We start from the raw sequence: 72,089 nt of genomic DNA, 5'->3' as shown, positions 1-72,089 counted from the left end.
GCTAATAATTTAATATGAGAAAATAACTCCGTTAAAGTGGTATATTTAACAATATAAGAAAATAACTCCGTAAAACGTGTATATTTATGAATTTGAGAAAACAACCCCGTAAATGTAGTGTAATTGTGAGTATGAGAAAATAGCCTCGTAGAAGGGGTAAATTTTTTAATATGAGAAAATAACCCCGTAATACGGAGATATTTATCAATCGGAGAAAATAACCTTGTAATTTTGATATATTTGTGAGTGCTAGAAAACAACCCCTTAAATGGCTTAATTTTATAATATGAGAAAATAACCCCGTAAAAAGGGATATTTATCGATATAAGAAAATAACTCCGTAAAGCGTGTATATTTATGAACTTGAGAAAACAACCCCATAATAATGCTAAAAATTTAATATGAGAAAACAACCCCGTAAAAGTGGTATATTTATTATTATATGAAAATATCCCCGTGAAACGTGTATATTTATGGATCTGAGAAAACGACCCGTAAAAAGTGAATTATTGCGGAAAACGACCTCGTGGAAGATAAATTTAATATGAGAAAACAACCTCGTAATACGGGGATATTTATCAATCGGAGAAAATAATCTCGTAATTTTGGTATATTTGTGAGTATGAGAAAACATCCCTTTAAATGGGTTAATTTTAGAATATGAGAAAATAATCCCGTAAAAGAGGTATATTTGTCGATATAAGAAAATAACCTCGTAAAATGCGTAAATTTATGAATTTCACAAAAAACCCCATAATAGTTCTAATAATTTAATATGAGAAAACGATCATGTAAAAGTGGTGTATTTATCAATATAAGAAAATTACCCCGTAAAAATGTATATATTTATGAATCTGAGAAAACAATCCAGTAAAAGTAGTATAATTGCGATTTTGAGAAAACGGCCTTGTAGAAGGGGTAAATTTTTTAATATAAGAAAATAACTCCGTGATACGGGAATATTTATCAATCGGAGAAAATAACCTCGTAATTTTGGTTTATTTGTGAGTATGAGAAAACAACACCTTATATGGGTTAATTTTATAATATGAGAACACAACACCGTAAAAGGTGTATATTTATCGATATAAGAAAATAACCTGGTAAATCGTGTAAATTTTTGAATTTTATAAAACAATCCCATAATGGTGCTAATAATTTAATATGACAAAACAATCCTATAAAAATGGTATATTTATCAATATAAGAAATTAACCCGTAAAATATATGTATGGGAGAAAGAAAACCCGTAAGTAGTATAATGCAGTCGAAAACGAAAGAAAGCTTGTTATAAAGGAATGGAGTAAACTTTTAATATGTGAAACAACTCGTATGGATGTTTATCAATCGGAAATACCTTGTAATTTTGGTGTATTTGTAAGTATGAGAAAACAACCACTTAAAGGGGTTAATTTTATAATATGAGAAACTAAACCCGTAAAAGAGGTATATTTGTTGATATATGAAAATAACCCGGAAAACGTGTAAATTTATGAATTTGAGAAAACAACTCCATAATAGTGCTAATAATTTAATATAAGAAAACTGCCCCGTAAAAGTGGTATAATTATCAATATAAGAAAATGACTCCGTAAAACGTGTATATTTATGAATCTGAGAAAACAACCCCTTAAAGTAGTGTAATTGCGAGTTTGAGAAAAATAACTCGTAGAAGGGGTAAATTTTTTAATATGAGAAAACAACCCCGTAATACGGGGATATTTATCAAACAGAGAAAATAACCCCGTAATTTTGGTATATTTGTGAGTATGAGAAAACAACCCCTTAAATTGGTTAATTACAGAGTATGAGAAAACAACCCTGAAAAAGGGGTATAATTGTTGATATAAGAAAATAATCCCGTAAAACGTGTAAATTTATGAATTTGAAAAATAACACCATAATAGTGCTAATAATTTAGTATGAGAGAACGATCCTGTAAAAGTAGTGTAACACCCGGAATTTTTATATATTTAATAATGAGTTTTTATTTAAGTTAATTTTAGCTTCATTATTATTGGGTTTAATTTGAAATGATTTAATGAAAAATTTAATATTAATCAAATAAATGAGTTATTTTCTATACCCAATTAGTTTAAAATTTTAAGAAATTATTCAAATAAATTATTTGAGAAATGATTATATTTTGGCTATTCAAATTTTCCCAAATGCATATTTATATAAGTAAAATTATATATTGAAAAATTTTGGAAGAAATTATAAAGGATGTTTTTATAAAAGAATTTTGGGAAAATTGGTATTATAATTGATTAGTAGTATTAAATTTTAAGTTGGAAATTGATTATTTAATTTAATTGTGTGTAGGATTTAATTGGAGGATTATTTTGGAATAAGGATTAAAAGTATAATGTTATTTTTATGGGGTTTTAATGGAAATTTGTGAGCTTGGTATTTTTGTAAAATAAATATGTCGGGGTAGAGTATTTTTGTAATTGTGTATTTTCAATAATTCGGATTTGGCCCAAATTAAATAGTTAGGAGAAGCCAATTGAAAGGCTAAAAAAGAAGTTTGGGGTCAAATTGGAATCAGGGATAGGGGTATAGTAATTAAGAAAGTTGAGGGACCAAGTTGTAATAAGGAAAAGTTCGGGGGCCTAATGTCGATATTGAAAGAAATGGAATCGGGGAGAGAGAAGGTAGAGAGAGAGAGAGTCTCTGGTGGAAGGAGGAACCAGCTGCTGAGGGCGTGGTGTGACTCTCAGGCGTTCACAGGCGTCTTGTTGGCCAGTAGCAGTGAACTCAGTGATGGCGTGAAATGACCCAGGAATGTGGCGTGTGGTGACTGACCTTTGAAGTAGTTCAGTAGTTGGATGGCCTTCCGGCCGATGGTGTGTTCGGATCGTCGATCGGACTCTGGCTAGAGGCGGAGTCGGCCAGAAGCGATCAGGCGTCTCGGTAATTTCTTTGGCCCGTTAAGTTTAGAATTCTTAGTTATTTGTGTTTATTGGATTATATTGAGTATTTGATGTTATTTGTGAGTCAAAAATAATTGTCTGTCGGTTTGCATGCCTCGTATTTTGTCTTTGTGTGGTCGGGAAATAGTGAAGTTTGGGGACTGACTCTATTGTTTGAATCGTTAAGTATTTGAAGTGTTCTTGGCAGTCCTGGACCCGTTTTCTGGGGGTAATGTTCGTGTTGTAGGGGAGGAGTTCGCTGAATTTTCGGTGGTTCTGAGTCGAGATTCTTAGACAGTCAGTCCTAGGAGTCTGAGACCTAGGATTAACGATCGATTGTTCTGACGTTTTGATAAATTGTTTTCCGGTGTCTAGATTATGGGTTCGTTGGGCTCGCTCTAGAGCACCGGAGCGGAGCTAGGAGGTCGCCAAGTACAATGAGTTAAAGTCATTTAATCTTTCGTATGCTAGTCCGATTTTAATATGCTATTTAAATTTGTGTGTAGTTATTAGTGTCATGAAATAAATGATTTCACTTGATTATTAATATTTGAAATAATATAAATATTATTATTAGTATGTTATAATAAGACAAACGTTATTATTTTTCCCTATTTAAATTGCACGTTGTTTTATCTTAAATCTTTAATCTTTATTTCCGATATGTGTTGGATGAGTTCATCGGATAATGATATTTATTATATGTGATGATGATTGCAGATTGGGAAGTGTGGCTTGTAGAACATGTCGCTCGATGGGTTACATCGGGACGTCTTATGTGGTAATGATCATGGACATGTAATAAGATATTTATGGGTTTGCCTTGGTCGAGCATGGCTCTGCAATTTGGTTGAGTAAATTCTGGGAGGTAAGGTCCCTGGTCGAGCATTGCTCTCTGGCCGGCTTATTTGGAATTCAAGTGGTGGAGGTAAGGTCCCTGGTCGAGCATTGCTCTCTGGGCGCTGATCTTATTGGATTAAGAGAGCCGAATGGCTACTAGATTTTGGGGTTTAGGGTTCTACTGAGCCACTCGTCCCGTAAAAGTAAATATATATTTTTATTTATTTATTTATTATGGTATTTGATTATAATGTGATTTGTATTTACGTGCATGGTTGATATATTGATTCGAATGATTAATATTTTATGTGAAGGAAATAGTAGGGTATGATTATAGTATGGTTTGATATCGATTTGAATAATCTATGTTTTCCGAGGAAGAAGCAATAGTCCCTAGATTATTTGATTTTAACTCACTCTCGAGGTGTGGTCTCCATTTATATTTTTTCAGGATTCGGTAATTTGTTAGTCCTCTCGCGACTCTTATTCGGTAACTGACTCCTTCATCATCGGGTGATGTATTTGATTTGGTATGTAAATTGGTAAATCTTAGATTCTCACATGATAGTAATAGTAGATGTATCGGTTGTAAATTTTATGAGCTTGAGTCTACCCTAGTTTTTAAGCAATGCAAGAGTATTTATATAGAATGTAAATTTGACTTAAGATAAAGTGTGGCTTTAATAATATTAATTTGAGGATGAGATTTGTTTAAATTAGTGAGTGTCGAACACTCACAGTTTTGGTGTTGTAAGCCTACCCATTCCCTAGTCTTGGGTCATGGGCCTGGGTGGGGTCGTGACAAGTAAAATATATTATCAATATAAGAAAATAACCCCGCAAAACGTGTATATTTATGAATCTGAGAAAACAACCCCGTAAAAGTAATGTAATTATAGCAAGTCTGAGAAAATAGCCTCTAGAAGGGGTAAACTTTTTAATATTAAAAACAACCCTGTATGAGGAGTATATTTATAAATATGAGAAAACAACCACGCAAAAGTAGTGCAATTGCGAGTGTGAGAAGACAACCTCGTAGAAAGGGTAAATTCTTTAATATGAGAAAACAACCCCGTAATATGGGGATATTTATCAAACCGGGAACATAACCCCGTAATTTTGGTATATTTGTGACTATGAGAAAACAACCTTTAAATGGGTTAATTTTAGAGTATTAGAAAATAATCCCGTAAAAGGGGTATATTTGTCGATATAAAAATAACTCCGTAAAACGTGAAAATTTATGAATTTGACAAAACAACTCCATAATAGTGCTAATAATTTAATATGAGAAAATGACCCTGTAAAAGTGGTATATTTGTCGATAGAAGAAAATAACCCCGTAAAACTTGTATATTTATCAATCGGAGAAAACAACACGTATAAAGTGGTAATTGCAGTGCATGAAAAAACAACCTCGATATAAATGAAGGGAGTAAATTTTTAATATGAAAACAACCATGTCTGAGGTTTTTAATCAAACGGAGAAAATTACGCCGTAATTTTAGTTTATTTATTAGTATGAGAAAACAACCCCTTAAATGGGTTAATATGATAATTTGAGAAAACAACCCCGTAAAGGGGGTATATTGGTCGATATAAGAAAATAACCCCATAAAACGTGTAAATTTATGAATTTGACAAAATAATTCCATAATAGTGCTAATAATTTAATATGAGAAAACAACCCTGTAAAGTGGTATATTTATTGATGTAAGAAAATATCTCCGTAAAACGTGTATATTTATAAATTTGAGAAACAACCCAGTAAAGTGTGTGCAATTAGGTCACGAGAATCTGATCTCTGATGAAGAGAATTTTTAATATAATGAAAACAACCCCGTAATAAGGAAATTTTTATCAAACAGAAAAAATAACCTGTAATTTTGTTATATTTGTGATTATGAGAATACAATCGTTTATATGGGTTAATTTTAGAGTATGAGTAAACAATCCCGTAAAAGTGGTATATTTGTTGATATAAGAAAATAATCCCGTAAAACGTGTAAATTTATGAATTTGACAAAACAACCTCATAATACTGCTAATAATTTAAATGAAAAGCGACAGTAAAAGTAGGTATATTATAATATAAAGAAATAACGCGATAAAGCGTGTATATTTATGAATCTGAGAAAACAACCCCGTAAAAATAGTGTAATGGCGCGTCTGAGAAAACAGCCTCGTAGAAGGGGTAAATTCTTTAATATGAGAAAACAACCCCGTTATACGAGGATATTTATCAATCAGACAAAAAAAACCCCGAAATTTTGGTATATTTGTGAATATGAGCAAATAATCTCGTAAGAGGGATATATTTGTAGATATAAGAAAATAACCCCGTAAAACGTGTAAATTTATGAATTGGACAAAACAACCCCATAATAATGCTAATAATTTAATATGAGAAAATGACCCAGTAAAAGTTATATATTTATCAATATAAGTAAATAATCAAGTGAGACGTGTATATTTATGAATATGAGAAAACAACCCTGTAAAAGTAGTGCAATTGCGAGCATGAGAAAACAACCTCGTAGAAAGCGTAAATTTTTAAATATGAGAAAACAATCCCGTAATACAGGGATATTTATCAATCAGAGAAAATAACCCCGTAATTTTGGTATTTTTGTGAGTGTGAGAAAACAACCCCTTATATGGGTTAATTTTATAATATGAGAACACAACACCGTAAAAGGTGTATATTTATCGATATAAGAAAATAACCCTGTAAATCGTGTAAATTTATGAATTTTACAAAACAACTCTGTAATAGTGCTAATAATTTAATATGAGAAAATAACCTCGTAAAAGTGGTATATATCAATAATAATATAGAAAATAGCAGTAAATAGTAATAGCGTGTATATTTATGATATGAGAAAACAACCAGTGTAAAATTAGTGTATTGAATTATGCCGAAGAAAACAACCCGTAATAATGTAATAGATTATGAAAAAATAACCTCGTAAAATGGGGTATATTTATCAATATAAGAAAATAACCTAGTAAAGCGTGTATATTTAAGAATCTAAGAAAACAATCCTGTTAAAGTTGTGTAATTGCGAGTTTGAGAAAGTAGCCTCGTAGAAGCGGTAAATTTTTTAATATGAGAAAGCAACCCCGTAATACGGGAATTTTTATCAAACGGAGAAAATAACCCCGTAATTTTGGTATATTTGTGAGTATGAGAAAACAACCCTTTAAATAGGTTAATTTGATAATATGAGAAAAAAACCCCATAAAAGAGGTATATTTGTCGATATATGAAAATAACTCGGAAAACGTGTAAATTTATGAATTTGACAAAATAACTCCATAATAGTACTAATAATTTAATATGAGAAAATGACCCTGTAAAAGTGGTATATTTGTCGATAGAAGAAAATAACCCCGTAAAACTTGTATATTTATCAATCGGAGAAAACAACCACGTAAAAGTAGTGTAATTCTGCACAGTCTAAGAAAAAAGCATACGTTCGTAGATGAAGGGTAAATTTTTAATATGAGAAAACAACCCGTGTCAGGAGATATTTATCAATCGGAGAAAATAACCCCGTAATTTTGGTATATTTGTGACTATGGGAATATAGCCCCTTAAATGGGTTAATTTTATAATATTAGAAAACAACACCGAAAAAAGAGTATATTTGTCGGTATAAGAAAATAACCATGTAAAACGTGTAAATTTATGAATTTGACAAAAGAATCCCATAATAGTGCTAATAATTTAATATGAGAAAACAACCCCATAAAAGTGGTATATTTATCAATATAAGAAAATAACGCTGTAAAACGTGTATATTTATGAATCTGAGAAAATAACCCCGTAAAAGTAGTGTAATTGCGAGTTTGAGAAAACAGCCTCGTAGAAGGGGTAAATTTTTTAATATGAGAAAATAACCCAGTAATACGGGGATATTTATCAATTGGAGAAAATAACCCCGTAATTTTGGTATATTTGTGACTATGGAAAAATAGCCCTTTAAATGGGTTAATTTTATAATCTTAGAAAACAACATCGAAAAAAGGGATATATTGTCGGTATAAAAATTAACCTTAAAACGTGTAATTTATGAATTGATAAACACAATAATAGTGCTAATATTTAATAAGAAAACAACCCAAGTAGTATATTTATCAATATAAGAAAACAACCCATTAAAGCGCGTCTATATTTATCAATGGAGAAACAACCCAGTAAAAGTAGGGTAATTGCGGTGCAGAAAAGCAGCAGGTCTAAGTAGAAAGATAAATTTTTAATGAGAAACAACCCCATAATAAGGGTATATTTATCAATCGGAGAAAATAACCCCATAATTTTGGTATATTTGTGAGTATGAGAAAACAACCCCTTAAATGGGTTAATTTTATAATATGAGAAAATAACCTCGTCAAGAAGGTATATTTGTCGGTATAAGAAAATAATCCCGTAAAACGCGTAAATTTATGAATTTGACAAAAGAACAGCATAATAATGCTAATAATTTAATATGAGAAAATAACCCTGTATATTTGTGAGTATGAAAAAACAACCTTTAAATGGATTAATTTTATAATATGAGAAAACTACCCCGTAAAAGGGGTATATTTGTCGATATAAGAAAATAAAACCGTAAAATTTGTATATTTATAGAATTTGACAAAAAATCCCCATAATAGTGCTAATAATTTAATATGAGAAAACGACCCTGTAAAAGTGGTATATTTATCAATATAAGAAAATAACTCTGTAAAACGTGTATATTTATGAATCTGAGAAAACAATCCCGTAAAAGTGGTGTAATTGCGAGTCTGAGAAAACAACCTCGTAGATGGGGGTAAATTTTTTAATATGAAAAAACAACCAAGAAGTAAAGTGGGAATATATATTATGAATGTTAGAAACAACCCGTGTCTGAGGATATTTATCAATCAGAGAAAATAACCCTGTAATTTTGGTATATTTGTGAGTATTGAAAAATAAACCCTTAAATAGGTTAATTTTAGAGTATGAGAAAATAACCCCGTAAATGGGGTATATTTGTTGATATAAGAAAATAACCCTGTAAAACATGTAAATTTATTAATTTGACAAAACAAACCCATAATCATGCTAATAATTCATAAAATGTGCATATTTATGAATTTGAAAAAAAATCCCCATAATAGTGCTAATAATTTAATATGAGAAAACGACCCCGTAAAAGTGGTATATTTATCAATATAAGAAAATAACCCCGTATACCGTGTATATTTTTTAATATAAGAAAACAACCCTGTAAAAGTAGTGTAATTGCGAGTTTGAGAAAACAGCTTCGTAAATGGGGTAAATTTTGTAATATGAGAAATCAAACCCGTGATACGGGAATATTAATCAATCGGAGAAAATAACCCCGTAATTTTGGTATATTTGCGAGTATGAGAAAATAACCTTTTAAATGGATTAATTTTATAATATGAGAAAACAACCAAGTAAAGGGGTATACTTATCTGCATAAGAAAATAACCCCTAAAAAACGTGTTAATTTTTGAATTTGCAAAACAACCCCATAATAGTTATAATAATTTAACATGAGAAAACGACCCCGTAAAAATGGTGTATTTATCAATATAAGAAAATAACGCCGTAAAACTTCTAAATTTATGAATTTGACAAAACAACCCTGTAAAGGTAGTATAATTGTGAGTTTGAGAAAATAGTATCGCAGAAGGGGTAAATATTTTAATATGAGAAAACAACCACGTAATACGAGGATTTTTATTAATCGGAGAAAATAACCCTGTAATTTTGGTATGTTTGTGAGTATGAGAAAACAACCTTTTAAATGGGTTAATTTTATAATTTGAGAAAACAATCCCGTAAATGGGGTATATTTATCAATAAAAGAAAATAACCCCGTAAAACGTGTATATTTATGAATTTGAAAGAACAATCCCATAATAGTACTAATAATTTAATATAAGAAAACGACCCCGTAAAAGTGGTATATTTATCAATTTAAGAAAATAAAACGTGTATATTTATGAGAAAAACAACCAGTAAAAAGTAGGTGTAATTGCAGTCTGGAAAATAACTGAAAAGTAGAGGTAAATTTTAATAGAGGAACAACCCGTGTCTGAGGATATTTATCAATCGGAGAAAATAACCCCGTGATTTTAGTATATTTCTGAGTATGGGAAAATAACCCCTTAAATGGGTTAATTTTAGAATATAAGAAAATAACCCCGTAAAAGGGGTATATTTGTCGATATGAGAAAATAACCCTGCAAAACGTGTAAATTTATGAATTTTACAAAACAACCCCATAATAGTGCTAATAATTTAATATGAGAAAACAACCCCATAAAAGTGGTATATTTACTAATACAAGAAAATAACCTCGTAAAATGTGTATATTTATGAATTTAAAAAAATAACCCCGTAAAGTAGTGTAATTGCACGGCGAGCAGAAGCCTATACAAGAAGAATCAAGATTTTCTAATGTGAAAAAGACCCCGTAATGTGGGGATATTTAACAGTCGGAGAAAATAACCCCATAATTTTGTTAAATTTGTGAGTATTAGAATATAACCCCTTAAAGGGGTTAATTTTATAATATGAAAACAAACTGTAATAAAGGGGTATATTTATAAATATGAAAAATAACCAAAGTAAAATGTAAGTTTATGAATTTGAGAAAACAACTCCATAATAGTGCTAATAACTTAATATGTGAAAACAACCCCGTAAAAGTGGCATATTTATCGATATAATAAAATAATCCCGTAAAATGTGTATATTTATGAATTTGGAAAAACAACCCCGTAAAAGTAGTGTAATTGCGAGTTTGAGAAAACAACCTCGTAGAAAGGGTAAATTTTTTAATGTGAGAAAACAACACCGTAATACTGGGATATTTATTAATCGGAGAAAATAACTCCGTAATTTTGGTATATTTGTGATTATCAGAAAACAACCACTTAAATGGGTGAATTTTAGAGTATGAGAAAACAACCCCGTAAAAGGGGTGTATTTGTCGATAATAGAAAATAACCCTGTAAAACGTGTAAACTTTTGAATTTGACAAAACAACTCTGTAATAGTGCTAATAATTTAATATGAGAAAAATAACCCCGTAATACGGGGATATTTATCAATCGGAGAAAATAACCCGGTAATTTTGGTATATTTGTGAGTATGAGAAAACAACAAATTAAATGGACTAATTTTATAATATGAGAATGATCCAAGTAAATGGGAATGGTATTATTTGTCGATATAAGAAAATAATCCGTAAAAGCGTGTATATTTATGAATTTGAGAAAATAACCCTGATAATGCTTATAATTTAATATGAGAAAGCAGTAGTGTAAAAGTGGTATGTCTATCAATATAAGAAAATAACCCCGTAAAATGTGTATATTTATGAATGTGGGAAAACAACCCCGTAAGTTGGTAATTCTTAAGAAAAGCAAATGAGTAGAGGTCAATTTTTAATGTGAGAAACAACCACGTAATATGGGGATGTTTAGTCAATCGAAGAAATTAACCCCGTAATTTTGGTATGTTTGTAGTATGAGAAAACAATCACGTAAAAGGGATATATTTGTCAATATGAAAATAACCTCATTAAATAGGTGTATATTTATGAATTTGAGAAAACAATCATAATGGTGCTATGATTTAATAGAAAATGACCCGTAAAAGTGGTATATTTATCAATATTAGGAAAATAAATGTCACAAAGCGTGTATATTATGAATCTGAAAACAACCCGTAGTGGTGTAATTAGTTGAGAAAACAATAAATAGAAGGAGAAATAAATTTTAATATGAGAAAGGAACCCCATAAGAGGGGTATATTTATAAATATTAGAAAACAACCCCATAACGGGGGGATATTTATCAATCGGAGAAAATAATCCACGTAATATTGGTATATTTGTGAGTATGGAAAAACAACCCCTTAAATGGGTTAATTTTAAAGTATAAGAAAACAACCCCGTAAAAGGGGTATATTTATCGATATGAGAAACTAACCCCGTAAAACGTGTAAATTTATGAATTTGACTAAACAACCCCATAATAGTGCTAATAATTTAATATGAGAAAATGACCCCGTTATACGGTGATATTTATCAATCGGAGAAAATAACCCCGTAATTTTGGTATATTTGTGAGTATGAGAAAATAATTCGGTAAAATGTGTAACTTTATGAATTTTACAAAACAACCCTATAATAGTGCTAATAATTTAATATGAGAAAACAACCCTGTAAAAGTGATATATTTATCGATATAAGAAAATAAACCCATAAAACGTGTATATTTATGAATCTTAGAAAACAACCCCGTAAAATTAGTGTAATTGTGAGTAAGAGAAAACAGCCTCGTAGAAGGGGTAAATTTTATAATATGAGAAAATAACACTGTAATACGGAGATATTTATCAATCGTAGGAAATAACCCCGTAATTTTGGTATATTTATGAGTTTGAGAAAACAACCCCATAAACGGGTTAATTTTATAATATGAGAAAACAACTCCGTAAAACTGGTATATTTGTCAATATAAGAAAATAACCCTGTAAAATGTGTATATTTATGAATTTGAGAAAACAACCCCATAATGGTGCTAATAATTTAATATGAGAAAATGGCCTTGTAAAAGTGGTATATTTATCAATATAAGAAAATAACCTCGCAAAAACGAGTATATTTATGAATCTGAGAAAACAACCTCGCCAAAGGGGTATATTTGTCGATATAAGAAATTAACCTCGTAAAATGTGTATGTTTATGAATTTGAGAAAATAACCCCATAAAAGTAGTGTAATTGCGAGTCTAAAAAAACAGCTTTGTAAAAGGGGAAAATTTTTTAATATGAGAAAACAACCCCGTAATATGAGGATATTTATCTTTCGGAGAAAATAACCCGATAATTTTGGTTAATTTTATAAGATGAGAAAATAACCCCATTAAAGGGGTATATTTATCGATATAACAAAATAACCCCGTAAAGCGTGTATATTTATGAATATGACAAAACAATCTCATAATAGTGCTAATAATTTAAAAAGAGAAAACAACCCCGTAAAAGTGGTATATTTAACCATATAAGAAAATAACCCCATAAAACGTGTATATTTATGAATCTGAGCAAACAACCCCGTAAAAGTAGTGTAATTGCGAGTGTGAGAAAACAACCTCGTAGAAGGGACAAATTTTTTAATATGAGAAAACAACCCCATAATATGAGGATATTTATCAATCGTAGAAAATAACCCCGTAAAAGGAGTATATTTATCGATACAATAAAATAATCTCGTAAAATGTGTAAATTTATGAATTTGACTAAACAACCCCATAATAGTGCTAATAATTTAATTTGAGAAAACGACCCCGTAAAAGTGGTTTGTTTATCAATATAAGAATATAACCCAGTAAAACGTGTATATTTATGGATATAAGAAAACAATCCCGTAAAAGTAGTGTAATTACGAGTCTGAGAAAACAGCCTCGTAGAAGGAGTAAATTTTTTAATATAAGAAAACAACCCCGTAATATGGGGATATTTATCAATCAAAGAAAATAACCTAGGAGTTTTGCTAGATTTGTGAGTATGAGAAAACAACCCCTTAAATGGGTTAATTTTATAATATGAGAAAACAACCCAGTAAAGTGGTATATTTATAAATATAAGAAATAATTTTGTAAAACATGTATATTTATGAATCTGAGAAAACAACCCCGTAAAAGTAATGTAATTGCGAGTCTGAGAAAACAACCTAGTATAAGGGGGAAAATCTTTTCATATGAGAAAACAACCCCATAATAATGTTAATAATTTAATATGAGAAAATGACCCCGTAAAAGTGGTATATTTACCAATATAAGGAAATAACGCCTGAAAACGGGTATATTTATGAATATGAGAAAACAACCCCGTAAAAGTAGTGTAATTGCGAGTTTGAGAAAACAGCCTCATAGTGGGGGATTATGGAACAAAAAATAAATCCACTTGGTTTCCGACTTGGTACAACCCGAAGTCATTATTCTCTTTGGTTTGCTCAACCAAAAAAACTACTCTAAGGGTCTACAAGAAGATCAAAAAATAAGAAACTGTATCAAGAATTATATAAAAAACAATACAAAAATATCATTTGGTGTTGAGGGAATTGCATGTATAGAGATTCAAAAAAGAATTGATGTGATTCAAGTAATAATATATATGGGATTCACAAAATTATTAATAGAAAGTAAACCTAAACGAATCGAGGAATTACAGATAAATGTACAAAAAGAACTAAATTGTGTGAACCGAAAACTCAATATTGCTATTACAAGAATTTCAAACTCTTATGGGCACCCTAATATTCTTGCAGAATTTATAGCCGAACAATTAAAGAATAGAGTTTCATTTCGCAAAGCAATGAAAAAAGCTATTGAATTAAGCCGGGCGGATACAAAAGGAATTCAAGTACAAATTGCGGGCGTCTTGACGGAAAAGAAATTGCAGCGTCGAGTGGATTAGAGAGGGTAGGGTTCCTCTACAAACCATTCGGGCTAAAATTGATTATTGTTCATATACAGTTAGAACCATTTATGGGGTATTAGACATAAAAATTTGGACATTTCTAGACAAAAAAATAACAAACCCTTACTTGACTTGTCTTTACATTCTATCTATTGATAAAACAAAAATGACAAACTCTTTGATTCTTTTTTTTATTATTATTTAAAAAAAGAATCAATTCGAATTATATTTCTATAGGGTTGAATAAATAAACAATTCGATTGATAATTTGATATAATTGCTATGCTTAGTGTGTGACTCATTGGTTTTTTAGGTTCAGAATTAAAAAAAAGGACTGACTCATACTATGAACTAATAAGTATAAATATACAACTAATAACTAAATACAACTAATAACCAACTTATCGCTTTACATTATCTAGATCCAAGGAAACATTCAAGATATGATATATTGCTCATATTTTTATTTATTATTGGAGCAATTAAAATCCTTTTTGCACAAACAAAAGAAAAATCAATCTGATTTGATTACGAGTTGTAAATCAAAATAAAAATTATGCGGATAAATGGAAGGGTGAAAGAAAGAGAGAAAAAAATATCAATGATCTATGATTCCGATATGTAAGGTCTATGAATCATCAGAGAAAGGCTAATGTACTAAAGCATCAATACCAATTGATCTATAATGAAACTAATTCATTCATAAAAAAAAAAATCAAGAGCCTCGAGCCAATAAAGACTGAGAAGATTGACTCAAGAACAAATCAAATTAGAGGCTCCATTGTAAAATTAAGACCTAACCATTAATGGAGAAGCGATGGGAACAACAGAACCTGTAAATATATAAGATTTTATTGAAAACAAATCTTAATAATTTATTGGGAGGATAGCGAAAGGAACCAAAAGACAATCCATTTATTCTGAAGGATTGTGGATTAGCTCTACAAAACAAATAAAATAAATATTGAAAGAGTAAATATTCGCCCGCGAAATTTTTTAGATTATTGGATTTCTAAATTTTAGCGATCTGATATCATAATTATAATAATATATATATATATACCAATTTCTATTTCTATTCTAATAATCTAATAAAATATAAAATAATCTAATAAATAGATTAGAAATAGATTAGATTAAGTAAATAAATTAAGTGAAATCTCAAAGAATCCCATGATTTAGTATATTATTCATCAAACACATATAAATACATTTCATTCGGCGAGGGAGTTGGATGAGAAGAAACTCTCATGTCTGGTTCTGTAGTAGAGATGGAATTGAGAAACAACCATCAACTATAACCCAAAAAGAACCCGATTCCGTAAACAACATAGAGGGAAGAATGAAAGAATAGCTTCGAGGTAATCGTATTTGTTTGGCAAATATGCTCTTGAGGCACTTGAACTGCTTGGATTACATCTAGACAAATAGAAGCGGAATGACGGGCAATGACACGAAATGCAGCGGTGGAAAAATATGGAATGCAGCATATTTCCCGACAAACCAGTTACTTTAAGACCTACGGAAACACGTATGGGTTCGAGGAAAGGATCTCTTGAATATTGGGGTAAATTTTTTTAATATAAGAAAATAACCCCGTAATACGGGGATATTTATCAATCGAAGAAAATAACCCCGTAATTTTGGTATATTTGTGTGTATGAGAAAACAACCCCTTAGATGGGTTAATTTTATAATATGAGAAAACAACACCGCAAAAGGAGTATATTTATCGATACAAGAAAATAACCCCATAAAACGTGTAAATTTATGAATTTGACAAAACAACTCTATAATAGTGCTAATAATTTAATATGAGAAAACAACCCTGTAAAACTGGTGCATTTATCGATATCAGAAAATAACCTCGTAAAACGTGTATATATATGAATCTAAGAAAATAACCTCGTAAAAGTAGTGTAATTGTGAGTTTGGGAAAACATCCTCGTAGAAGGGGTAAATTTTTTAGTATGAGAAAACAACCTCGTAATACGGGGATATTTATCAATCGGAGAAAATAACCCCGTAATTTTGGTTTATTTGTAATTATGAGAAAACAACCCCGTAAAAGGCGTATATTTGTCGATATAAGAAAATAGTCCCGTAAAACGTGTAAATTTATGAATTTGACAAAACATCCCCATAGTAGTGCTAATAATTTAATATGAGAAAATGACCATGTAAAAGTGGTATATTTATCAATATAAGAACATAACCCCGTATAACGGGTATATTTATGAATCTAAGAAAATAACCGCGTAAAAGTAGGGTAATTGCTAGTCTGAGAAAACAGGCTCGTAGAAGGGGTAAATTTATTAATATGAGAGAACAACCTGGTAATACGGGGATATTTAACAATCGGAGAAAATAAACCCGTTGATATATTTGTAAGTATGAGAAAACAACCCTGTAAAAGGGGTATATTCATCGATATAAGAAAATAATCCCGTAAAACGTGTAAATTTATGAATTTGATAAAACAACCCCACAATAGTGCTAATAATTTAATATGAGAAAATGACCCCGTAAAAGTGGTATACTTATCAATATAAGAAAGTAATCCCGTAAAACGGGTATATTTATGAATCTGAGAAAACAACCCCGTAAAAGTAGTGTTGTAACACCCCCATTACATGCTAACCAATAGACATTAGCCAGAAAACATACAAGCGTCATAGACTATATACTATATGTAGATAGGTCAATATGCAGATTGTTAAGAATCAAGACACAAGGTTATTAACATATAAACATATGATTATACTTAAACATCATTTAACAAGTATTCAAAACATCTTCTTATGCCTTACAAGGCACACTTCTATATACATCACATAGCGCATACAAAATGCATCGGAGGAGACTCCACAAAACTAGCGAGCGCTAAAAGCTAGACTTGGATACAACTAACGGATGCACTACTATTTACAAACCTGAAAGAAAAATTTTGGAGAGGGGTGAGCCTCCATTTCGGTAAATAAATAATCAACATAATCTATATCACATACACTTAATACAATTTCCACCCAATCACATAACTTACCATGATTCATAGTTTAGGTATAAATTCATACCATTCTACTCAATTCATTACAACCATCATAAAAAGAAATACAATTCAACAATATGGTTAGTTTTCACGGCTTGTGGATCCCCTTTAATGTGCTGCTCCGCCTCATCCTCACCCATCGCACACGTAAGCTGCTCCACCTCATCCTCACATTATACACTTTTATAGCCTCTCTAGGCTTTAGCCTCCCAAGGCTTTATATATATATATATTATTTTTTTTACAGGGGAATCCACCATTCACATGCACATATGCACTTAACATCACAATTCAATCATTTCACTTATATCATATTCAAGCAATAACAATTGTTCCACTCAAGACCAATCATTTCCATCTCATTCATTCAAACACAACACAATATTAAGCAAACACAACCATTCACAGAACATTTGATTAAATATATGAATATAGCAAATATTAACTATTTACTTACTCAAAATACACTTATTCCTTCAGCATATAAGAACCTCCTTTCTCCACAACTTCCTTTCCAGGCCTTTGAGTACCTGTTAACACATTCATCAATTCACATTTCATGCATATTCTAAATATTCATGTAAATGCTAGTTCTAATGCATTACAAGATCATCCCCTTTGTAATTCATAGGTCTAACTCTTCCTCTAAGACTCTCAATTACTATTTTAATATCATATAAATATTTTTCATCTAGTTAAATATCAATTTAACTCAAATTAACATCAAATAAATTGCATAAAACTAATCTCCAACATCTCTGTTTTCTAGACAGAATTTAGTACCAAAGTATATTTATTGCTGGGCAAAATTGGCTCAATACAAAAATCTCGTATTAAATAGACATATCCATTTATGCGTCTAGTTTCATCCCCAAGAAGAATTACTCAATTCCGACTTCTATAGATTTAATTATCTTCAAATTACTGAGCAAGGGCCATACAGCTAGTTGTACCCGAGCAGAAATCTGTTTGCTCAGTTTAAGCAACCAAAACGGAAAAAATAGCAAAATCACAAAACTACAAAGTTATAGAGGACTCTTCAAAATTTCCATAGACACCAATTAAGCTTAATTTGGACTTATATAACCCATGTTATGCCCAAAATACAGAACATTAAGGTTGCTGGAATTTTGACAGTTTTCTATCTTGATATACTTAAACTTAAATCAAGCTTAATCTCTATGCAATCATTCAATACTCTACTAATTCATGATAATCAGACCTTTAATTAATCAATGAAAGCATCAATTGAAGTTTTTCCAATTTGTAATCAAGAACCCTAATGACAAATTAATAATACTCAAGTAACAACTCACCAATTTCAGCTTTTGGGTTGCTAATATGCTTAAATCCTTTAGCTTTAGCTTGGCTCCTTCAATAGTTGGTAAAATCCTATCTTAATCTTAAGTTTTTCTAGGTATTCCACTCCTCTCTCTTGTTCCAAATTTTGAGTTTTTGGCCATGTACGAATTTTAGAGAAATGAAGAGGTAAAATGAGCTTGCTCATGGTTCCAATTTCCAAGATTCATCTCTCAATACCACCACCTACTTAACTAGTTTTATCATCCTAAATTAATTCTTACTAACCATATATAGGTACTAACTTTTAATTGTATCTTTTAAGTCTAATCTATTTACCCAACCTTCAGCTATTGGTTTAATTAAGTCTTAAGGCTTAATACACATAACCCAAATACTTAATCAACTTATCTAAATTAATAATCTAATATCATGCTTCTTATTCTCTACTTATAATTAATATATATCTATTCCCATAAAATAAAAATATTATTAATATACCATCATATGCCCAATGATTAAATGTAAATGCACATAACATGTATGATGAGAAAATGCAGGCGTTACAAGTGTAATTGCGAGTTTGAGAAAACAGCCTCGTAGAAGGGGTAAATTTTTTTAATATGAGAAAACAACCCCGTAATACAGTGATATTTATCAATCGGAGAAAATAACCCCGTAATTTTAGTATATTTGTGAGTATAAGAAAACAACTCCTTAAATGGGTTAATTTCATAATATGAGAAAACAACCCTGTAAAAGGGATATAGTTGGTGATATAAAAAATAACCCCGTAAATGTGTAAATTTATGAATTTGACAAAACAACTCTATAATAGTGCTAATAATTTAATATGAGAAAACGACTCCGTAAAAGTAGTATATTTATCGATATAAGAAAATAACCTCGTAAAACGTGTATATTTATGAATCTGAGAAAACAACCCCGTAAAAGTAGTGTATTTGCGAGTCTGAGAAAACATCCTCGTAGGAGGGGTAAATTTTTTAATATGAGAAAACAACCCCGTAATACGGGGATATTTATCAATCGGAGTAAATAACCCCGTAATTTTGGTATATTTATGAATATGAGAAAACAACCCCGTAAAAAGGGTATATTTGTCGATGTAAGAAAATAACCCAGTAAACGTGTAAACTTATGAATTTGATAAAACAACCCCATAATAGTGCTAATAACTTAGTATGAGAAAACGACCCCGTAAAAGTGGTATATTTATCAATATAAGAAAATAACCACGTAAAGCGTGTATATTTATGAATCTGATAAAACAACCCCGTAAAAGTAGTGTAATTGCGAGTCTGAGAAAACAACCTCGTAGAAGGGTTAAATTTTTTAATATGAGAAAACAACCCCGTAATACGACGATATTTATAAATCGAAGAAGATAACCCCGTAATTTTGGTATATTTATAAGTATGAGAAAATAACCCCTTAAAAATGGGTTAATTTTATAATATAAGAAAACAACCCCATAAAATGAGTATATTTGTCTATATATGAAAATAATCCGGTAAAATGTGTATATTTATGAATTTTACAAAACAACACCATAATAGTGCTAATATTTTAATATGAGAAAACGATCCTATAAAAGTGTTATATCTATCAATATAAGAAAATAACCCCGTAAAATGTGCATATTTATGAATCTAAGAAAACAACCCAGTTAAAGTAGTGTAATTGCGAGTTTGAGAAAACAGCTTCGTAGAAGGGGTAAATTTTTTTAACATGAGAAAACAACCCCGTAATGCGGGGATATTTATCAATCGGAGAAAATAACCCCGTAATTTTGGTATATTTGTGAGTATGAGAAAACAAACCCTTAAATGGGTTAATTTTATAATATTAGAAAACAACACTGAAAAAGGGGTATATTTGTCAGTATAAGATATTAACCTTGTAAAACTTGTAAATTTATGAACTTGACAAAAGAATCCCATAATAGTGCTAATAATTTAATTTGAGAAAACAACCGCGTAAAATCGGTATATTTGTGGATACAAGAAAATAACTCCGTAAAACGTGTATATTTATGAATATGAGAAAACAATCCCTTAAAAGTAGTGTAATTACGAGTCTGAGAAAACAATCCCGTAATAGTGCTAATAATTTAATATGAGAAAATGATCTCGTAAAAGTGGTATATTTATCAATATAAGAAAATAACACCGTAAAACATGTATATTTATGAATCTGAGAAAATAATCCCGTAAAAGTAGCATAATTGCGAGTCTGAGAAAACAACCTCGTAGAAAGGGTAAATTTTTTAATATGAGAAAACAACACCGTAATTCGAGGAAATTTGTCAATCAGAGACAATAACCCCGTAATTTTGGTATATTTGTGAGTATGAGAAAACAACTCCTTAAATGTGTTAATTTTATAATGTAGAGTGCATGTTTGTGAGTTAAAGTCATATATCGGTTATGCACGTGTCATGTATAAATTGTTGATTTGCTATCGTGATTATTTTATTACAAGTTTAATTATTAATTTAATTATTATTCATATGTATTATGCTTTTTAATTACTATTTATGTATGTTCTTCCTTTATCATTGATTTTATCATTGCATGATGACTCGGGATGGGACGGCAGTAGAACATAAGAGTTTGATGAGTGTTCCGGTATAAATCCGAAAGTGATGGGAAAGGGTAAATAGGTAAATTTAAAAAGAAAAGATTAGGACTTGCCCTGGTCGAGCATCGCTCTCTACGCTTAGTAGAGTGTGGTTGCCAGAGTAAAGGCCCCTGGTCGAGCATTGCTCTCTGGGTGCCGGCTTATTTGGAAATCTAAGTGACCAGACTGGAGGTAAGGTCCCTGGTCAAGCTTCGCTCTCTAGGCGCCAGTCTTATTGGAATAAGAGAGCCGAAAGGCTAAGGTTGATAGCGAACATTAAGTGACCAGACTGGAGTTAATGACCCTGGTCGAGCTTCGCTCTTTGGCGCCAATTCTGTTGGAATGAGATTAGTCAAGATGCTAGAGTTAAGGTTAGTCGAGATGTCAGTATTGAGATTGATCGTGATGTTAGTGTTGGGATTAGAGTTCTACTGAAGTACTCCATCCCGTTGTGTGTGAAAATTATTTTATTCAAGCATGACATGACACATTTAATTTTTGCATGACTTAGTATTTATTTCAAATTAAATAAATGTATTATTGAAGTGTTTGCAACTGTTTTTAGATATATGATTTTAACTCACTCTCGAGACTGACAGTCTCAATTTTACTGTTTTTCATATCCGTGACTGTTAGTCTTCCCGCGACCCTTATCTAGTAACCCAACTCCTTCATCAACGGGTGGTGTATTTGATTTGGTATGTTAATTTGTAAAATCTTAGATTCTCCGCAGTAGAAATAGTAGGCGTATCAATTGTAATTTTCTGCAGTTTTGTGAGTATGAGAAAATAAACCCTTAAATGGGTTAATTTTATAATATGAGAAAACAACCTCGTAAAAGGGGTATATTTGTCGATATAAGAAAAATAACCCCGTAAAATGTGTAGATTTATAAATTTGACAAAACAACTCAATAATAGTGCTAATAATTTAATATGAGAAAACGATCCCGTATAATCGATATATATTTATCGATATAAGAAAATAACCCTGTAAAACGTGTATAATTATGAGTTTGAGAAAACAACCTCGTAATAGTGCTAATAAGTTAATATGAGAAAATGATCCCGTAAAAGTGGTATATTTATCAATATAAGAAAATAACCACGTAAAACGTGTATATTTATAAATATGAGAAGACAAACCGGTAAAAGTAGTATATTTATCAATATAAGAAAATAACCTCGTAAAACATGTATATTTATGAATAAGAGAAGACAACCCTATAAAAGTAGCATAATTGCGAGTTTGAGAAAACAGCCTCGTAGAAGGGTAAATTTTTTAGTATGAGAAAACAACCCCGTAAAAGGAGTATATTTGTCGATATAAGAAAATAACCCTGTAAAACGTGTAAATTTATGAATTTGATAAAACAACCCCATAATAGTGCTAATAATTTAATATGAGAAAACGACCCCGTGGTATATTTATCAATTTTAACCCCGTAAAATGTGTATATTTATGAATCTGAGAAAACAACCTCGTAAAAGTAGTGTAATTTCGAGTTTGAGAAAACAGCCTCGTAGAAGGGGTAAATTTCTTAATATGAGAAAACAACCCCGTAATACGGGGATATTTATCAATCCGAGAAAATAACCCCGCAATTTTGATATATTTATAAGTATGAGAAAACAACCCCATAAATGGATTAATTTTAGAGTATGAGAAAACAACCTCGTAAAAGGGATATATTTGTTGATATAAGAAAATAACCCCGTAAAGGTAGTGTAATTGAGAGTATAAGAAAACAGCCTGGTAGGAGAGGTAAATTTTTTAATATGAGAAAACAACCCCGTAATACGGGGTTTTTATCAATCGGAGAAAATAACCCCATAATTTTGGTATATTTGTGAGTATGAGAAAACAACCCCTTAAATGGGTTAATTTTACAATATGGCAAAATAACCCCGTAAAAGGGGTATATTTTTCGATATAAGAAAATAACACCGTAAAATGTGTAAATTTATGAATTTGACAAAACAACCCCATAATAGTGCTAATAATTTAATATGAGAAAACGACCCCGTAAAAGTGGTATATTTATCAATATAAGAAAATAACCTCGTAAAATGTGTATATTTATGAATCACAGAAAACAACCTCGTAAAAGTAGTGTAATTGCAAGTATGAGAAAACAGCCTCGTAGAACAGGTAAATCTTTTAATATGAGAAAACAACCCCCTAATACCGGAATTTTTATCAATCGGAGAAAATAACCCTGAAATTTTGGTATATTTATGAGCATGAGAAAACAACCCCTTAGATGGGTTAATTTTATAATATGAGAAAACAACCCCGTAAAAGAGGTATATTTTTCGATATAAGAAAATAACACCATAAAATGTGTAAATTTATGAATTTGACAAAATAACCCCATAATAGTGCTAATAATTTAATATGAGAAAACGACCCCGTAAAAGTGGTATATTTATCAATATAAGAAAATAACCCCGTAAAATATGTATATTTATGAATCAAAGAAAACAACCTTGTAAAAGTAGTGTAATTACGAGTATGAGAAAACAGCCTCGTAGAATAGGTAAATCTTTTAATATGAGAAAACAACCCCGTAATACCGGGATTTTTATCAATCGGAGAAAGTAACCCTGAAATTTTGGTATATTTACGAGCATGAGAAAACAACCCCTTAGATAGGTTAATTTTATAATATGAGAAAACAACCCCGTAAAAGGGGTATATTTTTCGATATAAGAAAATAACCGTGTAAAACGTATAAATTTATGAATTTGACAAAACAACTCCATAATAGTGCTAATAATTTAATATGAGAAAATGACCCTGTAAAGTGGTATATTTATCGATATAAGAAAAAAACCATGTAAAACGTGTATATTTAAGAATCTGAGAAAACAACCTCGTAAAAGTAGTGTAATTGCGAGTCTGAGAAAACAGACTCGTAGAAGGTGTAAATTTTTTAATATGAGAAAACAACAGAGTAACAGGGATATATTTATAAATATTAGAAAATATCCCTGTAATATGGGGATATTTATCAATCGGATAAAATAACCCCGTTATTTTGGTATATTTGTGAGTATAAGAAAAGAACCCCTTAAATGGGTTAATTTTAAAGTATGAGAAAACAACCCCGTAAAAGGAGTATATTTGTGGATTTAAGAAAATAACCCCGTAATATGTTTATATTTCTGAATTTGACAAAACAACTCCAAAATAGTACTAGTAATTTAATATAAAAAACGACCGATTAAAAGTGGTATATTTATCAATATAAGAAAATAACCCCATAAAACGTGTATATCTATAAATATGAGAAAACAACCCTGTAAAAGTAGTGTAGGTGCTAGTATGAGAAAACAGCCTCATGAAAGAGGTAAATTTTCTAATATGAGAAAACAACCCTCGTAATACGGGGATATTCATCAATCAGAGAAAATAATCCTGTAAGTTTGATATATTTGTGAGTATGAGAAAACAACCCCATAAATGGGTTAATTTTATAATATGAGAAAATAATCCCGTAAAAGCGGTATATTTGTCGATATAAGAAAATAACCGTAAAATGTGTAAATTTATGAATTTGACAAAACAACCCATAGTACTGCTAATAATTTAATATGAGAAAATTACCCTGTAAAAGTGGTATATTTATCGATATAAGAAAATAACCCCATAAAACCGGTATGTTTATGAATATTAGAAAACAACCCCGTAAAAGTAGTGTAATTGCGAGTCGAAGAAAACAGCCTCGTAGATGGGGTAAATTTTTTAATATTAGAAAACAACCCAGTAATATGGAGATATTTATCAATCGAAGAAAATAACCCCGTAACTTTGGTATATTTGTGAGTATGAGAAAACAACCCTTTAAATGTGTTAATTTTATAATATGAGAAAACAACCCCCTAAAAGGAGTATATTTGTCGATATAAGAAACTAACCCCATAAAAGTGTAAATCTATGAATTTGACAAAACAACCACATAATAGTGCTAATAATTTAATATGAGAAAACAACCGAGAAAAAGTGGTATATTTATCAATATAAGAAAATAACCCATAAAACGTGTATATTTATGAATATGAGAAAACAAACCCGTAAAAGTAGTGTAATTGCTAGTCTGAAAAAAGAGCCTCGTAGAAGGGGTAAATTTTTTAATATGTGAAAACAACCCCGTAATATGGGGGTATTTATCAATCGGAGAAAATAACCGCGTAATTTTGGTATATTTGTGAGTATGAGAAAACAACCCCTTAAATGGGTTAATTTTATAATATGACAAAACAACCCCGTAAAAGGGGTATATTTTTCGATATAAGAAAATAACCCTGTAAAATGTATAAATTTATGAATTTGACAAAACAACCTCATAATAGTGCTAGTAATTTAATATAAAAAAATAACCCCGTAAAACGTTTATATCTATGAATATGAGAAAACAAACCCGTAAAAGCAGTGTAGGTGCTAGTCTGAGAAAATTGCCTCATGGAAGAGGTAAATTTTTTAATATGAGAAAACAACCCCCGTAATACGGGGATATTCATCAATCGGAGAAAATAATCCTGTAAGTTTGATATATCTGTGAGTATGAGAAAATAACCCCATAAATGGGTTAATTTTATAATATGAGAAAACAAACCCGTAAAAGTGGTATATTTGTCGATATAAGAAAATAACCCAGTAAAATGTGTAAATTTATGAATTTGACAAAACAACCCCGTAATAGTGCTAATAATTTAATATGAGAAAACGACCTCGTAAAAGTTGTATATTTATCAATATAACAAAGTAACCCCGTAAAACGTGAATACTTTTGAATCAGAGAAAACATCTCTGTAAATGTAGTGTAATTGCGAGTCTGAGAAAATAGTCTCGTAGAAGGGGTAAATTTTTTAATATGAGAAAACAACCCCGTAATATGGGAATATTTATAATTCGGAGAAAATAACCCTGTAATTTTGGTATATTTGTGAGTATAAGAAAACAACCGCGTAAAAGTAACTCCATAAAACGTGTATATTTTTTAATCAGAGAAAAGAACCCCGTAAAAGTACTGTAATTGCGAGTCTAAGAAAACAGCCTCGTAGAAAGGATAAATTTTTTAATATGACAAAACAAACCCGTAATACGGGTATATTTATCAATCAGATAAAATAACCCCGTAATGTTGGTATATTTGTCAGTTTGAGAAAACAACTCTATAAATGGGTTAATTTTATAATATGAGAAAACAACTCCGTAAAAGGTGTAACATCCGGAATTTTTATATATTTAATAATGAGTTTTTATTTAAGTTAATTTTAGCTTCATTATTGTTGGGTTTAATTTGAAATGATTTAATGAAAAATTTAATATTAATCAAATAAATGAGTTATTTTCTATACCCAATTAGTTTGAAATTTTAAGAAATTATTCAAGTAAATTATTTGAGAAATGATTATATTTTGGCTATTCAAATTTTCCCAAATGCATATTTATATAAGTAAAATTATATATTGGAAAATTTTGGAAGAAATTATAAAGGATGTTTTAATAAAAGAATTTTGGGAAAATTGGTATTATAATTGATTAGTAGTATTAAATTTTAAGTTGGAATTTGATTATTTAATTTAATTGTGTGTTAGGACTAAATTGAAAATTTATTTTGGGAATAAGGATTGAAAGTATAATGTTATTTTTATGGGGTTTTAATGGAAATTTGTGAGCTTGGTATTTTTGTAAATAAATATGTCGGTCAGGGGTATTTTTGTAATTGTGTATTTTCAATAATTCGGATTTGGCCCAAATTAAATAGTTAAGGGCTTAATTGAAAGGCTAAAAAGAAGTTTGGGGGTCAAATTGGAATTCTGCAGGATGAAATTGTAAGTAATTAAGGAAGTTGAGGGACCAGATTGTAATAAGGAAAAGTTCAGGGGTCAAATGTCGATATTGAAAGGAAAGAAATCGGGGAAGAAGAAAGGAGAGAGAGAGAGTCGGCGCCGGAGAGAGAGAGGGAGGCGTGGTGGCGGCCGTCGGGGCGTGGGCCAGCGGCGTCTTGTTAGGCCAGCAGTAGCCGGGAAAGCGCGGGCAAGGCTTCCAGGCGTGTTCCGGCCGTTCGCATTGTTGGCGGCCGAGTTGGGTGGCGATCGGCTCCTCTCGGCGAGGGCTCTCTCGGCGTGATGGCGACGCCTGGGGTGGCCGGAGTTGCAAGATCCGGCAAAGTGAAACTTAGAGTGGCAGCCGCGTTTCTGGGCTTTTCCGGCGAGCTCCGGCGGAGGATGTATCCCGACTCTCCTCATCTCAAGCTTCGCATTGGCACCGGTTTCGTGGCGATCGGGCTTCGTTTGCGAATCGACAGTCGATATCGTCCGCAAATCTCTCCGGATGATCGGGTGTCAGATCGAAAAATCGGAAGCAGGGATCGTCTTCAGCGCGTCATTGTGAGTCCGATGGTGTGTTCGGATCGTCGATCGGACTCCGGCGGCTGGAGGCGAGTCGACCAAGCGACCTAGCGTCTCGGTAATTTTCTTTGGCCCGTTAATTTTAGAAATTCTTGGTATAATTGTGTCTATTGGGTTATATTGAGTATTTGATGTTATTTGTGAGTCAAAAATAATTGTTTGTCAGTTTGCCTGCCTCGTATTTTGTGCTGTGTGGCGGAGTCGAGAAATAGTGAAGTTTGGGGACCCGACTCCTATTGTTTGAATCGTTAAGTATTTGGAGTGTTTTTCTGGCAGGTCTTGGACCCGTTTTTACGGGGGGTAATGTTCGTGTTGTAGGGGAGGTTCTGCCGGATTTTCGGTAGAATTCTCCCGAGTCGAGATTCTTAGACAGTCAGTCCTAGGAGTCTAGACCTACGATTAATGATCGATTGTTTCAGCGTTTTGATAAATTGTTTTCCGTGACTAGATTGTCGGTTCATTTCGCTCCCTAGAGGCACCGGGGTAGAGCTAGGAGGTCGCCAAACCTGTGAGTTAAAGTCACTTAATCGTTGCACTATTGCTAAGTCTGAATTTAATATGTTATTTTGAAAGTTTATGCATAATATGGTTATTAGTATCGCAACATAAATAACTTCACTGGATTATTGAAGATAATATAAATATTATTATTAGTAATGTTATAATAATATCAAATATTATCAGTTTTCCACATGAGTTGCATGATGTCTTACTTTAAAATTGTTAATCGTTATTTTGATATAGTTGAATGACTTCTTTAGACAATAATATTTACTAAATGTGGTGATTGCGATTTGGAAAATGTGGCTTGTAGAACATGCCGCCTGATGGGTTACATCAGGACCGCGTGAGCACCGGTAATGATCATGGATATAAGATTATTATGGATTTGTCTGCCCTGATTTGGAAAATGTGGCTTGTAGAACATGCCGCCTGATGGGTTACATCAGGATCGCGTGAGCACCGGTAATGATCATGGATATAAGATTATTATGGATTTGTCTGCCCTGATCGAGCATTGCTCTCAGGTGATTGATGCGGAGTTAAGGTCCCTGATCGAGCAATGCTCTCTAGGCGCCAGCTTATTTGGAATTCAAGTGTTCAGACTGGAGGTAAGGTCCCTGGTCGAGCATTGCTCTCTAGGCGCCAGTCTTATTGGATTAAGAGAGCCAAAATGGCTGTTAGAATTTGGGGTTAGGGTTCTACTGAGCCACTCGTCCCGTAAAAGTAAAAATATATTTTTATTTATTCATTTATTTATTTATTATGGTATGATTATAATATGGATTGTATTTACGTGCATGGTTGATATATTGATTCGAATGATTAATATTTTCTGTGAAGAAAGTAATAGGGTATGATTATAGTATGATTTGTATTTACGAGCATGGTTTGATATACTAATTTGAATAATCTATGTTTTCTGAGAAGAATGCAATAGTCCCCAGATTATTTGATTTTAACTCACTCTCGAGACTGACAGTCTCCATTTATGTTTTTTTTCAGATTCGTGACTGTTAGTTCTCCCGCGACTCTTATTCAGTAACCCGATTCCTTCATCATCGGGTGAAGTATTTGATTTGGTATGTAAATTGGTAAATCTTAGATTCTCCGCAGTAGTAATAGTAAATGTATCAGTTGTAAATTTTCTGAGCTTCGGGTCTCGCCTAGTTTTTCTGGTAGACCGAAGTAATTTTGTAAAGTGTAACTATTAAGATAAATTGTGGCTTTAATAATATTAATTTGAGATGAGATTTGTTTAAATCAGTGAGTGTCAGGCTTACTACGGGTTTCGGTGGCCTTAAGCCTACCCATTCCCTAATCTTGGGTCACGGGCCCACGGGTGGGGTCGTGACAAAGTTGGTATCAGAGCTTAGGTTTAGATTTCCTTCGACCTAAGTTGAGATTTTTCTTGGTACTGCGGAGTTAGGATCATGTCTGTCTTATTGTTTTCATTGACTCCAATGTCTCAGCCTTCACTGTTAGAGAGTCAGTCTTTCCTTTCTTGCGAGCTTGTCCTGGATGTTGTGCTGAGAATGAGCTTTGTAGCGATGGGAAGATCCGAAGCGCGATAAACTCGTGCTGTTTCTTCAAGTAATTAGTGCAGTCCGCCTTTAGAAGCTTTGATTGTGGTTTCGATGGTGGGCACCGCAGTCAGTTTTAGTGTAGAGCGTGGTTGCAGTCGTGTCATGGACTGCCTCGCCATCGCATCAGGCATCGTCTTATTGAGTAGCGCCCAAGGTAGTGCACGGGAAGTCGGCGGATGTCATTATGGTTGAGTTGGTGATTGTAAGAAGCTTAAGAAAGGTGGCAGGAGTATTTTCGGATGCTCGGAATCCAGAGAAACTTAAGCGAACATTATTTATTTTTCTAAGTAGGACAAGTGTTTTGAAATACAATATTGCGCCCAGTCCCGTAAGAATGCATTATGGCATTTCACTATTAGGCATGCATAAATTCATTTTAGGGCATGCATCATACATTGTGCATTGCAACCCTTGGTGATAGGGGCATCATCACCCTGGTGCGCGATATTGTAGAATTTTATATAAAGAGAAATGGCTGGAGATTTTATGATTTTACAAAAGTGTTTTTCAAGATAATAAAGTTTTTATCAGTGATGATTATAAAGTAAGTAAATATGTAATTTTTTCAAAGTAAATAGTGTTAGCTTGAGAATTCTCTGGATGACGAGTTGAGTTGTTGAGAGAGTGAGTATGTGGAGCTGTAGGCCCCATGTTAGATTATAAAGGAGGCTTTTGGATTTTAGTCAAAGAGGAATCTTGTGTCAGGATGGCATGGGTTGTGTCGGTTAATGCGATCAGATGGATGTTATGTCGTTGATGATGTGATGTAGATGTTAAGGATTTTTCTGTACGTGCAAGGGGCACGTCATTAGGAAGGAAATTTGGTGAGTGAATTTTTGGCAGGATCAGAATTGGCCCTTCTTGTGTGGAGACCCTTGGTTTTGTCAGCAGGTTGGTGAGGTGGCATGTAAGTTGGACTTGCCGCCAAGTATTAGTAATGTTCTCTGAGGTCAAATCCAGTTATAGGTCTGAGTTGAGGAAGTATATTTTCGATCTTTTGCTCGTGTTGGATCCTCAGTGTGTGAATGTAAGTAAAGATTTGGTTTCCGAGGAGTAGTAAAGATTTGGTTTCGGGGTTTTGTCGATGAGTCTTGTGGTTTAGTTTAGTTTCTGCCGAGGGAAAAGTTCCCGAGAAGCCGAGTTGGAGATGAGAGTTTCCTAATTAGTTTCAGTCTTGAGTGAAGCCCCTTTTCTTTTAAAATTCGAGGTCGAATTTTTTTTTTAAGGGGGGGAGAATGTAACACCCGGAATTTTTATATATTTAATAATGAGTTTTTATTTAAGTTAATTTTAGCTTCATTATTGATGGGTTTAATTTGAAATGATTTAATGAAAAATTTAATATTAATAAAATAAATGAGTTATTTTCTACACCCAATTAGTTTGAAATTTTAAGAAATTATTCAAGTAAATTATTTGAGAAATGATTATATTTTGGCTATTCAAATTTTCCCAAATGCATATTTATATAAGTAAAATTATATATTGGAAAATTTTGGAAGAAATTATAAAGGATGTTTTAATAAAAGAATTTTGGGAAAATTGGTATTATAATTGATTAGTAGTATTAAATTTTAAGTTGGAATTTGATTATTTAATTTAATTGTGTGTTAGGACTAAATTGGAAATTTATTTTGGGAATAAGGATTGAAAGTATAATGTTATTTTTATGGGGTTTTAATGGAAATTTGTGAGCTTGGTATTTTTGTAAATAAATATGTCGGTCAGGGGTATTTTTGTAATTGTGTATTTTCAATAATTCGGATTTGGCCCAAATTAAATAGTTGGGTGCTTAATTGAAAGGCTAAAAAGAAGTTTGGGGGTCAAATTGGAATTCTGCAGGATGAAATTGTAAGTAATTAAGGAAGTTGAGGGACCAGATTGTAATAGGAAAAAGTTCAGGGGTCAAATGTCGATATTGAAAGGAAAGAAATCGGGGAAGAAGAAAGGAGAGAAAGAGAGAGAGAGAGAGAGAGAGAGAGGCGGTGGCGTCGGGCGTGGAGCCCGGAGAGGCGGCGTCTTGTTGGCAATGTGTGAGGCAGAGCTCAATGGCCAAAAGCGGCGGCTTCAATGCGTGTTCCGGCATTGTTGGCCGAGTTGGGTGGCGATCGGCTCTCTACGAGGGCTCTCTTCTGGCAGTAGTGGCGACGCTTGGGGTGGCCGGAGTTGCAAGATCCGGCAAAGTGAAACTTAGAGTGGCAGCCGCATTTTTGGGCTTTTCCGGCGAGCTCCGGCGGAGGATGGATGATCGGAGGATGTATCCCGACTCTCCTCATCTCAAGCTTTGCATTGGTACCGGTTTCGTGGCGATCGGGCTTCGTTTGTGAATCGACGGTCGAGATCGTCCGCAAATCTCTTCGGATGATCGGGTGTCAGATCGAAAAATCGAAAGTGGGATCGTCTTCAGCGCGTCGTTGTGAGTCCGATGGTGTGTTCGGATCGTCGATCGGACTCCGGCGGCTGGAGGCGAGTCGACCAAGCGACCGAACGTCTCGGTAATTTTCTTTAGCCCGTTAATTTTAGAAATTCTTGGTTTAATTGTGTCTATTGGGTTATATTGAGTATTTGATGTTATTTGTGAGTCAAAAATAATTGTCATCGGTTTACGCCTCGTATTTTGTCTTTGTGTGGCGGGTCGGAAATAGTGAAGTTTGGGGACCCGACTCCTATTGTTTGAATCGTTAAGTATTTGGAGTGTTTTTCGGGGCCTGGACCCGTTTTCACGGGGGTAATGTTCGTGTTGTAGGGAGGTTCTGGGATTTCGGTAGAATTCTCCGAGTCGAGATTCTTAGGCAGTCGATCCTAGGAGTCTAGACCTAGGATTAATGATCGATTGTTTCAGTTTTGATAAATTGTTTTCCGTGACTAGATTGTCAGTTCGTTCGGCTCGCTCCTCTGAGGCAGGGCGAGCTAGGAGGTCGCCAAACCTGTGAGTTAAAGTCACTTAATCGTTGCACTATTGCTAAGTCTGAATTTAATATGTTATTTTGAAAGTTTATGCATAATATGGTTATTAGTATCGCAACATAAATAACTTCACTGGATTATTGAAGATAATATAAATATTATTATTAGTAATGTTATAATAATATCAAATATTATCAGTTTTCCACATGAGTTGCATGATGTCTTACTTTAAAATTGTTAATCGTTATTTTGATATAGTTGAATGACTTCTTTAGACAATAATATTTACTAAATGTGGTGATTGCGATTTGGAAAATGTGGCTTGTAGAACATGCCGCCTGATGGGTTACATCAGGACCGCGTGAGCACCGGTAATGATCATGGATATAAGATTATTATGGATTTGTCTGCCCTGATCGAGCATTGCTCTCTGGGCTGAGTTCAGTTGATTGCCGGAGTTAAGGTCCCTGATCGAGCAATGCTCTCTGGGCGCCAGCTTATTTGGAATTCAAGTGTTCAGACTGGAGGTAAGGTCCCTGGTCGAGCATTGCTCTCTGGGCGCCTGTCTTATTGGATTAAGAGAGCCAAAATGGCTGTTAGAATTTGGGGTTAGGGTTCTACTGAGCCACTCGTCCCGTAAAAGTAAAAATATATTTTTATTTATTCATTTATTTATTTATTATGGTATGATTATAATATGGATTGTATTTACGTGCATGGTTGATATATTGATTCGAATGATTAATATTTTCTGTGAAGAAAGTAATAGGGTATGATTATAGTATGATTTGTATTTACGAGCATGGTTTGATATACTAATTTGAATAATCTATGTTTTCCGAGAAGAATGCAATAGTCCCCAGTTATTTGATTTTAACTCACTCTCGGGGCAGTCTCCATTTATATTTTTTCGGATTCGTGACCTAGTTCTCCATGACTCTTATTCAAGAACTGATTCCTTCATCATCGGGTGATGTATTTGATTTGGTATGTAAATTGGTAAATCTTAGATTCTCGCGGTAGTAATAGTAAATGTATCAGTTGTAAATTTTCCGAGCTTGGGTCTCGCCTAGTTTTCCGGTAGACCAAGTAATTTTGTAAAGTGTAACTATTAAGATAAATTGTGGCTTTAATAATATAAATTTGAGATGAGATTTGTTTAAATCAGTGAGTGTCAGGCTTACTACGGGTTTCGGTGGCCTTAAGCCTACCCATTCCCTAGTACCGGTCACGGGCCCACGGGTGGGGTCGTGACAAAAGGGATATATTTATCGATATAAGAAAATAACCCCGTCAAACGTGCAAATTTATGAATTTGACAAAAACAACCCCATAATAGTGTTAGTAATTTAATATGAGAAAACTCTGCTGTAAAAATGGTATATTTATCAATATAAGAAAATAATCCCGTAAAATGTGAATATTTATAAATCTTAGAAAATAACCCGTAAAATTAGTGTAATTGGGAGTCTGAGAAAACAACCTCTTAAAAGAGGTAAATCTTTTAATATGAGAAAACAATCCCGTAATACAAGGATATTTATCAATCGGAGAAAAATACCCCGTGATTTTGGTATATTTGATAGTATAAAAAAATAACCCTTTAAATAGGTTAATTTTATAACATGAGAAAACAACCCCGTAGAAACAGTATATTTTTCGATATCAGAAAATAACCCCGTAAAACGTGTAAATTTATGAATTTGACAAAACAATCCCATAATAGTGCTAATAATTTAATATGAGAAAATGACCCAGTAAAAGTGGTATATTTATCAATATAAGAAAATAAACCCCTAAAATTTGTATATTTATGAATCTGAGAAAACAACCCTGTAAAAGTAGTGTAATTGCGAGTATGAGAAAACAGCCTCATAGAAGGTGTAAATTTTTTAATATGAGAAAACAACCCCGTAATATGGGGATATTCATCAATCGGAGAAAATAACCCCGTAATTTTGGTATATTTGTGAGCATGAGAAAATAACCCCTTAAATAGGTTAATTTTAGAGTATGAAAAGACAACCACGTAAAAAGGGTATATTTGTCGATATAAGAAAATTATCCCGTAAAACGTGTAAATTTATGAATTTGATAAAATAACTCCATAATATTACTAATAATTTAATATGAAAAAACAACCCCGTAAAACGTGGCATATTTATCAATATAAGAAAATAACCCCGTAAAACGCGTATATTTATGAATCTGAGAAAATTAACCCCGTGAAATTAGTGTAATTGCGAGTCTGAGAAAACAGTCCATAGAAAGGGTAAATTTTGTAATATGAGAAAACAACCCCGTAATACAGGGATATTCATCAATCGGAGAAAATAACCCCGTAATTTTGGTATATTTGTGAGCATGAGAAAACAACCCCTTAAGTGGATTAATTTTATAATATGAGAAAATAACCCCGTAAAAGGGGTATTTTTGTCGGTATAAGAAAATAACCTCATAAACGTGTAAATTTATGAATTTGACAAAACAACCCCATAATAGTGCTAATATATTAATATGAGAAAACGACCCCGTAAAAGTGGTATATTTATCAATATAAGAAAATAACCCCGTAAAACGTATATATTTATGAATGTGAGAAAACAACCCAGTAAAAGTAGTGTAATTGCGAGTCTGAGAAAACAACCTCGTAGATGGGGTAAATTTTCAAATATGAGAAAACAACCCCGTAGTACGGGAATTTTTATCAATCGGAGAAAATAACCCCGTAATTTTTATATATTTGTGAGTATGAGAAAACAGCCCCTTAAATAGGTTAATTTCATAATATAAGAAAACAACCCCGTAAAAGGGTTATATTTGTCGGTATAAGAAAATAACACCGTAAAATGTGTAAATTTATGAATTTCACAAAACAACCCCATAATAGTGCTAATAATTTAATATGAGAAAACGACCCCGTAAAAGTGGTATATTTATTAGTATAAGAAAATAACCCCGTAAAACGTGTATATTTATGAATCAGAGAAAACAACCCCGTAAAAGTAGTGCAATTGCGAGTCTGAGAAAACAGCCTCGTAGATGGGGTAAATTTTCTAATATGTGAAAACAACCTCGTAATATGGGGATATTCATCAATCGGAGAAAATAACCCCGTAATTTTGATATATTTATGAATACGAGAAAACAACCCCTTAAATAGGTTAATTTTAGAGTATGAGAAAACAACCCCGCAAAAGTAGTGTAATTGCGAGTCTTAAAAAGCAGCTTCGTAGATGGGGCAAATTTTCTAATATGAGAATACAACCCTATAATACAGGGATATTTATCAATTGAAGAAAATAATACCGTAATTTTGGCATATTTATGATTATGCGAAAACAGCCCCTTAAATGGATTAATTTTATAATATGTGAAAATAACTCTGTAAAAGGGGTACATTTGTCGATATAAGAAAATAACCTCGTAAAATGTGTAAATTTTTTAATATGACAAAACAACCGCATAATAGTGCTAATAATTTAATATGAGAAAACGAACCCGTAAAAGTGGTATATTTATCAATGTAAGAAAATAACCCCATAAAAAATCTATATTTATAAATTTGAGAACACATCCTTGTAAAAGTAGAATAATTGCTAGTATGAGAAAACTGCCTCGAAAAAGGAGGAAATTTCTTAATATGAGAAAATAATCCCATAAGAGAGGTATATTAATAAATATTAGAAAACAACCCCGTAATACGGGGATATTTATCAATTAGAGAAAATATCCCCATAAATTTGTATATTTATAAGTATGGGAAAGCAACCCCTTAAATAGGTTAATTTTAGAGTATAAGAAAACAACCCATTAAATGGGGTATATTTGTCAATATGAGAAAATAACCCCGTAAAACGTGTAAATTTATGAATTTGACAAAATAACCCCATAATAGTGCTAATAATTTAATATGAGAAAACGATCCCGTAAAAGCGGTATATTTATCAATATAAGAAAATAACCATATAAAACGTGTATATTTATGAATATAAGAAAACAACCCCAAAAAGTAGTGTAATTGCGAGTCTGAGAAAACAACCTCGTATATGGGGTAAATTTTCTAGGATGAGAAAACAACCCCATAATACGGGGATATTCATCAATTGGAGAAAATAATCCCGTAATTTTGTTATATTTGTGAATATGAGAAAATAACCCCTTAAATGGGTTAATTTTATAATATGAGAAAACCACCCGTAAAAGGGATATATTCGTCGGTATAGGAAAATAACCCTGCAAAACGTGTAAATTTATGAATTTGACAGAACAACCTCATAATAGTGCTAATAATTTAATTAGAGAATAAGATCCTGTAAAAGTGGTATATTTATCAATATAAGAAAATAACCCCATAAAACGTGTATATTTGTGAATTTGAGAAAATAACCCGTAAAAGTAGTGTAATTACGAGTCTTAGAAAAGAGCCTCGTAGATGGGGTAAATTTTCTAATATAAGTAAACAACCCCGTAATACGGGAATATTTATCAATCGGAGAAAATAATTTTGGTATATTTGTGAGTATGAGAAAACTACTCCTTAAATGGGTTAATTTTAGAGTATGAGAAAATAACCCCGTAAAAGGGGTATATTTGTCAATATAACAAAATAACCGTGTAAAACGTGTAAATTTATGAATTTGACAAAACAACCCTATAATAGTGCTATATTTATCAATATAAGAAAATAACCTCGTAAAACGTGTATATTTTTGAATCTGAGAAAACAACCTCGTAAAAGTAGCGTAATTGCGAGTTTTAAAAAACAGCCTCGTAGATGGGATAAATTTTCTACTATGAGAAAACAACCCCGTAATACGGGAAAATTTATCAATAGGAGAAAAAAATTCCGTAATTCTCGTATATTTGTGAGTATGAGAAAATAGCTCCTTAAATGGGTTAATTTTATAATATGAGAAAACAAACCCGTAAAAAGGGGCATATTTGTCCGTATAAGAAAATAACCTCGTAAAACGTGTAAATTTATGAATTTGACAAAACAACCCCATAATATTGCTAATAATTTAATATGAGAAAGCGATATCAATATAAGAAAATAACCCCGTAAAACGTGTATATTTATGAATATTAGAAAATAACCCCGTAAAAGTAGTGTAATTGCGAGTATGAGAAAACAGCCTCGTAGAACGGGTAAATTTTATAGTATGAAAAAACAACCCTATAAGAGGGGTTTATTTATAAATATTAGAAAACAACCCAATAATACGGGGATATTTATCAATCAAAGAATATTACCTCGTAATTTTGGTATATTTCTGAGTATGGGAAAACAACTCCTTAAATGGGTTAAATTTAGAGTATGAGAAAACAACCCCGTAAACGGGGTATATTTATCGATATAAGAAAATAACTCCGTAAAACGTATAAATTTATGAATTTGACAAAACAACCCCATAATAGTGCTAATAACTTAATATTAGAAAATGACCCCGTAAAAGTGGTATATTTATCAATATAAGAAAATAACCTCGTAAAACATGTATATTTATGAATCTGAGAAAACAACCTCGTAAAAGTAGTGTAATTGTGAGTCTTAGAAAAGAGCATCGTAGATGGGGTAAATTTTCTAATATGAGAAAACAACCCCATAATACGGGGATATTTATCAATCGTAGAAAATAATCCCGTAATTTTGGTATATTTGTGAGTATGAGAAAACAACCCCTTAAATGGATTAATTTTATAATATGTGAAAACAACTCTTTAAAAGGGGTATATTTGTCGATATAAAAAAATAACCTCGTAAAACGTATAAATTTTCTAATATGACAAAACAACCCCATAATAGTGCTAATAATTTAATATGAGAAAACGACTGCGTAATAGTGGTATATTTATCAATATAAGAAAATAACCCCGTAAAACGTATATTTTTTTATTTGAGAAAATAACCCCGTAAAAGTAGTGTAATTGCGAATCTGAGGAAACAGCTTCGTAGGAGGAGTAAATTTTATAATATGAGAAAATAATTCCATAAGAGGGGTATATTTAAAAATATTAGAAAACAACCCTGTAATACGGGGATATCTATCATTCGGAGAATATTATCTCGTAATTTTGGTAATTTTGTGAGCATGGGAAAACAACCTCTTAAATGGATTAATTTTAGAGTATGAGAAAATAATCCCGTAAAAGGGGTATATTTGTTGATATAATAAAATAACCTCGTAAAACGTGTAAATTTACGAATTCGACAAAACAACCCCATAATAATGCTAATAATTTACTACGAGAAAACGACCCCATAAAAGTGGTATATTTATCAATATAAGAAAATAAAACAGTAAAACGTGTATATTTATTTATCTGAGAAAACAACCCCGTAAAAGTAGTGTAATTGAGAGTCTTAAAAAAAAACTCATAGATGGGGTAAATTTTCTAATATGAGAAAACAACCCCATAGTACGGGGATAAATATCAATCAGAGAAAATAATCCCGTAAGTTTGTTATATTTCTGAGTATGAGAAAACAGCCGCTTAAATGAGTTAATTTTATAATATGAAAAAGCAATATCGTAAAAGGGGTATATTTGTCCGTATAAGAAAATAACCTCATAAAACGTGTAAATTTTTGAATTTGACAAAACAACCCCATAATAGTGCTAATAATTTAATATGAGAAAACAACCATGTAAAAGTAGTATATTTATCAATATATGAAAATAATCCCGTAAAACATGTATATTTATGAATATAGGAAAACAACGCTGTAAAAGTAGTGTAATTTCGAGTCTTAAAAACAACATCGTAGATGGGGTAAATTTTCTAATATGAGAAAACCACCCCGTAGTACGGGGATATTTATCAATCGGAGAAAATAATCCTGTAATTTTGGTATATTTGTGAGTATGAGAAAACAGTCCCTTAAATGGGTTAATTTTATAATATGAGAAAACAACCTCATAAAATGGATATATTTATCCGTATAAGAAAATAACCTCGTACAACATGTAAATTTATGAATTTGACAAAATAACCCCAAAATAGTGCTAATATTTAATATAAGAAAACGATCCAGTAAAAGTGGTATATTTATCAATATAAGAAAATAACCCGTAAAACATGTATATTTATGAATCTAAGAAAACAACCCCGTAAAAGTAGTGTAATTGCGAGTCTGAGAAAATCGCCTCGTAGATGGGCTAAATTTTCTAATATGAGAAAACAACCCCGTAATACGGGAATATTTATCAATTGAAGAAAATAATCACGTATTTTTATTTATTAGAGAAAACAACCCGTAAAAGTAGTGTAATTGCGAGTTTAAGAAAACTGCATCGTAGAAGGGGTAAATTTTTTAATATGAGAAAACAACCTCGTAATAGTTGTATATTTATAAATATTAGAAAATAACCCCGTAATACGTGAATTTTCCATTTTCAGTTACCATTTGCCACCTCAGTTGCATTTAACGGAAGTTTCTTCCGTTCTTCAGCTCCGTTCTAAAGAGGGGCTTAAGAACTCCGTTTGGCGAGATATTGCGTGCAACTGGCTAAAAAGAAACTTGAAGGGTCAATCTGTACCAGTGGTTATACGTTAGGGGCAAATTTGAGCCTTTTTCCTAATTATAAGCATATATGGCATAAAAAAAACTATCATAGACAAACACATTAATCCTAACATATTTCTAATAACAAAAATAAAAAGAAAATATAAAAAAAAAATAAAATAAGAAGAAAAATGATAGCACGAATGTTTTGAAACTCTCATATTGTTACCATAATTAAATTATTAGTTTTTATAAATATATACAAATTTATTCAATATGTAGTTTTTAATATGATATTAATTTTTATAGATTTATTTTATCATAACTAAAAAAATTAAAAAAGCAAAAACAAAAGCCCCACATGTAGACCTGCTCATGGTAGGGCACAGGCGGGTTCAGACTGGCTTGACTTTATTTTGAACAAGCCCGAGCCCACCCAAGCCCGAGAATTTTTTAATACCTCTCAGCCCGAGCCCGAGCCTGAATTTTTTTTAAAAAGCCCGGCCCGACCAATTGTTAAACCTATAAATACGGATCGGGTCTGGACGGGTTCGGGTCTGGCTGGAGTTTAGTTTTATTTAAATATATTATTAATAACAATAAAATTATAAATAAAAATAATAGATAGTTAAGTGATATGTAGTACTTAATTATAAGTTAAAAATCATAAGTTCAAATACTAGGTATGATATTTTTTTTTCCTAATTAAACTAAACATCGGGCCGAGCCGTGCCAGGCTTGAGTTTTTATGGAAATTCCAAGCCCGGCCTAAAAAGTTCAGGCTTTTTATGGGTTCGGGCCGGGCCGGGCTTATACACAAAATTGTTATTTAAGCCCGACCCGAAGAGTGCGTGCCGGGCGGATACCCAGGCCCATGAACAGGTCTACCCACATGTATAATTTAAAGATTAAAGAAGAAAAAGCGCTGCATGTATAATCTTTTCATACAAACTAAAAGATTAAAGATTTTTGAATTTGTATTACTGAAAAGTTTCAACTCCTAAAATATTGTGATAAAAACACCAAATCGGAAAAGATCAGACACAACATTTAAGTTTATAGTAAAAGATCTACACGTGCTGCATGTTAACATATCACTTTTTTTTAGTTAAACGGTACCGTTAGACCCCTAAGACCATGTACTTACATAATCCGGATTCCATGTTATAATTTGGCTCTTGCCAATACCACCCTATTTTACTAGACTTGCCCCAAACCGAATTTAACTTTCCAGTCCCATTTGAGCATCTTCTAAATGTCTCTAACTAGAGAAATATTCTGTAAGCAGCCATCTCCATTATAAAGCAGAAGACTCGAGTTATCAGGCTCAAGCGCAGCCTCCCTAGCCCATTTGTCAAACCAAGCCAATCTCAAGTTATAGACTACACAACAAAGCTCCACCATCATAACAGTGCGAACACCCAGGTTAGTCGTGAAGCCACCAAGCCAATCACCATCGTGGTTCCTGAATTCATTGCAAACATTATCACTGCCGCTAAAGTTGAGGCTTACAGCTTACATAATTCCGTCAGGGATAGACCCATGCAAACGATAAAAATTGCCAATTTCTTCTTCTAATAATAATACATAAAACAACTATCAAATTAGATAAGACTTGTTGAGGAATCATGGCAAAATAAATTCATATACATTACAACATGAAATAAATGAATAATACAGCATCATCACAATTAAGCTCCCTTTTCAGTGAAATTCAATTTTTGGGTCTATGCCACAGCGACCTTCATCTACAAGGGCCAAACTCAACATTTCAGTGCAAAATTGATCGTCTGGTTTAAGCCATAAAGCCTGATTGAGAAAAAAAAATCAGAGAAGGGAACTAAAATTAAGTGAATAATGCATCAAAATCCTAGCTTTCTTTTCACTGTAGAATATCATCAAATATCAAAATGCAAATAAAGGGAACCCCTTTTATTCAGCTAAGCAGAGATTGCAGGAATGTGCCATATGTCACATGGCAAAGACCGGCGATGCACAAATTCATGCATTTAATGTAACAGAAGCAAAGCAAATTCGGTACTACAAACCTTATGATAATGTGTAATTGCAGCAGTAAAATTATCCTGCACAATGATGAAAAAGAAAAAATAAGATACACTTAAATTTGATAGCCAATTACATTTGAATATACAAGGCCCTGTAAGTGGTGGAAAATTTTACTGTAGAGTAAAAAGGAAATATTTATAGTTTAAGATACACTTAAATTTGATAGCTAATATTTATAGAATCCATGATTTAAAATTGACCAAGTATTTTCTATGTGAACAACTAATGGTTGGTTTCTAGCATCTAAAGAACATACTGACAAGATTTTTTATTGTATCTTTTTATATTATCTTAATAGAATAATGATATAAATGGTTACTAAACTTAGTCATCTTCACAGAGATTGACACGCTGCAAAATTAGTCAATGGAAAAAGAGTAATTAAGAGAAAGACATGTAATATGTCAATCCCTCGTTGGAAAGGTGACTAAATTATAATTAAAACTAAAGTTGAATAACGAAACAAATCAGAATTTTGTGACCAAATCGAAACCAAACGCAAAGTTTAAGGACCATTTGTATCATTATCCCTCTTAATTTCTACTTATTTACTTTTTGTGTCTAGCCATGAATTGTGATTCAGACAAGTCAAAGGGGATCTCTTACTAAGCTTTTCTATTACCAAAAATCCCCTGGAACCTCCTTTTTTTGATGTTTAGACAACCCTTCATTTTTACAATAAAAGATGGCAACTTCCTATACATGGGTTCTCTTTATCAGGGGGAAGGGGAAGTGGAAGCTCAAATCTGAGCCGCCACCTGAGCTCCATAGAGCTCTTCCACTACGCTTACAAATTGCTGCATACAACAAACCCATCTTAATAGAGTAAAGAATGCTAGTCATTATTGGGCTGTGAATATTCCCTTTGAAGACACCAGCAGTTTACTTTTTAGGACCATCAATTTTATTTCTAATATTTCCCAATATAACAAGTTAAGAATAATTATTAGTTCGCATCAGTACTTTATAACATGTATCTGCCTTGCACCGTTTAAAAAGAAAAAATATTAGTATCCAATGCAGGAAAGGTCTTTCTGTGACCAAATTTTCTCGGCTATTTGCCTTAGGATTGCTCATAGTAAATTAAAAGTTGGTTCTGATACCTCATGCATTTTCATAACACCGTTTTCACGGTTTAGGCCCAGGATCAAGACAATTGGTTGAACCCTGGAAGCAAAATCTAATATAATAAAGAAAGAACTCAAAGGACAAATCAGCAATACCCTCTAATCAAAGCCACAAGACAATGAGCCTCTATGCTCATTAGCAGCATTAGTAACATTATCATAATTAGAAGAAAATGATTTACTTCTATCATGGTACACGTCCTCCCTAAAAGGAAACCCTTTATACAATCAAGTAAGAGCACCTTTGAAATTGACTTGACTATATACAGGAATTTATAAATAAGATTAAAGATTTTCAAAATAGCCTTGATCTGATAAAATGGATTTATAATGTACCAAGTATCAAAACTTAATTTTCATCTAAATCCTCGTAAGGGTCATGTAAATATATCTCTACTAACGCATTGAAACTATCATAATAAGCATATAATAACTCAACATAGATATTGTATGTCAACCGGTGAAAGCTGTCTATAAAGATATTTAGCTGAACCATGCTACGAGAAAATTTTTCACAAGATGTATGATAAAGAGGAAGATTAAGGGTCATCTTTCTCCTCAAAACTTTTTTAAGAACATGAAAAAAGGATAAAATATGCTTTTGGCACAAAAAGAGACCCACAACTTTGCATTTTAGGATCATCTAACTATACTTTAATGTGTTTGTATTACACCCGCAAATGAAATCAACTGAAGTTAATATTTTAATGAGTATTGTCAACAACTCCCTCTTAAAAATAGTTTGGACATGCCTAATTAAAAATATTAACTTTTAATTTACAATATATAAAAATATTTAAGAAAAAAAACGATAAGCAAAATTTCTCTCACCTGATCTCATCTTCTCTTGATCTAAAATATCATATTTCACTCTTTCAATTTCTCATTAAAATCAAACAAAAAAAAAATACACAAATTCCATGAACCTAGATCAAGTTATTGAAGTTTCAAAATCTCATGTTGCTCAATCTGTCTATGATGACCCAAACAACAGAGTAATAGTTATGGTGGAGTTCAATGATGATGCTTTTAACCTACATTATAGATGATGATGACTGAAAATAAGTACAGGATTGAGGGCTCTCAAGTTGGTCAGGAAACTCAATTTTCTCTTATTCGTCATGCTTTAATAGATTTTTTTATGGAAGAAAAACTGCACAACCATAGTTTACTTTTTTTTTGGTGTTGACGTTGTTGAAAGCGAATTTTTAAGTAGGCCTTGCTGCGGGAGATGCTAGAAGAAAAGAAGAGAAGCGCTACTAGCGCGGCTCGCTTCGCTTTTGTTGCGGAGCTCGCTGCATCTTGCTGATTATGAAAAAGTCTTTTTCTTTTCTTTTCGTTCTTGTTCTCCCTCTATCCTCACCAGGAAAAAAATATATTAGTATTATACTGTATAACCAATTTATTTTCTTTTTATTTCAATGCATTTTTTGGATGCAAGGAGAGCGCTTATTTAGTCCATCCTTTCAGTTGGATGTCTTAGATTCGGACAGATTTTCTCTAACTCTGGATCATCAGCTCAGTCAAGGGTAGTGATTGTCGTCCAAATTTCTCAATTTTAGATCTGCAAAATCTTCTCTTTTTCTTTTTTTTACTTTTCGATTAGTGATTAAAGAAAAGGGCTGTGTTGGGTTAAATTATGAACTTTCTTGTTATTTTGAATTATTTTAGGATAAGATCTATTCCATTTTACTTCTAACAAAGATGTCATATTATGTTACGAGATAAGCCTCAAGTATGTACTTCGTTTCCGAAATCACCTTGTAGTTTTTAGTATCAAAGAAAGTTGAATGAGATTTTATATAAAAGTGAATGCATTATTTTATAAACGTTAGATGGTAGATTTAAATTTGAGGAACCTTGCTCATTTCCTCAGATTTTCCCCTAATCCTTTCATTTTGTGAGTTTACACACAAGTTTTTATCTCTAAAATAGGCATATTAGAAATTCTAAGGCCTTTTCCACCAAATAAATTTATAGTCGGGAATATTTGTTCATATACCTGTAAATCCGATGCTCTCTTAGAAATACCAGGAGAAACAAAATAAAAATGAGAATGTTCTAATTTTATTTTATAATCTCTGATATTTAGCCTCCACATGGGAAAAGACAATAAGAGATCCTTTTCATGCCCCATTTCTCATTCCCATTCCTTTTATTTTGGGTTGCCAAGTGCCCACACCAACACTGAATGAAATAAATGAACACTTGATTTATGTTCTAATCCCTGATAACATATCCTAAAGATTCTTTAGATTGGAGGGACCTTTTCTTCTTCTGTAAAAGTTCATAATAGTTCTTTTCTATATATGTGAAGGAATAAAAGACTGGCAATTAATTTCCAACCTGTTTTATAGAGGTCAATTTACTATGGCCGTTCTTCCCATAATTCTTCCATATCTCAAATAAAGTAGACCATTAGAGGTCTCATTATGAGAAGCACTACTTATCAATTCATTATCCTGAGAAGCACTACTTATGATAGAAATTTTCTGTCACCACCCTCAACATCAAGATTAATTCTAAGATTGCTATCACATATACTCCTGTTAGTTTATTTATTAAAATTAATTAAGGCTTGAAACAGGTAATGGATAATAGACATGTTAAGAAATAAAAAGAATACAAGTAATTCTTAACTTTCAAGATACCTGCAAGTGATAAGTGTATGCAAGGCCTGCATAAGTACTTAAGCTTCTAGTTGAAAATGCAAGTGCTCGCTCATAGCACGAAATTGCTTCATGGTACATCCTGACACATTGCAAGTTCATATAATTAGTTAGAAAATATACAAGTTTATCATTCACGTTCTGCAAATAACAGGATGAGAGAGACTAAGGGCATCTAGAGTTAAAATGAAAGCACCTTTATTCAACTAAGAAATCTAATTCACAGATAAGAGGATAAAAGAATAAAAACGTGAATGGAAGAATGATAATAACATAAATCTCTAAATTAACAGTATAGTTCAACAGACAAACAGCAATACGTTGTGATGTTGTTTAAAGGAAATTTTACACTTTGTTCTATCTGAAAAGGTACTTTGTTGCCTAAAATCCAAAACTATGCAAAGGCAAAGCTGAAGATGAAAAGATTAAGATACATGCAAAACTAGTTTATGTTGCTCCTTTTTTATTGTGTCAACAAATAAAATAGAATGTTTTAGGTCTAGCATAATGCAGATTGCTGTAGAATGTTGTGAAGTATCTACACAACTTCCAAATCCCAATCTTTATTATGTCAGACCTAGAGCAAATCTAATTCATCTTCAATCCACACCTACATGTGTCCATATGGTAACCACCCTGTAAAATCGCTTTCAAAGTTGAACATGAAATTCAAACTGTTTGTTAAAAATCTTTAAATGGAATTTTGATAGATTTGAACTCTACATACTGAAACGTGTTCTTTTATGCTACCTCCCAAAACAATTTTATCCAATGCAAACACATAAATTCACTATAATCCCAAGTGGAAGTAAATTAAATATATTTTTAAGAAAAAAGGAAAATTGTGTTTACTTCATAATCAGGTTGCTTTTGGCCTGAACAAGGATATCATCCTAAAAAAGAATGATTGTTTGAAAACATAAGAAATAAAAAAGCTATTTTCCCACTTGAGGTTGAAGACAGTCTTTTGGCCCTTTAGTTGGAGAAAGATAAAGAAACAAAGCAACCATGTTATACATCCTGACTCCTGAAAAATCTAAAAGGCAAGAAACAACTAAGAATAGAGAGCCAATTATTACAGTATAACATACTTCAACTTTCTGTATGCATGAGCAAGATTCAGCATAGTTGGTTCCCACAATGAACTTAAAGATGGAACGTGTGCCAAAGTCTTCTCAAACCATAGCACAGCCTTATTATACCTGGAAATGTTTCACAAGAAAAAGTTATGCTAGTCATAGTTTAACTAGAAAGACCTAAATATTCATGGCCTGTATTAGCGAAAGAGAAAAAAATATAAGCAAGTATCTGCAATTGAAGTTAGAAAGCATTAAATAAAAAACAAATTTTCATACATGCATTATGTCATTGTAAAATAAATAACAGATGGATTTCCAGGTCTCCAGGAAATGATAAATGGTGATGGTGGTGGTGCTGCTGGTGAGTGCAACTATATCATAACCACATAAGCAGAACAATCCTTACTCTTTCATGTTATAAGCAACAACACCCAATTCATTATACACCAAAGGATCTGAAGGACAAATGGTCTTGGCCTGCATGAAAAACTGGAAGGAAAAAAGAAACTCAGAACTTTTAAACAAATACAAAGACTGGTGAAGAACACAGAACATACCCATAATTATCTATACCTAAAAATGGACAGAAACAGAACAAAAAACTAATACTTTACAATCCGAAGAATAAAGCTTAGCATTATTTCTTGTATGCTTAGCAACAAAGCTGTCAATGGATATACAAGGCCAATATACAATATCAGTGCAACAAAACAGCAATCGTTATTTTTCTACATAGCCTAGGAACTGAAGTCACATCAGCTTCAAGTGCACAAGTACATTTCCAGGACTTTTCTGTTGAAATGGTACATTCATATTCATTTTATTTGAAATAATCTTATGAGTTAGGAAGCAAAGTACAACATGAAGTACAATGATCATTCTAAAGTAAATTTTGATATTCTGTTATTCCAGGTGCGATGCTTACCTTCAATATTTAGAATGCTTGTTTTTCTGTTGCCATACTAAAAATTTTTCTGCAGATTTATACAGAAAGTGTTTAGTTCTTCTGAAACTTCTAATCTGAAGTTAATAGCATAGCAACCCATGTATAGCAGAGCAGAATTAGTTGTCCTTTTGCCAGAGCAATTTACCACATAAGCTGTCTCTATTGTCTATTTCAAATCTAGGAGAGTAGTCAGATTTCCTATGAAATAAATTTACTCACTTACAGTAATTGCATTAAGGTTAATAATTGTGGTAATGGAAGAAACCTTCTGAATCTTCCACTTTTAATAGCAGATTTCTCCACTATCTCGTTACAAGTTAAAAATTCCAGAGTATTCACATCTTCCCTCACCAAATATGGCATCATCTGATATATCAAAAGCTGATTACAGATCCCTGCAGCAACCAATCCTGAAGAAACTAAATTGGAGGAGGTCAAACTGATGGGATGAATCCTGCAGTATAATATAGCAAAACATTGCTCTTCGTCTTTTCCTGACCTCATAATTGTATACCCTCCCTTAATCTTCAAATTGTACACAGACATCATCCCTCTTAACTCTCAATCAATCTAATTTTTGGAAGATAAGCAATTTCTTGCATAAATTTCTAATTAGATATATATCTTACAGCTGCAGATTCAAAAGCTTTTCTTAGATGGGGCCCCAATAGAATGATGTAGGCATTGATCTGAGGATTATCTGCTACCCTGCACCAAAATTTTGTAACAAATTTTTCTGGCATTCACCTCTACTCTAGTCATCACAATTAGCTCTGTCAAATGAAAGGACGTCTTGATACTTAATGCAAACGCCAAAAGTTATATAACTTTAATACATATATACATGCTATCCCTGAAATATATGAAGTGATTCTTATTTTGAAGTTCAACAACAACAAATAATCAGTTCACGATATCAGTTGAGCGCGATTTCCTAATTGACAATGCCATATCAATGTGGCATTTCTACCATAATGCTAATGCTAAACAAAGAAGTCGACAAAAATTCATGTGAAACGCAAAAGAATCGTTATCAAAATTAAACATTTAACCAATAGGTTCACACTTCTCCAAAATAAAAATCAAAACTCAAAATCTGTCAGTGGTAAGAAGAGAACAGATTACCTGCTCAGCAAGCTTAAAGCTGTGGGTTCGCATGTACTCCATCCCAATGTACATAGTTGGTAAATGGCACCTGGAATAACAGAATATCAAGATTAAACCTGTGAAAATAGAATTTATAAATAACAAGACTTCCAAGTCCACAACCATAGAACCAATATAACAAAACGGGGTTATCACTATTTGCAAACCTAAGAAGAATAAATAGCGTAAACTACTTTGTCGGTCAAAGAATTTCGATCTTTTTCTTCTCTAGAACTACCTTTCTTATTTAAAGTTTATAGAACATTTCTGGCATGCTTTTGTTTCCCCTTGCATGAGGAGGCAGGTTTATTTTTTCTGTTCTGGATAATTAGAGATCTCAAATGTAAGTTGACCCCCAACTAAACAACACCTAATAAAGACCCAACAAAGAACAATTATGCCCAAAGATACTACCTATTAACTCTATCAAAAACGCATAAAAGACCTTCCTCTATCCACTTTCTCCCCACTTGCTCCGACAAAAGTAACATGTCTGCTACCTTCAGATTAGTAAATAATAACAGAAAATGTTACTTTCTTTTTGATATATAACAGAAAAGAATACTGATTGAACTTTTAATGAATTTTAAATTTTGAATGCAGAAGGTTCTCTTTTTGTCAAGCCCACTACAACTAGTCAGACCCATATCCAGAAATAACCAACCCAACAGAATAAGGTCTAAGACTTACAATAGAAAAGGTGTTCCAGTGCTCAAGAGTTCCTACATTGAGGGCCTGCCAAACAGTTAAATCATAGAGCCTACACTTGCATAGCATGGAGTCTGGTGCAGTGATTTAACTCAAGATCTCCAAGCCACAGTAGAAGGACCTTACTTTTGCATCACCTCACCCTCATAGGACTTTGATACAAAAACTAAACAGAAAGCCAAAAATTTGACAGCTTTGAGTAATAAGAAGTAAAGTGTCTTGCAAGTATAAAATAGTACTAAAATCCAATAATCCTGTTTGAAACTTAGTCCTTCCCACTTCTTGCTTTCTAGGTGAGCATGTTCAACTCCATTAGTAAAATAGGTCATTGTAACCAAGGGTTAACATCATGAAAGGGAGTTCGTGCACACAGAAACACAGCATAATGCCATCCAATCAATAGGAATAACATGCTATAAACAAGCAGATTTAACATTCTTTCAGAAAGAAGGGGAGAGAAAGTGAGGGTAGGGGATTGAGGGAGGGAGGGAGAAGCTAGAAAGAGAAAACATAAGAAATGGGAAAAAAAGAATGCTAGAAACAAACTCAGAGCAAAGCAATACTAAATAATCAAATAATTCCTATGTAGGCAAATGCCTCGTCAGTTTTCATTGCATTTCTCAGTATACCAATATATATCAAATAGTTTTAGAACTCATGGAAGGATTTTTAAAGTAATAGCATTAATTACCCAGGAAATAAACGAGCAGCAGTGCGGTATGCCGACATTGCTTGATCACCCTCTTCTTGAGCAGCATAAGCATTCCCATAGCCTATCCAAGCAGGTGCAAAGGTTCCATCTAAACTTGTAGCCTTGCTGCAGCTCAGAACAGACAAAATTAAATCAGATCAACTTCATGGAATAACAAATATTACATGAAAAGCACATAGATAAAACATGCGATGTAAAATTTGACAAAGTATCACTAAAAACAAAACTGTTACCCTGATTCAGCCCAAAACTGCTAAAGCCCAATCAAGTTATTTTCGTGTCATAAAAAAAGTAAGTAAAAGTTAATTCCTTTGTGGAGCCGTACAATTATATCTTTTCTTTTCTTATTATTCTTTATAATTTCTGAAACATACGAGGTTGATTTGTTGTGAAGAGGAAAGAATCAAGTCATTAAGAACAAGAGAAATGCCTAATAGTCAGTAGGGGTGCCAACATAAAATGGAAAACCAATTTGAAGCCAAAAATCCAATCTAAAATATTGATTAACCAAATCAATCGGTCCGATTATTGTTTTCATATTACAAAACCGATGATTAACCAAAGTGCATGCATATTCATCAATAAGAAATGACTATTCTTACACTATCTCAATATTACTTGCAAATTTGAATCTTAAACATTTCAATTTGCTATACAAATAAACTCATAAAATAACAACATAATTGAAATGAATATGCCTGTAAGTTATATCTTAAATGTTTTTATACTAGCGGGAAATAATTGATCTCATGCTAAAACATTACCATTATCAAAGGCTTTGCCAGTTAAATCCAGTTTACATTAACTCAACTCAACTATACCTTCCCAAGCTACTTCAGGGTGTTTCTCCATTTTGCACGATTTTGGAGTACATCTTAGAAATTATGTAAAGTTACTAAACCCATTTTATTTTGAAAAAGATAATTTATTTTGGCTTATGAAAAAAAAAAAATAACAACTGAACTAAGAAAAGAAGTAAACCTACTAAATTCTAGAGTTTAACTAATATTCAACTCAACCTAGCTTTCATATAAACTCCAAAATTAGCCTAAATATTTAATCTGCAAGCAGTCCTATGCCATTCAAGAGAATCCTCACAATTCCAACTTAAACAAAAATGTAAGAAATCATGTCTCATGATGCCAAAAGAAGAAGAGTGGTGTGATTCAAAAGCATTTATAAAAAGCAAAATTAGTCCAACATAGAAAATCATGGGGTCTTTTTGCGTTTGGCACAATTGCCACACCATAAAATGTCCTAGTAAACTCTAAGAACAAAAGTATAGTAGGATACTTTTAGTCCTAAGTTGTCCATTTTCTATCAAAATAAGGCACTGGAAAAAGAAATAACAAAAATTATAACCTCCAACTAAAAAGGTACAAAAGAAACTGAAATTACAGATACCTCATATTTTTCCAGAACAGAGGTGAGTTTGCTATGTTTCTATGATGTTTACCTGAAATAGCGCCGTGATTGGTCGTACTTCTTGATACAATAGTAGTAACAACCAACAGCAAACCATGAAAGAGCCCTAGAAGAAAAGAATTCAAATGCGAATATGATTTTATGCACAATATAACAAGTGCTTGAGTACAAAATTAAATAATCAATGATCTTCAAGCAGGACATCATAACAAGATTCAGAGGAACACAATCTCCTTTGTCCCTCTGTGCGTGTGCGCGTGCATGCCTGTGTGCGTGTGTGTGTTTGTTCTTGATTTCAAAAAAAAAAATCTAACTGAGACAAGTATCCATTAGATATCAATCAAGTGCCATCTTTAAGCAGAACATGAAAACTGGCAAAATAAATTTCCCTTTACTTTTTCTTTATTGATTTTAACAAACACCATCTTTGCAAAACTAGTTTAAATCTAGTGCTTTCTACTCCTCCCATAATCCAACTCTTTGGAGATTTGGTGCACTAGCCAAAAATCCATACACAATGTTCATTGGAGGAAACACATACAATTTAGAAGGTCATATCATAAAATGTCTATAGCTATATCATTCATCAATTTGAGTTAATGGTTTATGACTTATATCCTCCAAGCACAATTACATAAACATATTTATGTGAAGATTGTCACTTTATTATATTTTCATTGAACCATTCATTGTTATCCAGGTGATAAACAAATAATTCTTGACACAAGCTATGCTTGACGGATATATTTAGAAAGCAATACACACACATAAAAATGTCAAAGAAAACTCATTTTTGAGGGTACCTATAACTTAGGAGGTTTAAAAATATGTTTCAATAGAGAGAAAAAGAACAAAACACAAAACTGTTGAACTTTGAGGTTTGAAACTCCAAAATATTGATGATAGCAAACACTTGGTAGTTTATACTAATTAGTAATATGTCAAATGTTTAAGCATAGAAATAAGTAATTTTTCAAGCATTTTCAAACCATGCACAAGCCTTCAAGCACAAGCATCAAAAATAAGAAAGTCTAGAGGCAGTTTTTCTAGACAGGGACAAATGCATAGCATGCATCCAGAATGCATGGTTGTGCACTTTGAAGCACAAAAAACAAGAACTTCAAAGAGTAGCATGGTTAGAGCATGGTCATGCATCCCGAACATATATTCTCACAATCACTAGAGCCAAGTAAAAATTAAAATTTTCAAGCAAGATAAGGACGAAATGGCATGGCCTAATGCATGGCCATGCAAATGAGATGCATGCCGTGCACTTCAAATGCACGTTGTTGGCTGCACTTTAAAAACGCATTGAATGATCTTTCTCCAAGTGGCAATACTAGCTAGTTTAGCATTTAATGAAGCTTCAACGGTCATCTAACATCTTTTTCACTATATTCATAAGCCTTGGGCATCATTTATTAGGTTAGAACAACCAAACTAAAGCTTTATTATTGCAAATTTGTTTCTCAAACTCAAGAATTCTCTTCGTTTATAAGATTCATTCTTTGAATAACTTTGCTTGTTGGGAATTTTACTTTTCTCTGAACTCTTAAGGTTCATTCTCTCCCTATTTACCTTTTTCTCTCACCTTGCTAAACAAGCCATCATGAGAAAGAAAACAAAAGAAATGACAGAAAGCAAGTAAAGAAAAGAAAAAGGAGAAAGAACTCACTTTTGAGGATAATCCTTCACCAAATTACATGCCATAAGATAAAGCTCATTTGAATTCCCAAGCTCCATAGCAGCAGCCAAATGCACCAATGTACATTTCAAATGGAAAGGGTCCTTCTCGAGTAGTCTTTTGAAACAGAACATAAAATTTAAATAAGTTGTGGCATCTAAAGTACAAATACTACACTTCTGCTTCAGAACCACTCGTAAACTTACATAGACGTTAGTTCAAAGCATTTGTTATATTCGCCACATTGATGGTAGTATTCAGCTTTACAGGCAAGCAAATCAGTATCTTTCTTTAAAGTATGCATGAAACTCGTGCTGGAAGGGTTGCCATTCTCGCTTTCTTTTTCTAGCTCTTTAAATTTGGCTTCTATAATACTTTCTTTATCATACTGGACAACCATCACATCCATAGGGCAGAGAATTGAAAATTAGTACAAACAAGCACATAAAATAACTGAGCCGAACATATATGATAACGTCAGTACATTCGAAAAACATTTTTTCTATGTTTGCAATTTGATCCTTACATAATTGAAGTTCTGTGTACTTACCTTTTTAACCAAGCAGGAATAGAACAAAGAGAGCCACTCATCTTCAGGACCAAATTGCAATGTTGAAAGCAGACTTGTTTCTGTAATTCAGTAGAAAATCTAATAAATTAGAGTACTGGATCATTTGAACCAAACTATAATTTTTAGGGCAATGTACAGTCAAATTCATATGCATTCAGTTAACAAGTCAAGTGCCAAACCAGAGCTTACAGAAGTTTACTTTGAATAAAAGAATTAAATGTGTATATATATGTATATAAACCTAGAAAGTACCAAACGAAGCAAATCAAAAATCTTAGTTGGAGAACTTTTTACCTTCTTCACATGTAAGCATGTGATTTTCAACAAGGCATTCCAAAGCCTGGCAAGAGATAAACATACAAGAAATTGTCATCCTTTCAAATTCAAAAAAACAATGCCTCCTACCTCTGATGAGACAGAATACTTTTTCAGAAAAAAAAAAAGAAAGATTCAGACTGATTTAATCATAAAAAACTCTTTGCCAAGTAATATGGATATCTAAGTTTTGTAGGAAAGCCAAGCCCCATGCTTCTATAGCCACAAATGCTATGAAGCAAAAGGAGTCTGGTGCAAAAACTTTTTTTAGACTCCAAATGCAAATTATGATAATAGATAACATACCTCATAACATAAAGGATCAGCCTTGATAGCAGCTTTGTACCTTTAATAACCACAACAGAAGAGATTAATTAAGTTCTCATACAAGACCATATTATTTTCCCTTTTGGTGACAAACTTGAGAATTGATCAAAAAGACCGTTGTAATTGCAGAAAGAAAGCAAACAGAGTATACAAGTGACAGAAAAAGGATGTATTCTATCTAATCAAAACGTGGAGTGAAAGAATATTAGAAGGTAGAGAAAAAGAAACCATGGAACTCCAATATTGAAAATTGAACCTTTCAGTTATTAGTTTCTAAATCTTAGACAGTAATTGCCTAAACTTAACAAAGCTTGTTGACATAGCCATGTATTTAGTCAGTGCTGTTCCTGTTCTCAGAATTAGATGAGCTGCCTGAAAGCTTAGGAATAACTATTCCTTCCAATTTTATAACTATTTTATAATAACTCAATACAAGCAGCGAAATAGACTCAAAGCACTTGAACTAGTAAAATTCAATGCACTTGGACTTCTAAAAAAGAATAAAACCCCTTTAACTAGTGAGGACTTTGTTACAACTTACAACTCAATTCAAAATCATAAATAACCTAATTAAGAGACTCAAGAAATTATAAGTAACCACATTCCAGCAAAGGTGATAAGTCTTATAATACCCTAAAGTTTGTAAAGTTAAATGACTCCTGGAGTATGATTTACTAGAATATACATACAATACACTGTAAGGACTAAGATGTTCAACGATATCTCAAATACGCCCTATGTAAAATTTACAGAGAACCTAAACTCTCAAGTCTTTGAACTGCTCTCTAAGACTTCATGTCACCCACCAGAAAAATAGATGAGGCTTTAGCCACTTTCTTTTGTGTGATCAAAAATAACCTTGCTTTAGTTCTGAAAATCCATAATAAACCTCATAAGGATATATAGTAACAAGTGAAATGACAAGTATGCTTTTCTTTCCTTCAAGAAAAGATGCGTAAAGCATTCCATGATTATGCAAAAGGGAGAAAAATTAAGGAAAAGAAAGAAAAAGACTTTGATAAATAAGATGGTTAAAGAAACAAACCACTGTCGAGCTTGGGAACGATTTTCTAGAGCTTCATAAGCCCTACCTCTTAAAAAGCATATTGCTGAAGATATCTGTCAAAATTTAAAATATAACCATTTAACATAACCTGTAGAATAATTGCATCCTTTAATCTACATATGCTCATGTATGCTTTTCACATGCTAACAACAGGTTGAACAATGAAATATGAAATGTTTCACTGAACCATTAACACAGCCTCAATGGTGCTAAAAGAAATTAAAAATAAAAAATAAAAGACTCACGTTGATCTCACGATCTTCTCCATCTTTATCCAAGTATATGACATTGCACTCTTTAGTGTCAAATACATTTCCATGTTCATCAACCTTAGCATCACCGAGCATTAGTAGACACTGATCCCATTCCTTCAGTTCCTCCTAATAGTAAATTGAAAAAGAAAACATATACACATATGCAAACTAATTAAAATTAAGAACAAAAAGATATCAAAATTATAAAACCCTATACCCCGCATTTAATTTTTTTTTTTTTTAAAAGTGACTGAGGAGAGAGTACAAGGCATTTGGCGGCGAGGTAGCGAAAGCGCAGGTCACGGAGAACGATCTTGGAAGCGTTAAGGAGGTGAAAGGCACGGCGAAAATGACGACCGAGAAAGAGGGCTTGAGCCTGCATGTAAATGTCAGCAGGATCGTTGGTGAAAGTGGCTACTTTGTCTGCGAAGAAGATGGCTGATGAGTATAAGTGCTTGCTCACACAATCACGCACTACTCCACGAAGCTTTTCTATCTGCTCTTCTCTCATCTTTTGGATTTTGGAAGTTAAGGGAGGCTTAAGTAGCAATTGCTCTCTGAACTTTGGGCAATGTACAATCACCCAAAATTAACTTTTTGGCTATTGCCCAAAAGATTTGCAAAAATGCCCGATTAAAATAATCAGAACAGAAAATCATTAAAAATGCACAAAAAGTAGACATGTACAGGTAAAGGAATATGCCCAGCGCACTAAAATCTGAGATTAAAACTGGCAAGGATACAGCATTCTAAAGTTAGAAGTCCCACTAAAAACCTATCAATGAAAATCTAAATCATGAAGCCTAAAGTTTAGAAATGAGAAATAATAACAGTTTAATCATGTACCGAAACACATCTTCCTAGATTCTGGAAGATTCTAAAAGTTTGAATTTTCCATTTGCTATTCCTGGTCTACAATATTAAGAATACCAGCTTTCACCAAAAAAATCATAAACTATTTACCATCTCAGTTGAAATAAAGGATTCCAGAAATATTTGCTAAGCTTACTTCTCTAAACAAGAATAAGAAAGGTTAATAGTCATAACCTATGTATTTTTGAACAATAACATTTTAAAATATGCTAACTGGTGTGACTCCAAGTTCAAAGCTTAAAGAGATGCAAGATCCATTAATAGTACAAGAAGACCCAATCACAAGGTCCAAATCCAAGAAACTTCAACAAGCCATATTGGGTTTAATTAGGGATATTTGGAAAGCCCAAGAACTTCAACCCAATAAAGCATCCATGGAGGCACAAGGAATAATATTTAACTTGTTTTCATGTTAATAACAATTAGGGTTACATGTAGCCACCATACAAGTTAATGTGGTAATTAATACCAAGTAATGGTTATCAATGTGGGTAGTGGTTATTAAGAGCCACCATATACAAGTTAATGGGGTAATCAATACCAAGTAATGGCTATTAGTGTGGATAGTGGTTACTAAGGCCATTTAAGAGTAAAAGTAATCCTATGTGTGTGAGTCTATTTTAGTAGTGTGTGCATGGACTTGTACTCTATATAAACAAGTCTTTTTCTCTTTCTTTTGGAGCATGATTGAATTTGATATATGAAATTTTGTTTGAGTTTTATTGTGAGGAATTTTGTCTTTAATTTCTTGCTTGAACTTTGCGACTTATCAAGCTTTATTCTAGCTTGTGGTGTCAAAATCTAAATCTTTGTTTTTTTGTTATTTATCAAACTTTCTTGTTTGTGGCATAAGAGGAAATTCAAAGTCTATCTTAGTATCTTTATCCTTGTTGGTAAAGGGGTTAAGTAGCATCCATCTTCTTACTTCAATCTTTGAACGATCCGAATTTGTGGATTAAATTGGTAATTTCTAGTTTTCTTCTAATTCAACTTATCATAGTATTTTTGCTATTGGGGAGTTAATTGATGAAACCTACAATTTCCATCATAAGTGGTATCAGAGCATTGGCTCGAGATTGAGGTTTGCGTATCCAATACTATCTTTTAATTCTCAATATCTTGTGTTCATCTTATATTTTGCACCTTTTGTCATCTATTGTTCTTGTTATTATTATTATTTTTATCTTTATTCTTCTTATCTCAAGATTTTGTTTGCATATATCAAAAAAAAAAATCGTCCTAAAAGAAAAAAATTGTTATCTTTGATATTCTTGTGTTAGATCTCAGATTACATAAAAAAAAATTGACTCTTCATATTCCATTGAGATCTATCTTTATAATTCTATATCTTTGTGTTCTTTGATGATCTATCTTTATTTTTCATTTCTATTAGCCTATTTGCTACAAATTGTTCATTTCTTTAAGCCTACCTTATTATTTTCTTGTTAGCCTACCTTTTTTTTTTTTCATTGATTACTACATTCTTGAAATTTTGTTTGATTGAGAAACTTAGTTCATCTAAGAAATCAAAAGGCAAATTTGAGAGGTAAAAGGCAAGAGTGTGAGATCATTAGAAAAAAAATAAAATCGAGTGTAAACACAAGTGGTATACATCAATTTTGAGTGAAAACACGTGAGGGAGTGTTGTGAGATCGTTTCTTTCTATTTTCTTTTATTAAAATTTTAGGTTTTATAATCATGTCAAAAGACACAAGTTCTTCTACAAATGATCATGTGATTCAAGCTATGCAACAACAATTCGAAAGAATGTTTAGTATGATGGCAGGAGTCAATAAAAAATTAGAGAAGCATGATGGCATCCTTAACCAATTACATGGAGAGCCTAGACAAAGGAGACATCCACCAATTGACCAAGAGGACTATGAAGGAGAGGATGATTTGGATGATGATCAAGTCACCTTGTTGGGACAACGAATCAATCTTAGGAGACAAGCTAAGAGAAGACATCCAAATGATGATGTTGATCGCAACCTTGGAAGCATCAAAATGAAGATTCCTTCATTCCAAGGAAGAAATGATCCAGATGTGTACCTTGAATGGGAGAGGAAAGTGGAACTCATCTTCGAATGTCATAATTATTCGGAGGAGAAAAAGGTAAAACTTGCCGTTGTTGAGTTTAGTGATTATGCAATTGTTTGGTGGGATCAATTTTGCAAGGAAAGACGTAGATATGGAGAAAGACTCGTAGAGTCTTAGAGAGAAATGAAGCAAATCACGAGAAAGAGGTTTGTTCCAAGCCACTACTACAGAGAGCTTCATCAAAGATTACAAACTCTAATTCAAGGATCCATGAGTGTGGAGGAGTATCACAAAGAAATGGAGAAGGCTATGATTAGAGCAAATGTGATAGAAGATCGTGAAGCTACCATGGCAAGGTTCTTGAGAGGGCTAAACAAAGACATTGCTGATGTTGTTGATTTGCAACATTATGTGGAGATTGAAGATATTGTGAATTTGGCCATGAAAGTGGAAAGGCAATTGAAAAGAAAGAGGTATGATTCTAAACCAAATATGGGTTCTTCTTCTTCTTGGAAAACTTCTTGGGATGATAAACTTTTTACTAAGTCAAAAGTGGAAGAAACTAAACCTAAAATTGACTTGGGTAATAAGGGAAAGGGTGAGAATCAACCAGCCCAAACTAGGGGAATCAAATATTTTAAGTGTTTGGGTCATGGGCACATTGCTAGGGAATGTCCAAATAAGAAAGCTATGATTCTAAGGAATGGTGATATTGAGTCGGAGAGTGAGGGGGATAGTGATGATGATATGCCTTCTTTAGAAGATTGTAGTGATGTTGAATGTGCTAAGGGAGATAATCTTGTTGTTCAAAGAACATTGAGTTTGCAAAATAAACATGATGTTCATAGGGAGCAAAGGGAAAATTTGTTTCATACTTATTGTTTGATTTCTAACAAGTTATGCAACATGATTGTGGATAGTGGAAGTTGTACCAATGTAGCAAGCACTTTGCTAGTGGAGAAATTGAAGTTGCCTACTACCAAGCACCCAAGACCATACAAGTTGCAATGGCTTAATGAAAGTGGAGTTGTAAAGGTAAATAAGCAAGTTTTAGTTTCGTTTCAAATTGGTAGATATAAGGATGAGGTGTTGTGTGATGTGTTGCCAATGTTGGCCGGACATATGTTGTTGGGGAGACCTTGGCAATATGATAGAAGGGCTAGTCATGATGGATTTAAAAATATGTATACTTTGACTATGGATGGAAAAGGTTTAACCTTGGACCATTAACTCCAAAACAGATTTTTGAAGAGCAAATGCGCATCAAGCAACAATATGAAGAAATGGGTTCTTCATTGGGAAACTCTTTGGGAAGGGAAACCTTTGAGAGTAAAGAAAAAGGTGAGATGAGTGAACCTAAAAATTCCAATTCTCTTGACCAAAATGGGAAACACAAGGTGAGAGAAAACAAGGAAGGTTCAAATGAAAGAAAAATGAGTGTTTATGCAAAAATGAGTGATGTGAAGGAAGCTATGCTTTTGAGGCAACACATGCTTGTACTTATGTACAAGGAGATTTTGCATATTTCTAACCAAATAACCAATTATTTACCTAGTGTTGTTGTTGATCTTTTGCAGGTTTATGAAGATTTATTTCCGAAAGAAATTTCAAATGGTTTGCCACCTAAAAGAGGCATTGAGCACCAAATTGATTTCATACCCGGAGCAAGCATTCCAAATAGACCAGCATATAGATGTAATCCGGAGGAGACCAAGGAAATCGAAAAGTAAGTGAGTGAGCTTATGGAGAAGGGTTATGTTCGTGAAAGCATGAGTCCATGTGCCGTACCCGTCTTGTTAGTGCCTAAGAAAGATGGAACTTGGAGGATGTGTGTTGATTGTCGTGCCATCAACAAAATCACGGTGAAGTATAGACATCCCATTCCTAGGCTAGATGACATGTTGGATGAATTGCATGGTTCATATTTGTTTTCAAAAATTGATTTGAAATATGGTTATCATCAAATTAGAATGAGAGAAGGTGATGAATGGAAAACAGGTTTTAAAACTAAACATGGTTTATATGAGTGGTTAGTAATGCCTTTTGGTTTAACTAATGCACTAAGCACTTTCATGAGTTGATGAATCATGTTTTAAGAGCATTCATAGGCAAATTTGTTGTTGTCTATTTTGATGATATCTTAGTTTATAGCAAAAACTTAGATGAGCATGTACAACATTTGACTTGTGTTTTTTATGTGCTTAGAGAAGAGAAGTTGTATGCTAATTTAAAGAAATGTTGTTTTTGCACTAATGAAATTACTTTTCTTGGATATATTGTCAATGACAAGGGTATTCATGTTGATCAAGAAAAGGTAAAAGTAATTAGAGAATGGCCAACACCCACAAGTGTAAGTGATGTAAGAAGCTTTCATGGTTTAGCTAGCTTTTATAGAAGGTTCATTAAGAATTTTTCTACCATAGCTGCACCTTTAACTAAATGCATAAAAAAGAATGTTGGTTTTAAGTGGGGAATTGAATAAGATGAGGCTTTTAACTTGCTAAAAGACAAATTAAGTTCTGCACCCTTGTTATCTTTGCCAAATTTTACTAAACCTTTTGAGATTGAGTGTGATGCAAGTGGCATAGGTATTGGAGGAGTTTTGATGCAAGAAGGTAAGCCCATAGCATTCTTTAGCGAAAAGCTAAGTGGAGCAAGTCTAAACTACCCTACATATGACAAGGAGTTCTATGCATTAGTGAGGGTTCTAAAGACATGGCAGCATTACCTTGGCTACAAAGAATTCATAATTCACATCGACCATGAGTCCCTTGAAGTATCTCGAAAGGACAAGGAAAGCTCAACAAGAGACATGTAAAATGGGTGGAATTCATTGAATCCTTTCCATACATCATTAAGTACAAGCAAGGGAAAGAAAATATGGTGGCCGATGCATTGTCAAGAAGGTATGCCTTGATCTCTAAACTTGATGCAAAATTATTAGGATTTGAATACATAAAAGATCTGTATTCTAATGATCCTGATTTTGCTAATGTTTATGGGGTATGTGAGAAATGGGGTTTTGATAAGTTCTATAAGTTTGATGGTTTTTTTTTTCAGGAAAACAAATTGTGTGTGCCACAAAGTTCTTTGAGAGAGTTACTTGTGAGAGAGGCACATAGTGGAGGTTTAATGGGACATTTTGGGATTAAGAAAACTTTGGATATGTTGGGTGACCATTTCTTTTGGCCACACATGAAAAGGTATATTGAGAGAATTTGTGAGAAATGCATTACTTGCAAACAAGCCAAATCCAAAGCAATACCTCATGGTTTGTATACACCTCTTCCCATACCAAATGAACCTTGGGTAGACATTTCTATGGACTTTGTTTTAGGATTACCTAGGTCCAAGGGAGGGAGAGATTCTATTTTTGTTGTTGTGGACAGGTTTAGCAAAATGGCACATTTCATTCCATGTCACAAGACAGATGATGCAACCCATATTGCGAATCTATTCTTCAAGGAGATTGTAAGGCTGCATGGAGTACCAAGGACCATTGTGAGTGATAGGGATGTCAAATTCCTAGTCACTTTTGGAAGACTCTTTGGGGAAAGATGAGGACAAAGCTTTTGTATTCTACAACTTGTCATCCGCAAACGGATGGACAAACAGAGGTGGTTAATAGGACACTTGCAACACTTTTGAGGGCTCTCATCCAAAGAAATCTGAAGAATTGGGAAGAATGTTTGCCACATGTGGAATTTGCTTACAATAGGAGTGTGCATGGTTCAACAAATTGCTCACCCTTTGAAGTTGTGTATGGATTCAATCCATTGACTCCATTAGATTTGCTACCATTGCCATTGGACAAAGCTAATTTAGAGGGGAAACAAAAAGCTGAATTCATCAAGACTTTGCATGAGAAGGTGCATGCAAATATTGAGAAGAAAACACTCCAATATGAAAAGCAACACAACAAAGGGAGGAAGCAGGTCATTTTTGAGCCTGGAGATTGGGTGTGGGTGCACTTGAGGAAGGAAAGATTTCCTAACTAAAGGAAATCAAAGCTTATGCCTAGAGGAGATGGTCCTTTTAGAGTACTTCAACGCATTAACAACAATGCCTACAAGCTAGAACTTCCAAGTGAGTATGGCAATGTTAGTGCTACTTTCAATGTTAGTGACTTGTCTTTGTTTGATGTAGGTGATGAAGATGATGGAGCTGATTTATGGACAAATCCTTTTGAAAAAAGGGGGAATGATGTGAATCCAAGTTCAAAGCTTAAAGAGATCCAAGATCCATTAATAGTACAAGAAGGCCCAATCACAAGGTCCAAATCCAAGAAGCTTCAACAAGCCATATTGGGTTTAATTAGGGATATTTGGAAAGCCCAAGAACTTCAACCCAATAAGGCATCCATTGAGGCCCAAGGAATAATATTTAACTTGTTTTCATGTTAATAACAATTAGGGTTACATGTAGCCACCATACAAGTTAATGTGGTAATTAATACCAAGTAATGGCTATCAATGTGGGTAGTGGTTATTAAGAGCCACCATATACAAGTTAATGGGGTAATCAATACCAAGTAATGACTATTAGTGTGGATAGTGGTTACTAAGGCCATTTAAGAGTAAAAGTAATCCTATGTGTGTGAGTCTATTTTAGTAGTGTGCGCATGGACTTGTACTCTATATAAACAAGTCATTTTCTCTTTCTTTTGGAGCATGATTGAATTTGATATATGAAATTTTGTTTGAGTTTTATTGTGAGGAATTTTGTCTTTAATTTCTTGCTTGAACTTTGCGACTTATCAAGCTTTATTCTAGCTTGTGGTGTCAAAATCTAAATCTTTGTTTTCTTGTTATTTATCAAACTTTCTTGTTTGTGGCATAAGAGGAAATTCAAAGTCTATCTTAGTATCTTTATCCTTATTGGTAAAGGGGTTAAGCAGCATCCATCTTCTTACTTCAATCTTTGAACGATCCGAATTTGTGGATTAAATTGGTAATTTCTAGTTTTCTTCTAATTCAACTTATCATAGTATTTTTGCTATTGGGGAGTTAATTGATGAAACCTACAATTCCCATCACTAACTATTTCAAAATAAGATATTTTATTTTTCTATAAATATAATATAAAACCAGTCCAAACAACCTTCTAATTAAAACCTCAAAAATAATAATTTTATTCACATAAGCCCTGCAAATTAATATTTTAATGGGTCCCCATTTGGCACAATTATCAATGAGCTAAGCTCAAGTTCTCATTTCAAATCAAACTTTATTTGCATGGATACGGAGGAATTCCTAAAACTTGGCAGAAAAATATGAATTATAAAATACAAGTTTCTTAAATGATCAAAATACAGCAAAATGCAGGTTAACATAAATGAGATCCAACTCCCAACTCATATATGAAAACTAGCAAAACTTGTGATTAGTGATATCAATATAAATTAATTCCTTTTTTCCCAAATTAAAGGGCAGAAAGATTGAATTTTGTAGCAAATTGGTATCGCTTTCCAAATGTTTGATGAAATGACTGAGAGAGTGTATCTTAGATTATCAAAATGTTAATAGGCAAATCCAAAAGCCCAATTCTATCCGACTGAACAATTTGATAATCAATCAAATCAAAATGGAAAATGCAAAATCCAAAAGACACAGGATAAATAAAAGAATTACTAAAAGATAAATTATTAGAGAAATTACCTTAAAAAATAAATTCTAAAATTTTATTGGAGACTGATTGAAGGAGAGATGATTAATCTATTTTAACTTAAAAGAAAGAATCGGTAACATACAGCTTAGTCGTTATTGAAAATAATGTGCAGAAGTATTTTATTTCAGGTACTGCATCATATTACAAACGACATGTTTTAATGGTATGCATGTGATGTGCTGCCTATTTGTTGAAAAGAACAAACCTTTATCAATTTCAGTCCTAAAAAGAATAACCTAGAAACCAATCATGATTAACACCTATACCAAATCAAAAAGGGAAAATGGCCATTTTTTCTCTTAATGTTGTAGGCGAGGAGCGGATTTGTTCTCCAACTATTTGTTTGAGTGGCCCATTGGTATTAAAAATCCAAACTTTATCACATAGTGGCCATTATGTTCAAATATTCTAATTTTACCAAATTTATCTAAAAATGCAATCCGCCTAGTCAATTGGCCAAAATGGGATTAATAATTCCTTTTGGTTTAACCCTTGGTTAGATAGGGAAGCTATTATAGATAAATGGGCAAAGGTACAATTTGGCTCCTAATGTTTGGCATATGGCTCACATGTGCCATTGAAGTAAATTTTAGGACAAAAAACTTGCAAATTAATTAGAAACTGATATATAAAACCTCTCTTAATAATGATTAACTTTGAAATAAATTGTCGTTATACATCAATGACATGGCAAAATCTTTACGAGTAAGTGGTTCCTATTAAATTGACAATTCAACTAAAACCCTAACTCCTTACACAATGATAATTAGATAGCATTTGTTATATCAACTCATTCTTGGCAAAGGAGCTAGAAATAATAAGGACAATGCCAACTGATGAGGACTTGCAGTATAAACATGGACCAAAAATGATATTTTTGTTATTGACGACGATTTTTATTTAAGAGTTTCATCAGACAAAAGCATTATAAAGCAAGTGAGGTGAAATAAAAAAATATAGAGTTGAATTTTAACATTAAGTATTTATAATTGTGAAAAACAAGAACTGATGATGATTATCAAAACCTCATTAGATCAAACTATCACAACCAAATTTATATATTCAATTGGATGTTTGAGTTGGGGTGTTACACAAACTCTATATATAAACACTAATTGATTATGATTATCAAAATTTCACCATATTAAACACAAAAAAAAATGAAATAAAGACTAAATAAAAGTAAGGGACTGTGACAAAGGACGATGGTAAAGCTCTACCTAACTGATGACGGCAGAGCTCTAACAAATAGCAGCAAACGACGGCATAGCTCTAGCAAACGGTAGCGATTAACAACAGAGCTCCAGCAAACGACAGCGGTGGAAAACGAGTAATGGATTGTCCACGCCCCATTAATGACCTTAACACCAGTGGACGATGGTAGGGCTCCAGCAAACGGCAACAATGTAAAGCAAGACTGTCCACGCTCCCTACAAATAAAAAATTACAGGCAAAAAATGACAAAAATAAAAATAAAAGAAAAGAAAGGAGAAGGCTTATGAGGAAAGATTTGCTTACCTTTCCAATTTTGCTGATAAGTTTAATTTAGAATTTTCTACTTTCCTTTCCAATTCTAGACTTTAAATATTTAGGGTTTCAAAATAGGAAATATTAGAGAGGGAGAAATGTTGAAAGAGGAATGTCTGGTTCAACTTTGAGGATAGAGAAAAATCAACAATCAAACATGATGGAAAGAGCCCTACAATCGTCCACCTCAGCTTTTTTTAACGTTTAATAACGTAGTTATGTAGTAAAGTTAAGTTATGGGGCTTATATATCCGTTTTCAAGTAATTTGCAAGTTTTTTATCCCAAAATTCATTTCAAGGGCATATATGAGCCATGAGCCAAATATTAGGGGCCAAATTGTACTATTGCCCTAGATAAATTCCCTCAGATTAGTGTTTCTAATTTTGATTGAGAAAGGCATTTCCAGTAAAACTTACAAACTATAGACTGCATTAGATTAAAAATTCAAATAAATCCTCTGTGCTACAAAGAATGTAGGTCTATTAAGGTCTATTTTTATTCTTCTCAAGTCAATTATTAAGAGTATCGATGCAAAATGCAAAGATTACTTATGATTAGGGCAAACTCAAAGGAAATGCATATCTATTGCTTAGAAATCTATTTGTTTTCCTAAGCAAGAAAGGAGGCGTTAGGCCTTAAAGACTAAATTATTTTTATTATTATTAGTATTATAATTATAATAATAATTATTATTATTGTTATTATTATTATTATTACTATTATTACTATTATTACTATTATTGCTATTACTATTATTATTATTATTATTATTATTATTATTATTATTACTATTACTATTATTATTATTATTATTATTATTATTATTATTATTATTATTATTGTTGTTGTTGTTTTTCTTGTTGTTGTACAAAGTTGTTGTTGTACAAATTTGTTGTTATTATTATTATTATTATTATTCTTGTTCTTGTTGTTGTACAAAGTAATTATTATTATTATTATTATTCTTTTTGTTCTTGTTGTTGTTGTTGTTTTTGTTGTACAATGTTTTGAGTATCACTATTAAAACATTAATTTTTGTTCATCATTGTTGGATGACAAGTTCATATTATATGTATATAACTAAGATATTTTAATAATTTATTGATATATTTTATATACATAATATATAGAAATATGTGCTTTTTACCTCACTTTAGTCTTTTTATCTAATTTCAGGTACTAATAGCCAAAAAGAGAAAATATGAGCTAAAAAATGCATGAGTGGACTTTAATTGGACTGCTGCAGTAAAAGACTTGGAATAAAGACATGTGGATTACCAAAATTGCAGGCTTGGTTGAATTTAACAAGGCCCACGAAGGGAAATTAATTAGTTATAATGTGATTAAGGATAACTATCTCGTTAGTTGTTTATTTTGTTTATGACATTTAAAAGGATAACTATAGTGGTATTATGCTGAGATAATGACTCTATAAAAGAAATTTCTACAAGAAGTAGAGGTCAATTAAACAAGAGAAGGGGATCAATTATTCTTCTCTCTGCGAATTCCTTAAAATTCATCTTTTACAATATTTACTTAGTTTTTGCATTATTCTTTCAAGAATCAAAGAAGCTTTTTAGGACATGTAGAGTGACTATCAATCTTCTTCATTCCTTAAAAAACTTCTAAATTTTGAGAGAATTTTAATTTTTTTGTTTTATATATTTTATGTCTTTCTATTTAATTACTATGACCATTGGATTAAATATGTCAGACTAAGTTCAATAAGTGTCTGGTTTGACTTTTTGTATTTATATATGAACATTATATATTATGAGTTTAATGAATGATATCTTTACTTTCATACATGTATTAGTTTAATCTATTATCATTGGTTGACCATTACATCAATTTAATAGTAATATTTGTTATGAGAATCTTTAGGTTAAAAGTATTGGAAACATTATATTTACTTTAATCTATGTTGGTATAAAAAAAACCTAGGTTGCATCATTATCTTGAGTGACCTAGAAAAAAGACACATCACCATCTCATTCATTAGATTTGAACTTAAAAGAAATAAGGGAATTACTAAGTATAAGCTAGACTAAATGGTATTTTATCATATAGTTTACATTAATCATTTCAGTTGTATATTTATTTTCTAGTTATTTAATTTCTTTCATAAACCTTAAAATCATTCTCAAAACATTGGCTTAGAGCGTTTAGATTTATTTTTAATATTTTATGTGATAGTTGATCTTTATAATAATACTCTATAATTTCTTATGAGATTGACCTCGTGGTGAACTTGCCAGCACTATCATTCGATTCGTACACTTGCAAGTATTAAGTTTGAGACATCAAGTTTTTAGCGTCGTTGCCGAAGGATTATGTCAATATTAAATTTGATTAATTGTTGAGTTTTATTTCTTTTATTTTTGTGTGTCGCAAGTTTCTGTGTTTTATTTTATCTTTAAATTTTATTTTTAAGTTTTATAAATTTGAAACTTTTCCTTTGAGTTTGTATGCCTAGCAGAAAAATAAGATCAGGTGATTCATCAACTTAAAATTCCTACAACTTGAGATCAGCTATTAAAAAGGCAGAAGGGGACCAAGAAGTAGAAAGTGAGTTTGTACCTTCAAGAGAAGAAGAATTTGAAGAAAAACTAGAACAAAAATTTGAAGGAGAAGTTGAAATAATAGCTAATGACCAAAGAGAAGTTGCAGCTTAAAGGCGAATGGCTATGAAGGATTAAGTTCGTCCCATAATTGGTAACACTACTTCATGCATGTTCTAGATGATGCATCTAGGAATTATGAACTTAAGAACATTCATTTTAATATACTTCCTTCATTTTATGATATGCCTAGTGAAGATGCATTAACATTTATTAGGAAATTTTATGCCATAGTTCGTACATTCCCATCATCTGGACTAAATGAAGACCAATTAAAAATGAGATATTTTCCTTACTCATTAAAAGAGAAAGTGAAGGCTTGGTTAATGACCTTGCCTCGTAATTTTTTGAGAACTTAGAATGAAGTTTATAAAAAAATTCATGAGTAAATTTTACTCACATCAAAAGACCAAAGAATTAAGGACTGAAATTTCTAACTTTTATCAAAATGATATGAATCCTTTCATGAAGCATGAGACGCTTCAAATTACTTTTACTACAATGCCCACACTATGGATACCCACTTCTTATAACCAATCATTCATTTTATGATGGTCTAACACAACAATATCAATATATGTTTGATAATGCAACTGGGGGTGCTATGTTAGAAAAAACTACTGATGAGGTTTATGATATCTTTGACATGTTTTGAACAAATTCATAACAAAAGAGTGTGAGAACAAAAAGAGTAGGAGTGAATGAAATTGTGTCTAATAATGAGATGGCTAAGCAAATAGCTGAATTAACTAAACAATTTAGGATACTTGCTGCAACTAAGAATGTACAAAGCAACAAGGTATGTGGTATATGTGGTGTTTATGATCATGGTGCTAATGTTTGCTCATCTTATGAGACTTATGCAGGAAATGATTATAAACAGGTTAATTTGATGGTATCTTAAGGCCACCTAGAAATAACCTATACTCCTACACTTACAATCCATGATGGAGAAACCATCCAAATTTTTCTAGAGAAATAATGATTAAAATCCACCCTAAATACCGAGGAACCAAAATCAGCTCTAATATCAAAATCAAGAGCCTCAATACCCAAGGAATCAAAATTCTCCATTCTCTAATCAAGGACAAGCCCCTCAAAGAAAATCAAATTTTTAGGAAACACTCCAATCTCTTATGATAGCTACCCATGATAGAATGGAGAGGAACGAAAAGAAAACTGATTCCATAGAAGCTTCAATGAAGCGATTGGAAACTCACATTGGGCAGATTGCTGAAGCTGTACAAAAAGATAAGAAAGAAAAATTACCAAGTCGACCTCAGCAAACTAAAACAACCATTGTTCTTAAGGATGACGAGTTATTTGATAATAATGTTGAAAATTTAATCGAGAAAGATTCTTCTTATGCAGGTACAATAAAAGAAAATGGACTAATTAATGTGAAAATAACTAAAGGAGGTTTATAGAAAGAAGGAAGAGTAGAGCCCAATCTTAGGCAGAAAAAGAAAGACAATGAGGCATTTTCAGGACCTGAGTTTTATAAGGCAGTTGAGCCTTATAAACCTCCTATTCTATTCCCGAATAGATTGAAAGAAAGCAAATAGGATAAACAATTTTCTCAAATTTTCGATATACTTTTTAAAGTTAACATTAATTTGCCTTTGTTGGATGTTATTAGGAATATGCCAGCTTCTGCTAAATTCTTCAAGGAACTTAATTCCAACAAGAGGAGATATGGGAATAATGAAAAAGTTATGGTATCTAAAATAGCAAATGCAGTTCTCCAACAACAATTACCATCTAAGATGAAAGACCCTGGGAGTTTTGCCAGCGATATTACAATGAGAGATAAAAAAGTTGCTAAAGCCATATTAGATTTCGGAGCATGCATCAACTTAATGTCACATTAAATATATGCACAACTTGGCTTAAGAGAATTGAATCCAACTACCATGTCTCTACAACTGGTTGATAGGTTGATTAAGTATCCAAGAGGCATAGTGGAAGATTTGCTAATTCAAGTAGGAAAACTGATAATCCTTGTAGACTTTATGGTTATTAACATGGAAAATACATCAGCAAGAGATAATGAGCAAACAATACTCCTTGGTAGACCTTTCATGGCAACTACTAAGTCAGTTATTGACACGCAAAATGGGAAGCTGAATTTGACAGTTTTGTGAGAGACTATAGAATTTAAAGTGTTTGATTCTCTAACTATATCTCCTAGCACTTCAATTGATGAATATTCATATGTTGATTCTATGGGTTATTTTATTTATGAAACATGTTTACAGGATAAGGATGATAAGTTAGAAGTTGCATTAACATTGGAAAAATTTAAAGAAAACTTAGATGTAGAAGTCTTAGACTTACATGATAAGTTAGATGAAGCTATTCTAGTGTCACTTGATGAAAGCACTATTGAACCTTTAGATTCCCCCATTGGAATAGAATTAGAAATTATTAATAAACTACCTAAAGTTTAGCTTAAGGAGTTGCCTAACACATTCAAATATGTCTTCTTGAGAGAAGGGAATACATACCCAGTAATTGTAGCTTCTGATATTTCTCCTTTAAAGGAAGAGACAACTATTAGAGAATTAAGAAGGCTTAAAAAAGCTATTGAGTAGGAAATTTCTGACATTAAGGGTATTAGTCCAACAATGTGTATGCACAAAATTATTTTAGAGGAAAATTTCAAAGTTGTTAGAGATACACAAAGACGACTTAATCCTAACATGAAAGAGGTAATAAAAGAGAAAGTCCAAAAATTATTGGATGAGGGTATTATATACCCTATACTTGATAGTAATTGGGTAAGCCCTGTTCATGTAGTGCCTAAAAAGCCGGGTATAATAGTTGTTAAGAATGAAAAAGGGAAGTTAGTTCTCACAAGAATGAATACAGGGTGGAGAATGTATATTGATTATAAGAAGTTAAACACTGCAACAAAGAATGATCATTTTCCTCTTTCTTTTATTGATCAAATAGTAGAGCGTTTAGCAAGACATGAATTTTACTATTTTTCTAATGGACTTTCAGGATATTATAAAATACCCCATTACACCTGAAGATCAAGAAAAGACAAAAGAATGATCTTTAGAACTTTTGCGTTTTGTAGGATGCCTTTTGGACTT

General features: G+C 32.4%; 1 protein-coding gene and 1 non-coding gene across 3 annotated transcripts; both read right to left on the bottom strand.

Moving 5' to 3' along the window:
- Nucleotides 1–41,589: 41,589 nt before the first annotated feature.
- On the bottom strand, nucleotides 41,590–57,272 carry LOC8271101 (anaphase-promoting complex subunit 6). 2 transcript variants are annotated; one of them, XM_048373059.1, is made up of 16 exons: nucleotides 56,525–57,268; nucleotides 56,251–56,385; nucleotides 55,985–56,058; nucleotides 54,919–54,958; nucleotides 54,592–54,637; nucleotides 54,277–54,356; nucleotides 53,933–54,114; nucleotides 53,718–53,843; nucleotides 52,074–52,148; nucleotides 50,597–50,722; nucleotides 49,177–49,246; nucleotides 47,512–47,594; nucleotides 47,118–47,228; nucleotides 46,009–46,108; nucleotides 42,212–42,247; nucleotides 41,590–41,972 (listed from the first exon to the last, which is right to left on the bottom strand). In XM_048373059.1, exons 1-16 carry the CDS (start codon nucleotides 56,768–56,770, stop codon nucleotides 41,868–41,870), a joined length of 1,635 nt encoding a protein of 544 aa, XP_048229016.1. In that variant the 5' UTR covers nucleotides 56,771–57,268; the 3' UTR covers nucleotides 41,590–41,867. The 2 variants fall into 2 exon arrangements, with proteins under 2 accessions (XP_048229016.1, XP_048229015.1); XM_048373058.1 differs by lacking the exons at nucleotides 41,590–41,972; nucleotides 42,212–42,247 and adding an exon at nucleotides 44,223–44,710 and having other exon boundaries at nucleotides 56,525–56,770; nucleotides 57,003–57,272.
- A 12,130-nt stretch (nucleotides 57,273–69,402) lies between these two features.
- Nucleotides 69,403–69,508, bottom strand: LOC112536522. The gene has a single exon (XR_003080514.1). It is a non-coding gene; the product is annotated as a small nucleolar RNA R71 (small nucleolar RNA).
- Nucleotides 69,509–72,089: the final 2,581 nt, after the last annotated feature.

Source organism: Ricinus communis, chromosome 4, assembly GCF_019578655.1.
Source record: "Ricinus communis isolate WT05 ecotype wild-type chromosome 4, ASM1957865v1, whole genome shotgun sequence".
NCBI classification, from domain to species: Eukaryota; Viridiplantae; Streptophyta; class Magnoliopsida; order Malpighiales; family Euphorbiaceae; genus Ricinus; species Ricinus communis.
This window is presented reverse-complemented; position numbering and strand designations above follow the sequence as displayed.

Coding starts and splice junctions, on each gene's coding strand:
- LOC8271101 (XM_048373058.1), bottom strand. CDS start 56,770: ATGAGAGAAGAGCAGATAGAAAAGCTTCGTGGAGTAGTGCGTGATTGT. Junction 54,115..54,276: donor ATTCCTGCTTGGTTAAAAAG/GTAAGTACACAG, acceptor ATGGTTGTCCAG/TATGATAAAGAAAGTATTAT. Junction 47,229..47,511: donor GTTGCTTATAACATGAAAGA/GTAAGGATTGTT, acceptor AAACATTTCCAG/GTATAATAAGGCTGTGCTAT.